This window comes from Pinus tabuliformis, chromosome 8 (assembly GCF_031772625.1).
Source record: "Pinus tabuliformis cultivar Carrire ecotype Pingquan chromosome 8, CPIR1, whole genome shotgun sequence".
Taxonomy (NCBI): Eukaryota; Viridiplantae; Streptophyta; class Pinopsida; order Pinales; family Pinaceae; genus Pinus; species Pinus tabuliformis.
The window spans coordinates 1,037,131,286-1,037,203,374 of NC_142294.1; the positions used below are offsets into that span (position 1 = coordinate 1,037,131,286).

At 41.0% G+C, this 72,089-nt stretch overlaps 3 pseudogenes; 1 reads left to right on the forward strand and 2 right to left on the reverse strand.

Annotated features, from left to right (window-relative positions):
- Positions 1 to 9,415: 9,415 nt before the first annotated feature.
- On the forward strand, positions 9,416 to 10,440 carry LOC149238903 (putative serine/threonine-protein kinase PBL8 pseudogene; annotated as a pseudogene).
- Positions 10,441 to 37,007: 26,567 nt separating this feature from the next.
- LOC149238904 (D-xylose-proton symporter-like 3, chloroplastic pseudogene) lies at positions 37,008 to 37,451 on the reverse strand (annotated as a pseudogene).
- A 322-nt stretch (positions 37,452 to 37,773) lies between these two features.
- LOC149238905 (uncharacterized) lies at positions 37,774 to 38,868 on the reverse strand (annotated as a pseudogene).
- Positions 38,869 to 72,089: the final 33,221 nt, after the last annotated feature.

Below are 72,089 nucleotides of genomic sequence, written 5' to 3' on the forward strand. Positions count from 1 at the left end.
CTACTCACAGAACTCATAGCAGCTAAGATGTCTGAAACATGTGACAGCCAACTGAGAGGCCTGCAATTCCCTAAGGTTTGTTGGCTCTTCTCTGATAATTTTGCCTCCCTTGTGTGGTTTTATCTAATGCATAGCTCTATCTACTCAAGTGTCACTGCATGTGTTTTCCTCCTCCTCATAGTCTCAGTCTTCTCCGTCCATGTTTGCAAGGCTTGAGGTTGTATGAAGGGAATGAGTGAAAGTGTTTTAGGAGTGATGGGATGGAAGACGACCTAAGGGCTAGAAAATGAATGAGGGAGTAGGAATCATAAAATGAGAGGGAGGGCTTGGTTTTTTTGAGAAATTTCCCTTGGGGAAGAGGAATAAAGGGATAGGGATGATATGGAATAGGGATAAATGGATAGAGGAATATAGGGATAGAGGGATAGGGAAATTGGGATAGGGAAAGAATTTAGAGTTGTAGCAATAGGTGATAGGAGGAACAGTGAGTGTTTAGGGTTTTAGGCATAAAAGGGAGAATTTTAGGGTTTAGGCACTTGCGATGGGAAATTATGGTTAAAAATTGAATTGGAAACCAACAATGGGAGGACCACTTATTTGTATGTTGGTAAGAGAGGGAAAATTTGAATTTTGTTGAAGGTTTGAGGCCTTCTTCTCAACACAACGCCAGTGCACAGATGTGCAACACCACCCTAGAAGTGTAGCGCAGTGTGAATTTACACTAGGAAAATCGCCAGACATGCAATGTCGGGCCTCAATGCATAGTGCTAAGTTCTCAACACACAACGCCAACTGTGCCTGCCTAAAACACGCAGTGCCAATCTGCCTACACGCAGTGCCACTCCACCACTACTCCAAACGCACAGCGCCAGCCTCCAAAAGTGTAGTACCAACTCTCCTTCACCCAAAACTTGCTCAACCTTTCCTCTTCTTCTAACTTTTTGACTCCTTTCTTGGAAAATGAGAATGAGGAACTTGAAAATGAATTGTGAGGCCTTATATAGGAGTAAATTGTGATTTTCACTTGAAAAACCCACTTTCTAATGTTTCTTGACCTTCTTCAAAACTCCGTTTTTAATGCTTTTTCTTCTTTGTTTCTTTCAGGTGGATAATGCTCAACTTGAACTGAATTTTGCAGTGTTTACTTGTCTTGTAGCAAGGAGAGATGCTTTGGTGCAACTGGGATAATTTATTACATAAAGTGACTTAAAATTACATAAGAAATATAAATAAACTCAAGATACTCTGTTTTCACCTCAAAAACATGTTTTTGAGGTGAAAATTACATTAGGTTAAAAGATAATGATATAGTGACTATGACCTACAAGCCATCATATTTGACTTATTTATCATCCTCATACCCTTGATGCCCTTTATTTACATTTTTAAATTAGGCATCTTGACCTTGGAAATGAAACCCTAGGAACTAATGAAACATGCCCTATGACCTAATGAAAGCATGATTGCAAATTGACCATGAAACTAGAACTGAAGACAACCTGAGGAAGGGCCAGCAAGTATACTCTATGAGGGAGAAATTTATATTTTCTAGAAGAGAAGACAACCATCAATGGATTAGTTTGAGATGACATAATGAAATGATGTAAAATTTTCAGTATGGGACCCTAAAATGAAAATGCAAAGAGAAAATTTTGATCCCTGATGGAAGTATGCATATCTGACACTAACATTGTCCTTATTAGGGATGGCAGCTCCTTGGAGGTGTCAAGAACACTATAGAACAAGTGCCTCATCCATTGGGCAATACGGTCAAAACAAAAAAATGAAAAATGACTCAATACAAACTGAAAAATGACTCACAACCAAACCGACTCTAAACTTGACTATAAACCAAATCAACCAAAATTGACACTAATCATTCAAAATTTATAGCCTTCACCTCAAGCCCCAAGCTCAGTTGATAGTGTACTTGAAACTTGCAAGGAAAATCAAACTTGTATATACAATGAATGTGAAGTAACTTCAGGGAACAACCTCAAAAGTAGTAGTTCTTTAGGAGCCTACCATTCACTAGCCCTCCTGAACATTCCTGACCATCCATTTCCTTTAAAAAAAATGCATTATGTCCTCAATAAGCTAATATTTTATATGGTCCTTTCCATAAATTTTCAAACTTACCATGCTTTCCCTTTTCCTCATTCTGTGAATCCCACCGCAACACTACATCTTCTAGCTAAAACTTTTTTTGCTTTGGTTTTATGGTCATAAATTTTCTTTATCTTCTCTTGCAACCCGAAAGTGTTTTGGGAAACCTCTTCTCTTGTTTGCTGAAGGTGAATCATTTGATTATTTCTGTGCTGAATATCATCCTCTTCGTTGCCAGCTTGCTATAATAATCTCATTACCGGGACTGCAAGTGATGTAGGAAATACTATATTAGTACCATAAACCAAATCAAAAGGTGACATACCTATGGATTTCTTGTTGCTCACTCTGTCAACCCAAAAGGCATTAACAAGCTTTTGCTGCCAATTCTTCTTATTTTCCTCCAACATTTTCTTCATAATTTTCACCAAGGATTTATTTTATGGCTCAGCCAATCCATTGCCCTGCGGTTAGTGTGTCGTGGAATGACCCAATGTAATATTGTACTTTTTGAAAAACTTGACCATCTTCTTGGACTTAAATGATGCTGCATTATCTGTTATAATCTTGTGAGGGCAACCAAAATGATACAAGATATTAGATTCTAAAAATTGGATAGTTACCATGTCTGTGGCTTGCCTTGTCGGAATGGCCTCAATCCACTTGGTGAAGTAATAGGTATCTGTCAAAATCCATTTGTGTTGTGCTGATGATGTTGGATGGATTTCCCCTATGAAATCAAGTACCCACTGCTGGAAAGGTGCATTTACTTCAACTGGCTTCAAAGGAATAGGAAGCAACTTCCTTTTTCCTTGAAAAACTTGGCATTCATGGTAGCCCATCATTGTATTGTATAAATTTGAAAACAACGTTGGCCAATAATATCTTTCTCTCAACAATTTGTTAGTTGTTGTTTACCAAAACAAGTGACTACCATAATCACCTCTATGGAAATCATTCATTAGCTACTGAGCTTCATCTTCAATCAAACAATTAAGAAGAACTCCTCCCGGATCTTTCCAATAGAGAGCACTATTTCAAATGCATAATTTTTCAGACTTTAGTTTTAGTGACCTACCTTTACTTCTTGACATTCTAGGAGGAGGCAAAAGATGCTAAAGAACATAAACTATATCAGAATACCAAGGTGATTTGAGAAACATTTCTGATGCTTGAATGAGTGATCCACCATCTTCGTCCTATGACATTGCTGCAATAAGATTTATGTCTAGAGCATGCAAATTTGATCCAGCCATCATTTTTTCCAAGCCTTGTCCTTTGGTCAGTTTGGTAGGTTTAATCTCAAGATCATACTCCAACATTGCTGCTATCCACTTACCTCTTCTTCCCTCCGGATCAGTTTTCATGAGAATGTCCTTGACTGCTGCACTAGGAACATATACTATAGTATGTGAATGCAAAATGTATACTCTGAAATACTTCAATGATTTTATAAGAGCCAACGCTTGTTTTTCAATGACATTGTAACACAAGGAAGAATCTCGAATAGTCCTACTAAAAAAAGCAATGGGCTGCTCCACCTGATTCCTCTTTTGCATCAATACCATAGCCATGGTGTGCTCGGATGCAAATGAAAATATAATAAAATCATGAGTATAATCAGGACTAATCAAGACTGGGGCTGTAGTCAAAGAAAAATTTACCAAATTGAATGATTTCATGGCATCCTCGGTCAATTTCATAGTGTTGTCCTTTTTCAACATATTAGTTATTTCACATAAATGCTCAGCGAAATTTGGTATAAATCTACGTAAGAAATTCATCTTACCATTGAAAGCCTAAATCTCCTTTTTGTTGCACGGAAAGTATATATGATGGATTGCCTCCACCCTTGAAGGATCAATGTGAATACCATCTTTAGAAATGATATGACCAAGGAGCTTACCCTCGTCCATGGAAAAAAGACTCTTTTTTGGGTTTAGAGAAATCTTGAACTTCCTACATTTTTGAAAGACAATCCTTAAGTGGTGCAAATGTTCATCATGAAAACTCGAAAATACCATCAAATCATGTAAATAAACTACCAATAAAACATCCTTCTCATTATCAAAAGCTATGTCCATTGCCTGCTGAAAAGTGGCCTCGAAATTCTTCAATCCAAATGGCATTTTGGCGTACTAAAAAGTTCCCCAAGGTGTTGTGAAGGTAGTTTTGTCTTGGTCTTTTTCATGCACCAAGACCTTATCATAGCCTGAGTAGCCATCGAGTAGTGACATCCATGATGCTCCAACTACTCTTTGCAGAATATGATCCATCTTAGGAAGTGGGTAATTATCCTTTAAGGATACTTTGTTAAGGTTCTAGAAATCTATGCACAACCTTATTTCTCCGGTCTTCTTTCGTACTGGGACCAAATTTGAAATCCAATCAGAAAATCTACTTGGAACAATGATTCCAGCTTTAAACAATCTATTTACCTCTTTCTCGATGGAAGGCAACAGCTTTGGATTTATTCTTCTCAACTTCTGTCTAAAAGGTTTTTGATCCGGCTTGATAGGAATAGTATGATGAATGATATCCTTATCATACACTTTCAAATCTGAATAATCCTAAGCAAAAACATCAGAAAATTCAAAAATTAATCTAACATACTTAGCCTTTACTTCGGGAGACAATGATTTTGATAACTTTACAAGCTTGGTATGGTCAGTTGTTCCAAGATTTACATTTTCAACTCCTTTGTCCGTAGGAACCAAGCTCGGTTTTCTTGCCACATCATCCTGATCAAAAAGCTCCTCTAAAGGTACGAAACTTCTAGGAATAATATTATCCTTTAGCTGTAAAACCTCCCTCTGATTTACCTCAATCTCTTGTTCATCGGAATCACCATCATCATCAATGGAAGAATTCTTAAACTTTCCTTCATTATACAAAAAGGCATTAATTTCATTATCATCCAAAAAAACTTGCCAATACCTCAAATTATCAGGAATAACAGGCCTATGTTTGACATGTATTTCAAATTTGTTGCTAGAATTCATTGGAATCATCAAATTGCTAGCTGCAGTGGCGAGTGAATCTGCAATGATGTTTTGAGTCCAGGGTATTGTTGTCAAGGTATACTCTAGAATCATCCTAAAAATATCCAGAACTGCATTTCTATAGGCTTTCATTTGCAGATGTTTTTCTTGATATTCTCCCTTTACCTGCTTAATCACCAGCTCTGAATCACCATAAACATAAATCCTTTTCACATCTAGTTTCTTCAAAATTTTAAGACTTGTAATCAAAGCCTCATACTCTGCTTCATTATTAGAGCAATCAAAAAATAACTTGTAGGAACATACTCTAACATTACTTGGGAATTTGGCAGGCTGGGAAGCAGGGCTTCAAATCCAAATTCCAATACCAGCACTGTCCTTACCCACAGTGCCATCGAAGTCCATGCTCCAAAGGTCGGCTTCATCTTCTAGATGCTGAAATACTATTTCTTTCTCACCCTTATCTTTGTTGATTACTTCATTTTGTTTCTCTTCATTGACCTTTTGCTACTGTGTACGCTGCTTAGAAGAACTTGCTATTTTTTCTTTTCCTTTATTAAGAACTACTCTAAAATTCTTAGAAATTTCTGTTACATCATCTACTTCTACAAGTTGAATATCTACATAATTCAATCCACTATCAGAGTACAAAACAAAGGAATCTAAATCAGTATGTACAACATTTATTGGATGATTCACAGGCTTCTCTTTACTAGTGATCATGTACTTCATTTTCTTTTCCCAGTACAACTTCCTCAATTGACCGAAAACAAGGATGGTAGCATAATAGAAGTGAAGTTGCAAAGTGATTTTGAGTTTAGCACCCCATGATCTAGGTAAGAGCATACCAAATCGAGGTGGTATATCAGCAACTACCACATCCATCAAGACATTTTTGGTTGGGATTTGATCTAAAGAAACCACCAAATCTTTGATGAGACCAATGCAACAAACTCTACTGGAGTCAAAGGAGTACAAATCATGATATTTTCAGGTGATATCCAAGCCCAAATTCTCCATAATGGCTTTAGGAATCAAATTGTGGGAAGCTCCGGAATCTAACATAGCATTACGGAGAATATACTCATGCAACCTAAGACTCAGATAAAAGGGAGGGACTTCACTATCTTTAGGCTGACCTTCTATGGCTAGACCAAAAATGATTTCAAGATGATCATCCTCGACATTCACCATGTCTAACAAAGGATCTATTTGCAATAATCTAGATACATGGTGTTTATAAGTGCTATTCTTAACAAGCTTAGTCAAAGGAATGGACACTTTTAATTTAGCAATTTCACTTTTTAAATTAACTTATGAAACTTTTTCTACCTCTTTGACATCAATGTCCTTCTTATCTTCTTGCTTTTTCGTTGTACTATCTTTTTGCTGATTGTTCTTCTAATTTGCAATGATACTTGTTGATGGTACCTTGTTGGGATTCGGATCAGCAAACTCTTTCCCTTTCTTCTGAATGTTTGAGGAATAATTCTTGGATTGTACATCTTTTCTCTTCTAAATGGGATTGACCGGTACATCTCTGCTCCTCAAAGAGTACTGCCTCTGTTGTGCAGTCAAAGCATTCATATAACCATGCTGATAATCATCAGATTCAACCTCTAAAACCACATGATTTTCTAAGATGTAATCTTCATCCCTTTGAACGTATGGAACTTCCACGTATTCTTCATCTTCGGTTAGAAATATAGACATACCACCAATAGTGAAAAAGTGATTTGTTTCAATTACCGGATCTTCGTCAACTTCTTCTTCCAGTCCTTGAACATAATTATGCTGTAAGGGAGTTATGATATGTTGTTGTTGGGCGAGTTGCTCTAGTGCCTTTTGTTCTCTTTGCTTGATTCAAAATTGAGGCTGCTACTTTCCTCTAAAACTTGGATTTTGGATTGGTGTTTCAGGTCTATCTGTGATGGTTAACCAGTCAACCATCCTCTCCACTTTTTGAATTAATGTATCCATCGTTACATCTAAAGTAGATCCTTCTTCTTTTATGGTCACTCTTTTCTCAGATATCATTCTTGCTCTTTTGGCCAGCAATTTTTCTTCTACACTCACCACATTCTTTTGCATGTCTTCTAGTGTGGTAGGATCACATTCTCGCAACTGATATGCCATATCAACATCGAAACCATCTGGAAACTTGAGCAAAGCCAATCCATCTGGTGATTTAATGTTTTCAGGAATAGCATTTTATACTGCATTAAACCTCACACAATAGTCTTGCACACTCTCGCCAACATTTCTCTTGATGTTCTCATACCCGGACAAAATCTAAAGTGGATTCTTCTTAACCTCCCACCAATCCAGTAATTGCCTATGGAGGATTGGTAAAGTGGTGATAGAAGCTGCTGGTAAATCCCTGAACCATTTTTGAACTTCACCTCCAAAGCTTTGTACAAGCAATCTCATCGTCACACCTTCAATCTCTACTTCATGGAGGTCAAAGAAATAATTTATTTTATCAACATTTTGTTGAGCTGTAATGGATTGAGTAGCATCAAAGAAAGGTATATTAGTTTGATAATCAGTGGGCATAGCACCAAGATTCTGAGGTAAAACAAGGGGTGCATACTGGGCAACCATAACTCGAGGTGGATTTAAAGCAAGGATTGGGCTACTAGGAGTTGATGGAGTAGTTGATACAGAACTGGGAGTAATAGGTGATTGATGGGGAATGATAAGTTGATGGGTAAGTACAAGTATAAATGGAGGCAGGGAATGAAATTCAGAGGTTGAAGGGAATAATGATGAACTAAGGGTAGTGGACACTAGTTCATAAAGCTCAGGGATCTTAGCAGTAGTGAGGGATGATTGAGGAGAATTTAGGATATACTCATCAATTGACCGATTTACCTTTGGGACTTTGAGATCCGCAATAAACTCGGGATCTATAACTTTGTCATCAAGTGCGATTTCAGACCTGGTTCTAAATAGGGAAAGGTCAAATGATAGATCGAAAGGGAGGTATTCTAAAAACAACCACTCATCAGGGCAGGAATCTACTTTTATTAAAGGTGTGTGACTGACTGAAAATTCTTGTCTTTTGAGTCTTCTTGAAATCTGATTAGGATTATCCAATACTGGGGTAGGGTTTGGATCTAGATTGGCCCTAGTGTACTTTCTCAAAGCTAGTGTGCTCAAATTTTGAAGTTTTATATATTTCTTTACAACTTTCCAATTCAGCCTAGTAAATTCTAAAACTCATCATCCATAAGCTTAACAATTCAAATGAAAGATACTACCAGGGTGATTAGTCTTTTGTTCCCTAGTATGGTTGCCACTACGTTATCATTGGATTGAACCTCAGGCTAAAGGAAGGCAATGCTAGGGTAACCACAAACCACACTTAGCCAAGTAGCTAGCCCTACTAGGCCGGGAGAGGTCTCTCTCCATAAGGATATCAGCCAATATGACTGGATCAGGTAAGGGATATTAGGCTAGGTATAGAAGAACAATGTTTTGATTATATTTTGAAGGGGTTTTTCCAGCGTTAGAGTTAGTCTTCGTAGCCTATCACCAGGGATCAACATGAGCTCTTACTATGTTTGTTTTGGTTAGATTTTTTTCACATGATAATCAGTGAAAAACATTTCATAAGTTTATTCATCAGGAGTAGATCGAAAAGAGATTTCCAATGGTATATTACACTCCAAAAACCGGTTCTCGGATCAAAAGATATGACCGAATGAGTGATTGGCTCAAAGACCCTCCCATGCAGCAGTTCAGGTATTGAAATATCCAGAGGAAGCTAGGAAATGTCAGTGTCTGGTTTTGTGGCTGGACTGTGATAGAAAAGAAGAGAACATAGCATTTGAGGTCTTTTGTTGTGTTGCTAATCCTCATCTCAACATATGGCGAGCTCGTTTCTCTGCTTTGATTGAAAGAGATATCCTGTGCAGACAACACTGTACATCGTTGACAGGGATATTGTTGGTGAAAAGTTTACAGCTGCTGGTCTCATTTAGATGTTCATTTAGTATTTGCTGTCATCCTTACTTACTGTCATTCATCAGCTTGTGTCTATATGCCTACCTAAATTCGCTTAGAGAAGGAGCTTATTGGGTGGTGTTGTAAGCTTTTCCAAGAGAAAATCATGGAACTCTGTTGTGAGCATGTCACTGCATTACCATTCATCTACAAGTGTAAACGCAGATTTTGAGAGCCCATTTTCTTATATGCTAGACCCACTTTTGCAGTGACTGCAATAGTGTGCTATTGTGTGGTTGGTGCAACAGTGGAGCTTGGAGGTATGAACAGGGGAGGATGCATTTGGGTTGAAATTGATCATGGGAAACTGTGGTACAAGAGAGGAGTCTGTTGTCACCAGTATTGTTCCCATAGCTAAACCAGGCATGTTCCAGACACAGCCAGTACTATTAGCACAACAAGAACATCAACGCAAGAAAGAACAACAAGACCCATCTCCTGCAATAGGCAGAAAGCCCACCCTGGTTAAGAGACTATCCTTGTCTTCATCAGATCTAAGCAATCCATCAACTCCCAGGGATGTAGAAGACTTGAGACAGGACTCTGGATCCAACATGTTGGTTTTCACATTGTTTGAACTATAGGTCATCACCAAAAGTTTTTTTTTTTATTATATTTTTGGGGAACGAGGCTTTGGAACTGTATATAAAGGTTATGTAGATGAGAATGTCAGAGCAGGCCTCAAACCTCTGCCTGTTGCAGTGAAGGTTCTCAACAAAAATGGTTTTCAAGGCCACAGGGAATGGCTGACGGAAGTTATTTTTCTAGGACAGCTGAGTCATCCCCATTTGGTTAAACTGATAGGTTACTGTTGCGAGGACGACCATAGATTGATGGTTTATGAGTTCATGTTTCGTGGCAGTCTCGAGAATCATCTATTTCGGAAGGCATCTGTTCCTTTGCCTTGGTCTACAAGGATGATGATTGCACTTGGGGCTGCCAAAGGGCTTGCTTTTCTTCATGGAGCAGAGAAACTAGTTATCTATAGAGATTTCAGAACATCCAACATTTTATTGGATTCGGACTATACAACTAAGCTATCTAATTTTGGACTTGCAAAAGATGGACCACAGGGAGATGAAACTCATGTTTTGACACGGGTCATGGGGACATATGGTTATGCAGCTCCTGAATATGTTATGACTGGGCATTTGATGGCTAGAAGTGATGTCTACAGCTTTGGTGTAGTGCTCCTTGAGCTGTTTACTGGAAGACGGTCTGTGGATAAGACTAGACCAAACAGAGAACACAACCTGGTAGATTGGGCTCGTCCACTTTTAATGATAAGTGGAGGTTGCTGCAGATTATTGATCCTAGGCTGTAAGAACAGTATTCCATGAAAGGTGCCCAGAAAGCTTGTAGCTTGGCCTATCACTGCCTTAACCAAAATCCTAAGGCAAGGCCTCTCATGAGTGATGTTGTTGAAACATTGGAACCTCTACAAAATAGGAAGGATATGGCAAATGTTTCCTTAATGTATACTTTGAATAATGGGATAGATGTACTCTTACTTTTTTTTCCTTGGAGCATTTACATCACCTCAAGCATATTTTCCTCTGATCAAACTTGTATAAAAGATTTCTGCCTTCCGTCTGTGGGCAACAATTCTTGATCCTGGTGAAAGGAGCTTAAGTTCATCAATGATTGAAGCCCAGCATAGATGGGATGATCACAAGGGTGAAAGAATAGGGATTTATACTTGGAGAACTGTCTATCAGTAAAAAAATATTTTAGGTCATAGTATTGGTGCATGGTGTGCTAGAAGTATTGCAAAGAAGCGAGCAGAGGGTTTCATTGAGATGGGTTCTTTCTTTGACACTAACTCTGACAATTTGGCTCAGTATCCAAAACCAGTGTTGAGCCTTGCTGATGGGTTTGATGGCCAACTCAAAGTGGCTGCCATGGCAAAGCTTGCAGGTGAAATATATAGAATAGAACCTGAAATGGGGAATTTCAATACACATGCTGTCAAAACTGTTATTATCATTCCCGAAATGAACCATGCACAATTTAGCCATGACATCCCCAACAAATCAAGAGGTGCCCTTGATGCAAATATTCCAATTGAACAGGCTAGATCTGAGACTGCAGAATTTATTGCATCGTTTCTCACTGTGCATATTGAAGGATGGGTTGAAACAAGGCAGCTGGCATTTGAAAATTTGAGGAAAGGTGTAAAAAACAAATAAAAAACCATATGGCCTGTATAATACATTTTGGGAAGCACATAATGCTGGTGGTACTCCAACGCTTGCCTATTACTTTGGAAGAGAAGATAGTCAAAGTGGAAGTTGAAGTTGTTGATGACAATCTAACATACAATCTCCTTTTGGGATGAAGCTAGACATATGCCATGCGAGCCATGGCTTCATCTCTATTTCGTGTCATTCGTTTCCCTCATCAGGGGAAGATCGTCATAGTAGACTAGCTATCTTTCTTTGCTTCCTATTCCGAAGGCAACGTGCCCTTTGTGGAGCATACCTCGATCCCATGTGAAAGTGTGGGAGTTGGGCTCTTTAAAGATCCTGCCCTTATGGGTGTTTTTTCACTCCCACCTCCCAATGTCGCTCCTATCAATATGATTCCTGTTCACTCTAATCCTTGGGTTCTTCCCCCTGCCAAACAAATAGACTCATAGGGTGATGAGATGTCATTGAGTCCTACCGAGCTCAACTACATCGAAATTTTTACTGCATCGGCTCCATCTTCTGAATCTGCTCCTTCGAGTAGAGCTCTTAACTCATACGCTCATTCCCCTTGGCTTGGAGACAATGCCTCCTCAGACCCTCTAAAGGAAATATTTCCTTCTGATGAAGCCATTATTGAGACCATGTCTCTCGAGGAACCCCCTTGGTCTGATCATCACCATCATTCCTCATTTCTCCCTACCCAGCGGGAAATTATTACCCGTCTCGAGCAGTTTGCTCCTTCTCTCCCATCCGAACCCCTTCAAACACCCATTCAAGTTTATCAAGTGTCTTCTGAAGGGAACATGGGAAACATCACGCAAACCCATCCAATCGACATCTCTATTAAACCAGGGATTGTCGAGCACATCCATGTCGGAGTAACTTGTACTCAGGAGGAGATTCAGCTCTATACTGATCTTTTTCAAGAATTCTGTGATGTCTTTGCTTGGTCTTACAAAGAAATGCCCGACATCAATCCTAGCATCATGGTGCATGAGATACCTATGTATCCGGGTGCTAAGCCTGTTCGCCAGCATCTACACCCCATGTACCCCAAAAAGGTTGTGGTTATTAAAGCGGAAGTTGAAAAGCTTCTTAAGGGTGGTTTTATTTACCCCATCCCACTCATAGATTGGGTCTCCAATATCGTCCCTGTGACTAAAAAATAGGGCACTATCAGAGTCTGTGTTGATTACCGTGATATTAATCTAGCCTGTCCCAAAGATAACTTCCCCACACCCTTCATTGACCGGCTCATTGATGAGTGTGCTGGGAGTGAAATGTATTCATTCATGGATAGTTTTTCTGGTTATAACCAGATTAATATTGCACCCGACGATCAGCACAAGACTGCCTTTATCTGTTCGTGGGGAACTTTCGCCTACAAAAAGCTCCCTTTCGGTTTGAAAAATGCCGGTGCTACCTTCCAACGTGTAATGTCTTATGCATTCCATGATATTCGACACATTGTGCAACCTTACTTGGATGATCTACCAGCTCATTCAGCTAAATGCCAGGACCACCTTGCTCGCCTTCGTGAAATCTTTCTTCGCTGTCGACACTACTGCATTTAGCTTAATCCGCATAAGTGTATCTTCTGCGTCGAGTCAAGCAGACTTCTTGGGTTCATCTTCTCCTGAGAGGGATCCATTAGGATCCCCTTAAAGTCAATGTTATTTTGAATCTTCCTCCCCCTGCTTCTTTGCAACAATTGCAGAGTTTGCAAGGAAAAGCGAATTTTTTACGACGATTCATTCCGAACTATGCCGAAGTGGCCAAAGGTTTCACGCAGTTACTGAAGTGGGATACCCCTTTTCTTTAGGATGCCGCTGCTCAAGAGTCTTTCGAGCGCCACAAGGTTCTCCTTGTTTTTTCTCCATTGTTGCATCCTCCTAATTATCATTGCGACTACACTCTATATTTGGCCGCTGCCGATACCACTATTGGCATGGTTCTCGTTCAAGATGACGATGATGACACTAAGCATGTGATTTATTATATCAGCCACAATCTATTAGATACGGAAACTCGATACACTTATGTCGAGAAGTTGGAATTGGCCGCCGTTTGTGCCGTCCAAAATTTCCACCATTATATCTTGTTGCACACTACAATAGTGGTTTCTGATTGCAACCCAATGACGTACATCCTATCACGTCAACTTCTGGTGTGGCAAGTACTTGAAGTGGATTGTTATCCTCCAAGAGTTCAACTTGGAATTCACCACTGCCAAGTCTAATAAATCCCTTGTCTTTGCTGAGTTGCTATGCTCTCTGCCATCTCCTACCATGCCCTCTCGGTTAGAGGACCATATTCCAAACGAAACTCTATTCTTAATCAAAACCCTCAATCCCTAGTACGGGGATATCATTGTCTACCTGCAGACATCCTCTTTTCATCCCGATGTGTCTAAGGATGCTCGGTGACGGATTCATCATCAGTCTTAGCCCTATCGTATTATTGGGGACACCCTGTACCATCTCGACACTGAATCTGTTCTCTGCCGATGCTTAACATTCGAGGAAGCAAAGCAAGTTTTAAATGACTGCCATTCTAGCACCTGTGGTGGTCATATGTTCGGATATGCTACTGCTCAAAAGATCCTTCGTGCCGATTACTTTTGGCCCTCCATCTTCAAGGACTACATTCTTGCCATCCGCTCCTGTCACGAGTTCCATATCTACCAGCGGAAGATGCGTGCGCCTCCCACTCCATTGCACCCTGTTGTTACTGTCAGCCCTTTTGCAAAATGGGGCATTGATTATATGACGTTTAACCCTCACTCGGACAGGGGGAATGGGTATATCATCGTTGCCATTGATTACTTCACAAAATGGGTTGAGGCGATGCCCACACTATCTGAAGACAGTCACACAGTGGCACAATTTTTGTTTAATCATGTTATTTCATGGTTCGGAGTCCCTCAGGCTATTGTCACTGATCACGGTAAGCATTTCCGTAATCATATGATGACTGAGCTAACAACCCAGCTAGGCTTGCAGCATGATAGCTCGACTCCATACTATCCTTAGGCTAATGGCCACTTAGAAGCCATCAATAAGGTTTTAGTTATGATGCTTCAATGCACCGTTGGCATGCACAAGTCTAACTGGCACTTGATGTAGTTCTCTGCCCTATGGGCCTACCGAACTTCTATGAAGGATGCCACTGGTTTCACTCTGTTCCAATTAGTTTATGGACTGGAGGCTACCCTTCCCATCGAGGGCGAGATCCCTTCTTTGAAATTAGCCATCGAATTACTCCCCAACACTACTCCGGTAGAAGAATTCCTTCTTTACCTAGAACGGCTGGACAAGACTCGTCGACTAGCCTCTCTAACTATTGAAGCATAGAAGAAGAGAGTGAAAACTCACTGTGATCATACTGTCCATCCTCATTCTTTTGTTGAAGGATATTTAGTCTTACTCTACAATCAAGCGAATGATAAGTTGGGGGCAGGAAAATTCGAGCCCATGTGGCACGGGCCTTATATTGTAAATTGAGTTTTGCAAAAAGGGGCCTACGAGATGATTGATTATGAAGGGAATCCTCTGGATAAGCCCGGAAAAGGGCTTTACTTGAAAAAGTATTATGTGTGAATTTCATGCACTTTGATTTGTACATATGTGTGTTTTTAGCTGGTGCGTTGTGTGTGTGTTTGCAGGTTTTGGCTTGGTGTGCAGGCATGATTACCGCTTATTGTGTCTTTTGCTTCTTGTGCAGATGTCTAGTGCACCTTACGTTGGTTTCGCTGATGGTGCCTGTTGTAGTACTTGCAACTTGTCTTCTGCGGCATGGGTGATCTACGATCCTCATGGTGAGTTGATAGAGCTTCAAGATGTTTGTTTAGGTTGTACCACGAACAATGTTGCTGAATATAGTGATGTTATTGAGTTACTAGCTGAGGCAATCAATCTCAATATTCGTATATTGGTTGTGAACCTGGACTCTCAGCTTGTCGTCCACTAGCGCAATGGGCGATATTCCATCAGAGACCATCGGATTTTAAGGTTGTATTTACGTGTTAAATTGTTAGAAAGGAATTTTGATTTCATCACATATCAACATATTCCACGAAGATTAAACATGTTAACTGATGCATTAGCTAACCATGTATTAGACAGAAATTTGCGTAACATGTAATCAAAATAGCATACAAGAAACATGTTAAACACAATAATAAACCATAGGAATATATATATATATATATATATATATATATATATATATATATATATATATATATATATATATATATATCGTGTGGCGCACCGAGGCGCTAAAAAAATAAGTGTACATGTCCAAATAGAGTCTGTGTTCTCCATACATCCAAGACACATGTCTCTCAAAAAATCATTAGCAGGGAATAAAACCTAGGCATTTACTACGGTGGGTTATGCTCCCTATAGCATACCACCACTTGTGCCACCCACCTCAACAAGCGATGCACCCTAGGTTCCACTCCTACTGTGTGGATCTCGAACACTATGGGGATCTCCTCGATCCCCATGTAATCTGGAATCCCTACTATTAGGCCCTCAAGTTTCAGGGCCACTGTCTCCACCGTATCATAAGCTGGGGGAGCCAAGGCTAGTGCTATGATGCCCTGCGCATCCCTCCGTGCCTCTGGAGCCAGCCCGATGGGTCTCACTGGTCCTACATCTACATACCATAGCATTCGTCATTAGGACATATACATGAAAATATAAAAAACATCATAAAAATAAAATGCGGAAATATGTGGTCAAGTGTCTTACCACCATCATCCCACTTCTCCAGCGGGAAGTTGCATGCCAAGATCTCCACGGAAGTCCATGCTAGCATATGGAAAATCCTTAACGAAGATAATCTGGCGCTCCAGCCACTCTCGAAATAGTGTCCCCCATGACAGTGGTTGTCCGCCACCTTCTTGTGGCATGACATGTGCCCACCGTGTGGCTCTGGGCTCACATGGTCTGGGCAAATCCAAATCCATGTCTTGTAACTACAGTGCCGAAACCTACTCCAGAATGAGTGGGACTAAGATGGACCCATAGCCAAACTGCTTTGTCTCTCCTCGACGGTAGTTGGTAAGTTTCCTCTTCATGTTTGCCATCACCATTTCTGCCTAGTTAAACATGGTTGGATTGAGACATTCGAGAGCCAGCCAAAGATGGGTCTTCGAAGCCTCATGTTGGGCTTGAGATCCTGTTGCCCATGTCACCATGAATATCATAGTATGAAGGAATACATCCTCCACTCTCGGGATTTCCACCTTCCTGCTCCTTGTTTTGCATGCCCGTGGGCACACTTGAGCCATCAACATCTCTAAAGAATCGCCCCCGAGTCATTGCCCCTCCATAATGGGCCTCTCACCACGATGGGACAGCTCGATCAAAAAATATATGTCTATAACGTCAAACTTGATATCTCGGCCTCAGATGATGTATTTCCCATCTGTGGGATTCCAGGGTCGGATCAGTAGCTCTAGTAAATCAGGTTGTGATCGAAGGTGCAGAGTAAGGAAGAATTTGAGCAATCTGCATGCTCGTAATGCATTTTGGCATCCCACATCAGTGAAATCTTCCACATCATTGTCATCATGCATTCGTTATTGCCAGACAAACACCATTATGGCTTGCATGAAGAGAAAAAATGAATTAGCACTTCATTTGCAAAATTCAACGCGTAATTTGCATAAAAATATAATTCTGCGTCATCATCGCATCTGTTTTTAAAACAGACGCGATGACGTGAGGTTGCTAGTTCTATTTTTTTGCGGTCATCACAGAAGTACATCACTTTCCTGTGATGATTGGAGCACGTTATGTGTGAATTTTTCGATCATCGCAGACCCGAGCGGTATACCCGTGATGACCGAGAGGCGGAGCCCGGTCCAAAAATCCACCTAAACTAACACGTCTAACATTCAAAATGCATGAAAACGATATTGAATTGGAGCTCAGGATGAATTCTACCTACCTGGACGGAGTTTCGGGATGAACAGTGGACGAATGGGGCTGAAATTAGCTTGCCAACTTTGGTGCTCCAAAATGCTCCACAGTGGATTGAACAGTAACAATGGTAAAAAATTAATGGATTAACCCCTTTTTATAGTAATTTTTGAAAATAAAAAAATTATATTTTATTAATGCGGGTTCTTTCTCATTTTTTGTCACATGGTAAGTCAAAATTTGGCTTTTTAACTATGTTTCTATGTATATTATTCATTTTATATCGAATGGGTTTACATTTGACGTGCTTTATGTAGAGCTACAGGTAGCAGAATTATGTCAGCTTCAGTTGATCCGAAAAGTCTTCTTTAACGCTCTTTTCCTACTTGAAAAAGAAAATATAGCCGATTTTTCCATCTTGACTCATTAAAAGAAGTAAGGGGTGGTCACCTTTAAGCTCTTTCTCGACCGTGTAAAAACGAAAAGATTATCGGGCCTTTGTTGTTTCAAGCTTGTTATTGGTTATGAAATGACATGATTCTGATCGTTTTTCTACTTTTTCAGGTCGAAGTCACTAATCACGAAAAGTACTTCTCGATCATAATGATCGGGTGGTTCTTTCGAGTATCGTTTTAAACTTTTTCGGGTTCGAGAGACACAAATCTACGAAAAAAGACCCCCCTAGAGTTTTCTTTTCCGTGTCTTTTTTAATCTCTCTAAATGTCATGAAAAAGACTCTGAGTTTCACATGTGTCGGACTCGTTAAACCCTAACGGCATTGGACTCGTCACCATGATGAGACTCTAGCTTCTCCTTCCTAGGGCTCATTAAATTATTACTAGGTTGGACTCGATAGCAGGTTTATCATTGATTATCTATGGCAGCTAGTCACTCTTGAACATCGACACTTTTGATTGTTGTCGGGTTGGGGCGTCCACACATCATCATTTTGCCTTCTGTGGGTTTGGATTACCATTCAGCCTCATTCCATCTAATTCATGTCGTCTCCATCGTGCCTTTGATCCTTTGGTACTTGAATGATGCCACCCTCCGGAGTCGTGGTGCCGACATGTTCAAGAGTATAATCCTTCTGTAGTTTACACCCTCGCCTTCTCCTCTGATACTCTGTTTCACCGTCTACCGCTTTTTCCTTAGCTCGTGTCGTTGATTGGGGAAAGATTATGGCCCTCCTGCGATGGGTCGTCTCTTGTCGACATCAGCTCATTATCCAGGAGATTGACCTAGAGATCCCCTTTGGTACCTTAGAGCTTGCACGCCTCAATGGCAAGTTCTTCACCCCTGATGGTTGACTTTCATCATTGGTCATCGATTGGGTGATTCCATGAGTGTTTGACTTCAACTCCCTTTTCACACTTCATGGATTGTGCTAGACAGTACCTTGAGAACCACTGGCATTATTGGTGGCTTCTCTCACGCTTGTTAACAGTTTTCATCATTGACCTGTAATCAAGCGATTTCCTATCATGCTCAACCTCAGCACATCTATTCGCATGTTAGAATTTGTACTATGATCGGATGGGTTCAAGACCCTGAACTCAGATTACCTATGTTCGGGCTGCGTGGATTGGTTTATGATTACATGACTCATTGATGGATGGCTGCGACCATACCTTTGTCATTATCATGGCCTCATTAGCTGGATGGTTGTGTCCATACCACAGACCTATTTCGTATGTCTTTTGGCTGGTTGCGCCCATGCCTAGACTACATGTGCTTCATTATCAGAGATATCAGTTGTACTTGTGCGCAGGTTCTTCCAGATGGTGTTCTAGCTCAGTCAGTGTCATAAATCATTTCACCCCTCCCACTCTCTCCGGCTTCATACTTTAGGAGGCATTTGTTACACAGTAATTTTTCAATGTCTTCCCTCCAGTCTTTCTACTGTGTCATGTGTCCAATTCAAACATGCTCATATTAGACAAATTCTCTCTGACGTTGCCAAATGACCCACTTTTCCTAAGTTATCTTCCTCATCACGACTATGGATTAAATATACGCACTGAAGGGCGCTCATAAACAGTCCAGAAGCGCTACCATCACGGAAGTAAACCTGATTCCCGCGATGGTCTGATTTCATGTCGCAACGTGAGGTTTATTGTAATCTATAGCAATGATCTGACTAGCTACATTACTCAATAGCGATTTCAGCGCTAAAGATCATTTATGCCCCCACGATGATCCAGATTGGGCGAATTTGTTCCAACAGTCGGCCTTCCAGATGACTCCAGACCTGGTTTGTTATAGACATTTTTGTGCCTTACAGCATGAAGCATGAAATGTCGATAATCCAAGGGATCCAAAGTCCCTAAACATGTTGTTCCTACCCCTAGAGGAACAAGGTCAGCAAACCACAGCAATGAAAATCAGTTCACCTGAAAACACTCAAAAACAAGCTATTTCTGGATCATGTCAGCTGCTCCACTGAGCATCTGCACTGAATGTCAACTGCTCCACTCTGTACCTGCGCTGAATGTCAAAAGAAATGAAGGCTACCTACGCTGGGCGATATTGGCCAAGTGGCACAGTCATTCTGCAAGGTGTCAAATGCCCGGGAAGCTTCCAAAATGACACTTGGATCAGGGAATTCACCTTGTGATGAGTAAGAGGATCTAGATCTCCAAGTGGAAGCAAGAAACTCCAAGTGGACTCAAGAACTGAAGTATAACTGAAGTGGGAGAGGACACTAGTCAGCTTCATGCCAGCCTCAAGCTGACTCATCCTTTCTCCAAAACTCCTATATATAGAGCTCTCTCATGAGGTCTAGGGAGGCTGGAATCTTGTGAATGTAAGGAAGTGCTGTTGGTTTGTGCATAGAACTATTGGGTGATTGCTTTGAAGGAGGTGAAGAGGAGATTTATTTCTGCTGGGAGGTGTTGCTGGATTGGGCCTCTTATGGTTGTAACACTCTCAGAACTTTACTTCTTCCATTAATAAAGCATTTGAGGTTCTTCTATATGCATGTGTCTCTGTGGCGTATTGATGCTTGTATATTTGATTTATTCTAATCCTTGAATCAATTATGGATGTATGCTTCTTGTAGTTTCCTTTTCTTGTGCTTTTGCAGGATCTTTGTGTATCTGGGCCAGTGAAAGAGCAAGGAGCTGGGAGCAAGCAGCAAAGAGGGAAGATTGGATCAACCATTAGCGGAAGACAACGGTTAGTGGATCCCTTTCTCCTCTCTCTTACATCTCATAAAGTAATCTTGAATAAGCTTTGCATTCGGTTGTTGTTGAGGTACTATCACCCTTAGAGTGGGATAGGGTCATTCCGTATTGGATACTTTTCCCAACAACAAATTGGCGACTCCGCTGGGGAACGTATCTTGTTGGTTGTTTGTGTTTTTGCTATTCATTTCATAAACACAGGGAGTACCGAATCGAACTGCATTTGGATCCTTCAAATGCAAAGTAGAGGGCAGCTACTCTAGCTCAGTTTCTGGGCAAGTTTATGATTTGAAGAGCTGATCCACAAGGACTCTAATAAGCTCTTAGTGATAGCTTTTCATCCTCCTTGTCATCCCTTAGTGTGTCCTTGACTGATAGCTTCTGATTTGAGCAAAAAATGTGAATTTTTTAGCAATCTGTGACCCGGAAACCAAGAGAAACGAAAGTTTCGTTCTTCAATGCAGGCTGCACAAAGGCTGTCTGCATTTCAGCGCAGTTCCCGAAGGGGCTACCTGCACTGAAGGTCAAACAGACAGTGTCCCACCTGCGCTGGACTAGTCTTGCCTTGTGCTACTGGGGTTTCCTGCTGTTTCTTGCCCTGTTTTCACTCTTGTTTTTGCTGCCTGTTACCAGTCAATGTGCCTATCTGAAACCAACTTTCCTTGTCACTATTCCACCTCGGTTATATAAAGAAACTGTGTTTGTTCTTTGTGTATTTCTTGTATCATTTACAGTTTCCCATAACGAAAGTGAACTAGTCTTGTTGTGGCCTCTTAGATCTAGAACTGTGATAAAGTGTCGTATTGATCTTAAGAGTTAGTTTGTTTGTTGTTCATAGCTGATTGAGCTTTTGCTTTCGTCATTTGGTTTGAATTTATATATTTCTAGTGTCGAAACAAGTAAATCTTAAGGTGTCTTTTGATTTTGGACAAGCTTGTTTGCTTTCACTTGAAATTGAATTCAAAATTATACAACAGCTTTCTTTTTGCATTGCGCCAACATTAAGAAAGAGAAAAGAAATACTTGCATTGTGCATGTGCATTATGACAGCTTGCATGTTGATTTAGGAAAAAATGCATTAGTGTGTGCTCTATGATATGTGTGAAAAGATGTTATCTTTCTTTTCCCTCAGTAGTTAAGATTTTCAAAGTTGAAAGATTGAAAAGCTTGCTTATCATCTTAGACTGCATTTAGGAGTGTTATCATACATCTCGTGGTGATCCATAAAGGCAAACTGCTAAACAAGATCAACCTTAAAATAAATTGAATTTACATAACAACGCATTGAAACATAACGCAAAAACATAGAGGTCTAAGCTAGAGACGTGTTCCGGCGTCGTTAAACGTGATATCTTAGCGTTGAGTGGTTGGGTGATTCCTCCATGGTGAAGCGATAAGTATCAATACGGACTTGTGCTCCCATGTACCGTCGCATATATATTGGGAGACCCCTATAGGAATAAAGCCTTTATCCAATAGGAAACCGTGTCGGCCGCCCTACTGATCGCAATGCAGTGAACACAGCATTCACGAAGATCGACCACTCGTACCGTAAAACGTATTCTGTGGTTTTGCGAAAAGTTTGGCACACCCTCTGCCTAGAACTCCAGAGCAGTTTCTTTTGGCCTTTTTCAAACTCTATAACTGAAAAAGTCCATCCGAGCATTTGTCACTTCGGGCTCGTTAAAACATCGAAGGAGACTAGAGTCATCTTTAGCTTTTTCTCGACTCTTAAAAAGTGAAAAAGCAAGTTGTGTCTAAAGCGTCGTTATAAAATTTATTTTAAACGGAACATAATCACCTCCTATTCCCGCGTTGATCTTAGGTTGAGAACATGGAACGCCCCAACCAAGGAATTCCACATGATGGAAATCCTAGTCCTTTCTCCTCTTGGGGAGAAGTTGGTGCGCCCCACATGGCCACATTGTCACTTCCAGGACTGACAATTGGCCTACCTATTTGGCTATTCTCAACCAATGTAGTTCAGAACACCATGGTTCCTGAACAATCGAGTCAACAGTTAGATCAGTCTAGAGCTGCCCACCAGCCTTCTACTTCTTATAACTCTTCATCCAATCCTTCATCTTCGCAAGGTAGAGCCGGCAAAAGCCAAGCTCCCATGGAGAAGAAGGAGAAGAAGAAGAAAGAGAAGAAGAAGAAGGAGCCTAAGGCGACTGGGGGCAAGAAAAAGACATCTGACAAAAATCCACACACAGCACAGACCGGGCCTAAATCACCATGTGTCATATGTAGAGGAGACCACTTCCACAGAGATTGTCCCTGTATTCCCCGGATACTAAGGGACTGGTCCCCTCGTTTGCACAATTCGGGAGCATCGACCTCTGATAGCCATGTTGATTGCTTACCGTCAACCAGCGAAAGTGAAGGTTCAAGACAAAGAGGGAGAGCAAGATCCCCCTGCAGACTGTGTGAAGGCGATCACACCATCCACCGTTGTCCCTTCTTAGATGAAGCGAAGAGAGTTTTGGAAGATCGCCCGGTTTCACCGTTGAGACTTCCTCCTAGATACAAAAAACTCGTGCCAAGTCCTTCGTTGGTTGAAAATACAGCTGGCCTGCTCAAGTGGTCAGCTGAAGCGTCAGTCATTGAAAATGAACCTACTGAATCCAGACCAGACGAAAGTCTAAAGGTCGATACGGCAGTTGACCCGGTTCTTCCTTCAGAGGTTTCATCCTCAAATGACACCGTCACTGAAGATTCATCTTCAAATGACACCCTCACTGAAGAGAATAAGGATGACACCATCCAGATTCTTTTCATCAACACCGACTCTGATGAGCATCAGGGCAATGTGCCCATTCCTTTATCGCAGGAAGGAACATCGTCAAGGTCATATCCGGCCGTGTATTCGGTCCCACCACCAAGCAACCTGGTTGTGTCCTTTGATTGGAACCAACTAGGCAGACCCCGGTTACCAGCCAGTATACCATTTAGAATCATAGTCCAAATTTACAGGATGGTAATGGCTGGAACTATCATTGATGAGGGGGCATCTGTGAGTATCCTTTCCTCTATTGCTTGGAAAGCACTGGGTTCCCCAGAGCTTTTGCCTGAGATAAGAAATCTCTCGGGTTTTGATAAAGGAACCAGTCGACCATTAGGGATCCTCCCCAATGTACCTGTTACATTGAAAGGGAAGACCGTTCAGATGAATGTGATGGTTGTTCAAGGACCCTTGGATTATAACCTACTCCTTGGACGAGACTATATATATTGCATGGGAGCTATAGTCTCCTCACTCTTTAGAGTAATGTGTTTTCCACACGAAGGAAGAATGGTCAAGCTCGTAGACCAACTTTCATTTCCGGGATCACGCATTGCAAATAGTCAAATACCAACCCTGAATGGCCTATTCACCCAAGAAATGTCTCCACCCCCAGTCCTCCTTCCCAATGAGTGCGAGTGATTCGAAAATATGGGACTGGAACCCAGGGGGCATGCATCCTGGTCTGCTTCGGGCAGAAGAAACCTTGGGTATAAAGTAGAATTTCCGCGAAGGAATATGACTAGTCCGTACCCCGTCCGTGGAAGGAAGAGGGTTTGTTCTAGAACATGATTCTTTTGATAAGGTTACTTGTCTGACAAAGGTCATTCACCATTGTCTACTTTGGTAGAAAGTGCCGAGGAAGTGTTTTCGTTTGATGGTGTTAACAAAACAATCTTTGGGTAACCAGGAAGAGGCAAGCCTCACCCTTTAAAACAAATGTTTTATCGGATAAGTAGGGGCAGCCTTGAAATTATACTTTATACCTGGGGGCATGCAAACCTTTTGGAGTGCAAGCTAGGGGCGGTTATTTATCTGTTTTTGAGATTAACCGTTTCCGAACTTGCATAAAGAAAGGATGAGATGGAGCATAGCTTATGTGAGGTGCAAGCTCTATAAAAATTGGAATCTTGCAGGAAGACATTTCTTATCTTATGACCGGTATATCGAGTAGTTTTACTGCGAAATTTATGCTCGTTAAAAAATAGAAAAGCGAGATCCGAGCAGTTTTAGCGTCATAGTTCATGCTCGTTAAAAAATAAACATAAGCTTTTGAGCAAGTTTAAGCTTGTTAAAAAATGAACTTCCCGGTAAATAACCATTAAGAATGTACCCTGATCAACCGTAAAAAGACCTTGGTCGTGTTTTGCTGCAGCCATCACCTCCACCGTTCATTTGGCCGATCGTTTACCTCCATATGATTGTTTACCCATTTTGAGGAACAGCTGCGAAGAGTGATTCCACCTAGCCATCCTTGTGACACTGCCGTGATTGGAAAATTCCAACCTGTACCTGGGATCTGCTGCTATCCCTGTTTATCACTCGTTCCTCAAAAGACGAGTCTTCTTTGAGCTCTTTTCTCCTGACTCGTAAAATATGAAAAGTTTGCCGAGTTTTGGCCTTCCAGCTCATTAAAGTGACCGGAAGAGCTATCCATCCTCTAGATTTTAATCTTTTTGGACCGGAGGGATTATTACACAAAAAGGTCGAGCGCTTGTTTTATTCGGCTCGTTAAAGTAATCGAAAACTCATCCCTTCTGTATTGTTTTATACTTTTTCGGACTTAAGGGATTAGATGACGAAAAAGGAATTTTGGAGTTAACTTTCTGTACCTTTTCAGACTCTCTAAAAATGAAAAGGACCGAGTTTTCCTTGTCGTTAGACTCGTTAAAATGATTAAATAGCGACAAACTTGTCTTTAGACGAGAACGAGTTTCCCTATCGCTAAGCTCGTTAAAACATAGCGATGGGCTTGCCCGAAGGACAGGTTATAGAACAAGCATATGTTATCCTCCTCAAGCTTGACAAAAATAAAGAGGTACTGGTCAGAAATGACTGGGGAAAAATTGGGAGAACCTCAAAGCTTTAATGGTAGCAAGTCGCTCTTGAACATGACACTTTGTCCTCCGTATCACATCGAGTTGGGTTGTTTCATTCACCAGTCTCATCACCCTGGTCCTCGCCAAACCATCCACATTTGGGGTAATGCTACCGATCCATCACTTCAGTGTCGTTATATGTTCAAGAGATGTGTTCAGAAAGAGTCAACCGTGTCCCATCCACTGCCATACATTATCCTTCATCCACCCATGATCGCCACCCTGAATCATATTTCACAGATTGTTTTCACCTCCACTAAAATCATTAGCTCCGTTCCGTGTCACTGATGTGGGTTTCATTAAGGCCCTCCTTTGACGGATCGCTTCTTGTTGAATTCAGCTCATTATCCAAGAAGTTGATCTAGGAACAACCCCCTCAGTACTTTGAAGCTTGCATGCCTCAATGGCAAGTTTCTCACTTCCGGCGACAGGTATACATCAATGACCTTCGACCAGAAGATTTTGCGTGGTGTTCGACACCAAGTCCTTTATTCACACCACATGAATTGTACTGCAGTACCTTGAGGGTCATTGTCATTATTGGTGATTCCTCTCGCGCTTGTTAACGGTTTACATTATTGACCGGTAATCAAGCGATGTCTTTCCATGTTCGACTTCAACGCAATTCTCGCATGGATCGACTTGTACTTAGAGTGAAGATCGAACGAGTTTGAAGACCCCGGATCTAGTTTCATCCATCCGGGCTGCGATATATATTCAGGAAATATAAAAACATTTGTTATGTACATCATTGCAGCAGATGATCATCCTACCCAAATGATGATAATTTTAGCAGAGAATTATCAGTCTACCATCAGACGATCGTCTGTTCTATGTACCAAAATGAATTTATAAAGCTGAGCATGGGAATGCCCGCCTCAGCTAGATCATGAAAGCAGAATGAAAAATAATGTATTGTATTGTATTTTATTACAGGGCACCTCTCAGCGATTGAATGAACTTCGGATCCTCCTGATAAAGCATTTCACCCGATAAACGACCTCATACTTTAGGGGGCAACTGTTATAGACATTTTTGTGCCTTATAGCATGAAGCATGAAATGTCGATAATCCAAGGGATCCAAATTCCCTAAACATGTTGTTCCTACCCCTAGAGGAGCAAGGTCAGCAAAACACAGCACTGAAAATCAGTTCTCCACCTGAAAACACTCAAAAACAAGCTATTGCTGGATCATGTCAGCTGCTCCACTAAGCATCTGCGCTGAATGTCAACTGCACCACTCTGTACCTGCGCTGAATGTCAAAAGCAATGAAGGCTACCTACGCTGGGCGAGATTGGCCAAGTGGCACAGTCATTCTGCAAGGTGTCAAATGCCCAGGAAGCTTCCAAAATGACACTTGGATCAGGGAATTCGCCTTGTGATGAGTAAGAGGATCTAGATCTCCAAGTGGAAGCAAGAAACTCCAAGTGGACTCAAGAACTGAAGTATAACTGAAGTGGGAGAGGACACTAGTCAGCTTCATGCCAGCCTCAAGCTGACTCATCCTTTCTCCAAAACTCCTATATATAGAGCTCTCTCATGAGGTCTAGGGAGGCTGGAATCTTGTGAATGTAAGGAAGTGCTGTTGGTTTGTGCATAGAACTATTGGGTGATTACTTTGAAGGAGGTGAAGAGGAGATTTCTTTCTGCTGGGAGGTGTTGCTGGATTGGGCCTCTTATGGTTGTAACACTCTCAGAACTTTACTTCTTCCATTAATAAAGCATTTGAGGTTCTTCTATATGCATGTGTCTCTGTGGCGTATTGATGCTTGTATATTTGATTTATTCTAATCCTTGAATCAATTATGGATGTATGCTTCTTGTAGTTTCCTTTTCTTGTGCTTTTGCAGGATCTTTGTGTAGCTGGGCCAGTGAAAGAGCAAGGAGTTGGGAGCAAGCAGCAAAGAGGGAATATTGGATCAACCATTAGCGGAAGACAATGGTTAGTGGATCCCTTTCTCCTCTCTCTTACATCTCATAAAGAAGTAATCTTGAATAAGCTTTGCATTCGGTTGTTGCTGAGGTACTATCACCCTTCGAGTGGGATAGGGTCATTCCGTATTGGATACTTTTCCCAACAACATGGTTGTTGGCATAGTTTGTATCGCCCTCCTTTCTCTGGCATGGATGTTCCGTCATTTGTGCTACCTTCCTTGGAGATAAGCTCACTCTTCCACCTTTCATGGAGAATCCTTCTCCTATTTAAGTTCTCACCATTGCTATGCACTGCTAGTTTTTGGATAGTTTTCTGATAGTTGGCTAGTTGAGTAGTGTTGTTAGTGCTTGTGAGTTTGCTAGATAGCTGGCGTGAGTGTGACAAGTGTGGGATTGTTGATAGCTTGTGGAAGGTTGTGAAGTGCCCTTAATCTTGTGTAAAAATTACGAGTGAGAGAGACTTGTGTATTGGAAGATCCATCTTCAAAGAGTGAATGCTTGAAGAATAGGCTGGCTAGATCCCTCTGAGAAGGCTTGTGACGTCAAGACTTTGGTTGTAAGCTTACTCTTATTTCATTATTAATACAATCAATGATGTTTTCCTATGTCTTGTATGTAATGTACTTGATATCTCATGACTTCTTGACTTTGTGAGTAAATAGATCATGTTGATCACTCATCAGGAGAAGGAAGCGGACATTGGAGCAGCGCAACGGAACTCCATTGACCACCGGTTGAGGTAGGCCTCCAACTATGACTATTTAAGGAAAGCTATTGTTGATCTATCCTTGTTTGTGACTAGACCCACTCTAGGGCTAGAGGGGTTGCCTCTGTCCACAGAGGGAACACTTTCCTGCATCACAAATTGGCGACTCTGCTTTGGAAATTTGGCCTTTGTTATTTTCTTGTTTACTCTTGTCTTGATTTTTTGGTTTGGTCTATTTTGAAGTTTTGGGGATTAGTTATCAGTCTTCTACGTTTCCTAGGTTGATCTGGGAAATACCTCCATTTGATTGAAGGATTGGATGTTTTTTATTTGGGAGTTTTGGTTCGCCTGTTATTGTTTTGAACATCATCGCGGCTTTAAATTTAATAGTCGTGGTGTCATCATGCCCACACTTTTGTAATAGTCTCACAGTCATGACGGTTCTGAAAATCCGACCATCGTGGAAAAGTCGTGTACTTTCGCGCTGACATCGCTTTGTTGCTACAACTAGGTCTTTATCTATGCTTGTTGCTTATGTATTACCCGTGCTGATTGCTGTAGAATTGATTTTCTCAATTCTGCCTCCTGAGTCCATCAGTCCCGCTGGTCCTTTGCTTTTCTCACTTGTTTGATAACTTGTTTTTCACTGTTTATAGGTTGATGCACTCTTTTGTGAGATTTGTTGAATGAATCTTGCTTTTTTGCTTATGTGACCTAGTTCAATGTTTCATGTCTCTTGGATCAGTTTGGCTTGGTTGCTTGTTTGCTTAGGGTTCGTTTGCAGCTTCTTGTTGGTTTGATTGAGCCTTCCCCTTTTCTTGTTTTTGGTTGATTGCTTAGTGACTATTATTGAACCAATCTTTGGCATTAATTCGATTTCTCTTCACTATCGAACATAGAACACAATTTTTTGGATCAACCGGGTTTTTCCACACTTGCTTCTTACTTATTTGTTTCTTCTAGATTAAAAGACATAAAAATAAAAAAGATTGCATTCATTTACTATACGAAAGTGAAAGTGAATTTGCATTTCAAGTTTACATATTGGAAAGAAAATGATAAGATCTCTCATTAGTAGTATCTATGCACTTTTGGAATTGATGTCTGTATGCATTGAGTGACTACCTTTGTTGTCTTGGTTTTCTTGGTTTGGGAATGATCCCTCTACCCTCCCGTAGGTAGGTGTTCATCGAAGAAAAAGGATATTTCATTCATTCTAGCTACATCCTAGGATTTGTTGTATACATACGATAAGGTTTGAAAACTGAAACATAATCCAAGATCAACTCTAAAATGAACTGAATAAATCTAACAATGCATTGGAACATAATGCACACTATTTAGAGGTATAGGCTAGAGACATGCTCTAGCATCGTTAAACCTAGTCACTTTTGTTTCCACTCAAGGTTGGGTGATTCCTCCTTCTATGACTCAATAGTGGTCTAGCACGGAATTGTGCTCCCATGTACCATCGACTATATGTTGGGAGACCCCACTAGGTTATCATCCTTTATCCTTAGGAAGCCGTTTCTACCACCTTACAAACCGTAACGCACCGAACACATCATTTGGGAAGATTGACTGTCGTACGGAAAGTCCTTGGTTTTCATATGACTGCCTAGGTGTATATGCAGTTTTATGAATTTGTCTGGTAAACCTTTTTCCTAGTTCTCCAGAGTAGTCACTTTCGTTCCTTTTCGGACTCCCTAAAAGAAAAGGTCCATCTAAGCAATTGTCACTTCAGGCTCATTAAATATTCAAAGGAGACTAGTGTCATCTTTTTGTCCTTTTCTCGACTCTTTAAAGATGAAAAGGTCATGTTCTGTTCATGTGTCTTAAAATTTATTCGGACACGTTCACATTTACCCTTTTAGATCTTGTTTGTGTTAGCTTGAGTAGGGTTCTTTCTCATTAGTTTTCCTAGGGTTTTTGAATCATCATCCTTTCAGAATCACTGATCCTGTCTCCCTTTCCAAGTGACCAAGGGTCTCCCTCTTCTGTTGCTCCTGAGATACCGATTGTTAGTGATACTCTCCCTATTATTCTGAGTATCCAACCAATTAACTCTCAACTCCAGAAGATGAGTCTTACTATATTCACTAGAACCCTATTTGGGAGCCTTCCGAAGAAGATATTCCCAGTACTCCTCCTAGTGTTTCGGTCCCAATGTCTTCTTCTGACATGGAAGACACATCCCCTGTCATGAGTGAAGAATCCATTGCGACCAGCGATGAAATTCCTATCTCAACAGAAACTACACCTTTTCATGTCACCCCTCTTGGTGTCATGTTGCCTTTACACTATAAGGCTTTGAGGGATGTTATGGGTTCTAGGACCTCCCTTACGAGTTCTATGTGGTCTCACATCATCACTCCGACCTTGGAGTCTTTTATTCCTCAAATTCATAATGTGTCTGTCACTTCAGTCCTGACTATTCCAACTGTCTATGTGGCTTCTTCAACCCCTGTTGTTGGTGTCGTTATTACATCCTCAGTTGCCACCACTGTTGCTGGACCTTCCTCTAGATCAGCAAATAGTGGCCTGTCGACATCTACACTCAGAATTGTTGATCCTACACTAAGTGCCCCACCTTCTTCTGGTTCCATTCCAGCAAGGGGGGCATACGATCAATATTTGCATGCTCTTCAGAATCCGGATCCCCAAGATCCGTTTCATTATTAAGATTCTCGAGGGGCTCATATTTATTACCCTGGACCTTTACCCTCTCAGCCTGTGGTTGAGGTTACAGTCCCGTTATATGTTACTTGGGGTACCACCAGTTATCATGGTGCTCAAGTACCCCCTACAAATTTTCAAGGACCATGTTATCAAGGTCAGCCATCTTACATTCACCCCTCCTATGGGCAGTAGTATTACGGGCAGCCTTATCTAGGGAAACCTGAAGGCCCACAAGGACAACCCTTCTAGGGACAACCTTTGGCCTCTGGTGGTTCATCTTTTACCTATTTCGGGCAACCTTCTGGTAATCTAGGACAACCTTACATGCAACAAGGCCAACCTAGTGTCCAGCAAGGCTACCCTTCTGGGCAAGTCGGTCAAGCTTACGTTCAGTAAGGTCAACTGACTGTCTAGTCTGGTCAACCATCTGGACAGGTTGGTCAGCCTCAAATCCAATCAGGTCAACCAACTGTCCAGTTTTCTCAGCTATCAGGTCCATCAGGTTAGCCCTCAGTTGTGCAAGGACAACCCAATACCCAGCAAGCTCAAGCTTCTAGGAAAATGGGTCAACCTCAATCTCAACTAGGTCAACCTTTTGGCTAGGTGGCTCAGCCTTGGTTTTCTCAAGGACATCCATCTGGGCCTACTCAACCGGGCACTCAAATGATTGTTGCTTCTCAAGCTCAACCCAGTTTTCAGCCCCAGTCTGGGCTCCAAACCCAATCTGGTTTTCAAATGCAGGTTGGATCTCAATCTCAACTGGCCTATCAAATGTAGCCTAGCTCCCAGGCTCAGTTTGGAGCCCAGCCGCCTTATGGTTTCCAGCAATCCCAAGGGCAAACTCAATTTGCCTCGTACCAAAATTATCAACAACTACAGGTGAGTCCTTATCAAAATTACCAGCAATCATATGTTGCTCCTACATGCCAAGTTGGTAATCAATGGAATGTTGGGGGCCAAATCCAGGGTCAGCCATCCTATAACCCCTACGGACAAAATCCCTATGGACAAAACCCTCCTGGGCAAAATCCATCCAGACAGAATCAATGGGGGCAACAAGCAGCTGGCTAGAACTCTGGTGCTACCTCTTACTCACGGCCTCAAATGTCTTTTAACCCTAAATTACCCTTTTTAGAAACGTTGGAGTTACCGGATGTGTCCAAACTGACAAATGATCCTATCCTTCATAATCCGTATTGGTTGTCGGTTCCAACTGAGATTCCTGGTGATTGTCCCAAATTTGATGGTAAAGCTGGAGAAGATCCCCAAGCCCACGTTATGACTTATCATATATGGTGTTCGTCAAATTCGTGGCTTGATGATTCAATCCGTCTCCTCCTTTTTCAAAGGACCCTCACTGGCTCTATTGCTAAATGGCATATTGAGTTAGCTCGTGGATGTTTTCAGGATTTTAACCCATTCGCTATGACATTTTTAACTCCTTTTCAGTTGCCGACTCGAAATGAATTGGGCACACACCTCCTGACATCCTTAAAACAAAAAACGGCTACACATATCTCCGATCATATCCATGAATGGAGATGGCATCGCCATTTGATTAAGTTTTCGATTCCTAATCAGCTTCTGACTGACTGGTTCACGACCTCATTTGTTGGTCCAATAGCATGGGACATTGTTACGGGGCCATGTTTAACTAAGGAGCAGGCTATAATGCGTGCTCAATACCTTGACTTGGTATACTCCCAGTCTAGTACGTTATACGATTATTTGCCTAATGCCCCAAGGCCCGAAACTTCCAAAGCCCCACCAACACCATCTTTTGACAGCATCATTGGTTTTGTTAATCTGCCCTCTAAGAAATCTTCCGTGAACCCTGGGAAGAAAAAGTCGAATGCTCCGAATGAAAATACTTCTCAGGTTGTATCCAATTCTGGTAGTACTTCCGAGGTTAATGCCATCCAGTCCACCATGGCGGATAAAGCCTCGAAAGGAAAAAAGAAGGGAAAACGAAAGAATAAACCTGATCAACCCAAGAAGGATTCCCCTAAACCTCCACCAGAGGAAGGTGCCAAAAGCAAGCCCAAGTATCCTTGCCTTATTTGTGATGAGGATCACTATACCAAAGACTGCCCGAGGCCGTCTGAAGTTAGTCGTTTGTTGAAAGGTGCTCCCGAGACTCCTTCCGTGCTCAAAGAGCCTTTTCCCTCACAACAAACACAAATGGTGGCTGATCCATCCCAATCCTCTTCTCCCTTTGGTTCTCAAGTGTTTATGGCTGGGACGATTCCTGTCCACATTAGTACTTAGGCAAAAGAGTATCCATCGCCTACCGAGAAAGAGCCTGAGGTCCCCTCTAGTGCTCCTCCATCCAGTTCTGGTCTGCTCCATATCAAGAGACCTAGCACTGAGATGCCCATCTGACCCCCTCCTAAAGGTGTACTCTGAAAATATTCTTACAACCCTAATGCTCGTGTTGCTCAGCACTATAGCATCGTTGAGGACTTAGCCCAGGCTCCATCAGCTATGTCCGCTTTAGAAGTTCTTCAGAGCTGCCACTCTCAGAGGAAGTCCTTGCTATCAACTATTGGTGGCATCAACCCAGCCGACTCGGATTTAATCACTTTTGACCTAGAGACCCATATACCGAGACTGCCTCACCAAATTGCCTTCCTTATCCAGGTCATCATCAATTATAAAACGATTCATCGTACCGTCATTGATGAAAGTGCTTCAACTTGCATAATGTCTATTGCATGTTGGAAGGCTATTGGTTCTCCGACTCTGAGCCAGTCTCCTATGACCTTGGAAGCCTTTGATGGGAGAGAGTCTCGCCCTTATGGTATACTCCAATGCTTGCCTATTACTTTGGAAGGGAAGATAGTCAAAGTGGAAGTTGAAGTTGTTGATGACAATCTAACTTATAATCTCCTTTTGGGACAAAGCTAGACATATGCCATGCGAGCCGTGGCTTCATCTCTATTTCGTGTCATTCGTTTCCCTCATCAGGGGAAGATCGTCACAGTAGACCAGTTGTCTTTCTTCACTTCCTCTTTCGAAGGAAACATGCCCTTTGTGGAGCATACCTCCATCCCATGTGAGAGTGTGGGAGCTGGGCTCTTTAAAGATGCTGCCCTTATGGGTGTTTTTTCACTCCCACCTCCCAATGTCACTCTTATCAATATGATTTTTGTTCGCTTTGATCCTTGGGTTCTTCCCCCGACCAATCAGATAGACTCATGGGGCGATGAGATGCCGTTGAGTCCTGCTGAGCTCAACTACGTCCAAATTGTTATTGCATCGGCTCCATCTTCTGAATATTCTCCTTCGAGCAGTGCTCTTGACTCGTACGCTCATTCCCCTTGGCTTGGAGACAACGCTTCCTCAGACCCTCTAAAGGAAATATTTCCTTTTGATGAAGCCATTATCGAGACCATGTCTCTCGAGGAACCCCCTTGGTCTGATCATCACCATCGTTCCTCATTTCTCCCTACCCACCGGGAAATGCTTACCCATCTCGAGCGGTTTGCTCCTTGTCTCCCTTCCCAACCCCTTTCAGACACTCATTCAGGTTTATCAAGTGTATTCTGAAGGGAACATGGGAAACATCATGCAAACCCAGCCGATCGACATCTCTGTTAAACTAGGGATTGTCGAGCACATCCATGTCGGAGTAACTTGTACTTCGGAGGAGATTCAACTCTATACTGATCTTTTTCACGAATTCCATGATGTCTTTGCTTGGTCTTATGAAGAAATTCCCGACATTGTTCCTAGCATCGTGGTGCATGAGATACCTATGTATCTAGGTGCTAAGCCTGTTCGCCAGCATCTATGCCCCGTGCACCCCTGAAAGGCTGCAGCTATTAAAGCGGAAGTTGAAAAGCTTCTTAAGGCTGGTTTTATTTACCCCATCCCACTCACAGATTGGGTCTCCAATATCATCCCTGTGACTAAAAAACAGGGCACTATCAGAGTTTGTGTTGATTACCATGATATTAATTGAGCCTGTCCCAAAGATAACTTCCCCACACCCTTCATTGACCAGCTCATTGATGAGTGTGCTGGGAGTGAAATGTATTCATTCATGGATAGTTTTTCTGGTTATAACTAGATTAATATTGTGCCCCCGATTAGCACAAGACCTCCTTTATCTGTCCATTGGGCACTTTCGCCTACAAAAAGCTCCCTTTCGGTTTGAAAAATGCCGGTGCTACCTTCCAAGTCAAAATTTCTTATGCATTCCATGATATTCTACACATTGTGCAACCTTACCTGGTTGATCTACTAGCTCATTCAGCTAAACGCCTGGACCACCCCGCTCACCTTTTCGAAATCTTTCTCCACTGTCGACACTACCGCATTCAGCTTAATCCGCATAAGTGTGTCTTCTGCGTCAAGTCAGGCAAACTTCTTGGGTTCATCATTTCCCGAGAGGGCATCCATTTGGATCCCCTTAAAGTCAAGGCTATTCTGAATCTTCCTCCCATTGCTTCTTTACAGAAATTTCAGAGTTTGCAGGGCAAAGAAAACTTTTTACGATGATTCATTCCGAACTATGCCGAAGTGGCCAAAGGTTTCACGTGGTTACTGAAGCGGGATACCCCTTTTCTTTGGGATGCCACTACTCAAGAGTCTTTCGAGCACCCTCAAGGTTCTCCTTGTTTCTACTATGTTGTTGCATCCTCCTAATTATAATCGTGACTACACTCTGTATTTGGTCGTTGCCGATACCACTATTGGCATGGTTCTCATTCAAGATGACGATGATGGCACTGAGCATGTCATTTATTATCTCAGCCACAATCTATTAGATACGGAAACTCGATATGCTTATGTCGAGAAGTTGGCATTGGCCGTTGTTTGTGTCGTCTAATGTTTCCGCCATTATATCTTGTTGTGCACTATGACAGTGGTTTCTATTTGCAATCCGATGACGTAAGTTATCTCAAAATCAGACCCTGATAGGATGCTATGATCAGGTAGATTTCAAGTACCTCTTTCAAACCAATCTTTTAGCTAAGGCTTAGCCTCCTTAGCCTGAGAGGGCTCTCTCAAAGGGTTAATGATTTTAGTTTGAAGATTAAGATGGCTAACTCTATGAAAAATTCGAACAACAGTATATGAATCGTTGAAATATCAATTAACAAAATTCCATTGGGCCATGGAGTCAAGGTGTGTTTCAGTACAACAATGAGATTAAATTCACATGGAAGTCAAGGCATAGAGGGCTTTCACATAGAATTAGAACAGAGATATAGTGTAGGAACACAGTCCACAAATACATGAGGGAAATTAGAGCATCTTCAAATGAGTTCTAAGTAACATGTATCTGTACTACTGCAAGTAAGTATAGGAAAGAAACCATGAAGAAAATCAAACATTAAAAACCCTTGCTAAATCCTGAGTAGTGAAATCAACTCCTTATATTATCCTGAAAACATACAACCACATACAATAATGCAAAGTCCTATGTTTCTTTGAGAATTTCCAACCTCTATTACATTACTTTTTCTCCTATATATAGAGCTCTTCTACCTAACTGAGATTCCTCCTCCAGCATGAGGGGAACTCAAATTCTCCTTATCATGACACCTATTGACATATTAAACTAATTATTAAAAGCAACTTTCTACTAATTGACAACTCTAGAAACCTAAAACAATTAGGATTCTAACTCTTCATCATGTTGGTAGCAACATTTGTTACAATCAAAATTCGTTCTCTGACAAGTGGTATTTCTTTAGTTTAGCTATGGTGAATGTTTAAAGTTCCTTGCTGGCCCTTAATGTCTTATCTCCTTTACTGCACCTACAAAGTAGGAAACTACCCCTGTTTTCCTGCATTTGGTTTCCTCAAGGATGTTTGAAACCAATTAACCCAGATGTCTTCTTTGATTACACAAGAGTGTATTTGAGTGCCACATTCTTGATGTACTATAGACCCTTTACATATATTCGTATGGAGACAAAACTTCTTCAAAGCCGTTTGGAATGTCGTGGACAAAACTAGTGGAGATTTGTATGACAAAACTTATAGTTCATATATCTTTTCCTCCACTTGTTTTACCGCTGCCGGTTGCTTGTACATTGCAATTGATCCTTTTTTACACTCCTATTTCAAAAAATATCCCCTTGATTACTAAAAATTGGTCGTTTGAGTTTAATTATGTAGCTACAGCAGTTTCGTAGCGCGCTACGAAACTACTGTGTAATTACAAAAACACAGCTTTGAACCAAAATTTTACTGTTTTGCACCTATTCATACTGAAATATCCTTTTCACCTTGTCATGAAGTTATTCAAAAGTGAATACAGATGCATCATTCTTCAAGAAAAACTGCAACAAGGTAAGTTATCAAAAGATCTCAAGGTTTCTTTTATTTGTACATCACTAGCTATGTCACCCATAGGCCGACCTCTTAATCTGCATAATGCAAAATCTCTTTTAGTTCTTCCATGTTGCCTTTACCCTGCACAACCTGGAGAAGAAGCCAACGAGGGGATGGTGGCAACCACCACAGGCCAATACCCAATATTATAGCAATTGATGTGTTCAAGCCATACATGTATCGCCAGCCACCAATCACATCAATTTCTAGATTACCCATTAAGTAACCAAGCAAGATTCCCAGAACTATGAAAATTTCCTTCAAGGATACAAGTGTTCCACGAATATGATATGGAGAAGTCTCAGGAATGTATAAATGAGTTGCATGCATAGCCAAACCTATTCCAAGTCCAAACAACAGCCGACCAACTATAAGCATAGGAAGTCTAGGTGCCAACGCTGTGATTAAAGCTCCTGATAAATATAGCACTGCCGCGATAATTAACTCCCTCCAACTCCCTAGAAAATCTGCCATGTTGAATGCTAGTGGAGAACCACATAAAGCCGCATAAATGGAACCACTAACCACCAGAACAGTTTGAATAGATGGTAGATTGTACCAGGTTATCCCACTCAATCAACCGACTGCAATGAAACAGAGGCACTTGAAGTAGCACCAATATCATAACCGAACAGTACACCTCCCAAGGCTAGGAATTAACAGTTGAGAATCTGATTTTGTGGACAAATTGTTGGCAAATATGGTGGTTTTTGCTATAATAGGAGGCCGATTGGATTTCAAGCCAGAAACGCGACAAAATTCAACAGCGAAACCACCAAGAGCTCTGCGGGGAGGACTATTTAGAACAACCTTCCAGTGCAAGAGTATGGAAATGCTTGAAAAGCCCCAAAATAATCTATTGCACCCAAAGGTTTTTCACAGAGATCTTCAAAATGGAAATAAGCACAACCATTTGCTCCCAAAAGGAATCTGTAATGTCCGTCCCATGACAACTTCAACAGTTTTTGGAGTGACCATATATCCATTTATCAATTCTTGAAATTTTTCTTTGAGCAAATGAGAAGAATCTTTGCCACAAAAATACAATCGTTTCTGAGCTGGAGTGAGCTTTCGATAGTCAGTGGAAGATCCAATCTCATAAACAACACGTCGCTCAACCACCTTCATATAAATTATTAAGAGCCCTGTTGGAAGTGGAAACCAAGATAGTTCCTTTGTTAAATAAATGTCTAAACATCTGATTCAGGATCAATGCATCTACCACATTTGTTACCATGAACTCATCAATGCACAACAAAATTGCTTCACTTGAAATATCATTAGCAACAACATCCAAAGGATCACTTAGACCTTTTTTCTTTTAAAGAAGGCTATGTACATCCAACATAAAATCATGGAAGTAAATTCTCTTTTTCCTCCAAGATTCAGGCAATTGCTCATAGAAAATGTCCATTAACATTGTTTTTCCTATGCATACCCCACTATATAGGTACAAACCACAAACAGGTGAAAAATAAGCTTGTGGCTTTATGAATGAGAACCAGCTATTGGATTTATTAGAAGATGTGGATCTTTCCAATCCACAAGTTTTAGCTACATCTACCAGCTCATCATATAATATCTAGAGAGCTATGAGGGTATCTTCCTGACAAGTGTCACGTGCCATGAGTTCTCTTGCTGCCATCCGCCTTTCATACTTTATTAGAGGACCCCTTCTCTCCACATCTTTGCCTGAATCTTTGGCTGTAGATGACAGCAAGGTCCTTGAATTTATAACCTATTGTAAGCCTATGCTAATTTCCTTCTCCCCGAGAGGACTGCAAGATGTCAGAAAAACCAAGGATGAGTGCGATTTCACAACCAACCTTCCACCCCTCCTTATGCACCCATCAGATTCACGGACTTGCACATCGAGATATTGATCTTGCATGATAGGCTTTGACAAACTGAAAAAAATCGAATTTTTTTCTTAAGTGATAACAACGTACATCCTGTCACATCAGCTGCTGGGGGGGCAAGTACTCGAAGTGGATTGTTATCCTCCAAGAATTTGACTTGGAATTCACCACTGCCAAGTATAAGAAATCCCTTGTATTTTCTGATTTTCTATGCTCTCTGCCATCTCCTACCACTCCCTCTCGGTTAGAGGACCATATTCCAGATGAAACTCTATTCTTAATTAGCACCCTCGATCCCTAGTATGGGGATATCATTGTCTACCTGTAGACATCCTCTTTTCATCCCGATGTGTCTAAGGATGCTCGGCGACAGATTTGCCATCAGTCTCAGCCCTATCGTATTATTGGGCACACCTTGTACCGTCTCGGCACTGACTCTGTTCTCTGCCAATGCTTAACATTCAAGGAAGCTAAGCAAGTTTTAAATGACTACCATTCTGGCGCCTGTGGTGGTCATATGTCTAGATATGTTACTGCTCAAAAGATCTGCCATGCTAATTACTTTTGGCCCTCCATCTTCAAGGATTGCATTCTTGTCGTCCGGTCCTGTCACGAGTTCCAAATCTACCAACGGAAGATGCGTGCGCCTCCCGCTCCATTTCACCCTGTTGTTACCATCGGCCCTTTTGCAAAATGGGGCATTGATTATATGACCTATAACCCTCGCTCGACCGGGGGGCATGGGTATATCATCGTTTCCATTGATTACTTCACAAAATGGGCCGAGGCGATGCCCACACTATCTGAAGACGGTCACACAGTGGCACAATTTTTGTTTAATCATGTTATCTCATGGTTCGGGGTCCCTCAGGCTATCATCATTGGTCACGGTAAGAATTTCCGTAATCATATGATGACTGAGCTAACAACCCAGCTAGGCTTGCGGCATGATAGCTCAACTCCATACTATCCTCAGGCCAATGGCCAAGTAGAAGCCATCAACAAGGTTCTAGTTACAATGCTTCAATGCACCGTTGGCATGCACAAGTCTAACTAGCACTTGATGTTGTTCTCTGCCCTATGGGCCTACCAAACTTTTGTGAAGGATGCCACTGGTTTCACTCCGTTCCAATTAGTTTACAGACTGGAGGTTACCCTTCCCATCGAGTGCGAGATCCCTTCTTTGAAATTAGTCGTCGAATTACTCCCCAACACTACTCCGGTAGAAGAATTCCTTCTTTACTTGGAACGGTTGGACGAGACTCATCGACTAGCCTCTCTAGCTATTGAAGCACAAAATAAGAGAGTGAAAACTCAATTCGATCATACTGTCCATCCTTGTTCTTTTGTTGAAGGAGATTTAGTCCTGCTCTACGATCAAGCGAATGATAAGCTGGGGGCAGGCAAATTCGAGCCCATGTGGCACGGGCCTTATATTGTAAAGCGAGTTTTGCAAAAAGGGGCCTACGAGCTGATTGATTATGAAGGGAATCCTTTGGATAAGCCCCAAAATGGGCTTTACTTGAAAAAGTATTATGCGTGAATTTCATGCACTTTGATTTGTACATACGTGTGTTTTTAGCAGGTGTGTTGTGTGTGTGTTTTCATGTTTTGGCTTGGTGTGTAGGCATGATTTCCACTTATTGTGTCTTTTGCTTCTTGTGCAGATGTCTAGTGCACCTTATGTTGGTTTCGCTGATGGTGCCTACCGCATTACTCGCTACTTGTCTTCTGCGGCATGGGTGATCTACAATCCTCATGTTGAGTTGATAGACCTTCAAGGTGTTTGTCTAGGTTGTACCACGAACAATGTCACTGAATATAGTGTTGTTATTGAGTTACTAGCTGAGGCAATCAATCTTGGTATTCATATATTGGTTGTGAACCTAGACTCTCAACTTGTCGTCCACTAGCTCAATGGGTGATATTCCATCAGAGACCATCGGAGTTTAAGGTTGTATTTATGTGTTAAATTGTTAGAAAGGAATTTTGGTTTCATCACATATTAGCATATTCCACGAAGATTAAACACGTTAATTGATGCATTAGCTAACCATGTATTAGATAGACATTTGCGTAACGTTTAATCAAAATAGCATACAAGAAGCATGTAAAAAACAATAATAAACCATAGGAATATATATATATATATATATATATCTCGTGTGGCACACCGAGGTGCTCAAAAAATAAGTGTACATGTCCAAATAGAGTCTGTGTTCTCCATACATCCGAGACACATGTCTCTCCAAAAATCATCAGCAGGGAATAAAAACTAGGTGTCTACTGCGGCGGGTTATGCTCCCTATAGCATACCACCTCTCATGCCACCCGCCTCAACAGGCAGTGCACCCTGGGTTCCACTCCTACTGTGTGGATTTGGAATGCTATGGGGACCTCTTCGATCTCCATGTAATCTAGAATCCCTGCTGTTAGGCCCTCAAGGTTCCGGGCCACTGTCTCCATCGTATCATCAGCTGGGGGAGCCAAGGATAGTGCTGCGATGACCTGTGCATCCCTCCACACCTCTGGAGCCAGCCTAATGGGTCTCACTGGTCCTACATCTGCATACCATAGTGTTCGTCATTAGGACATATACATGAAAAATCTAAAAAACATCATAAAAATAAAATGCAAAAATATGTGATCAAGTGTCTTACCACCATCATCCCACTGCTCTCTAGCGGGTAGCTGCATGTGAGGATCTCTATGGAAGTCCATGCCAGCATATGGCCAATCCTCAACAAATATCGTCTAGCACTCCAGCCACTCTCAAAATAGTGTCCCCCACGACACTGGTCATTCGCCACCTCCTCGTGGCATGACGTGTACCCACCATGTGGACCTAGGCTCACGTGGTCTGGGCAAATCCAAATCCATGTCCTGTAACTATAGTGCCAGCACCCCCTCCAGCATGAGTGGGACTAAGATAGACCCATAACCAAACTGCTTTGTTTCTCCTCGACGGCAGTTGGTAAGTTGCCTCTTCATGTTCGCCGTCACCGTTTTTGCCTAGTTAAACATGGTTGGATTGAGACATTCGAGAGCTAGCTGAAGATGGGTCTTCAAAGCCTCGTGCTGGGCATGGGAGCCCACTGTCCATGTCACCATGAATAGCATAGCATGAAGGATTACGTCCTCCACTGTCAGGATTTCCACCTTCCCGCTCCTCGTTTTGCATGCCCGTGGGCACACTTGAGCCATCAGCATCTCTAAAGAATCGCCCCCAGGTCGCTACCCCTCCAGAATGGGCCTCTAACCACAATGGGACAGCCTGGTCCAAAAATATATGTCTATAGCATCAAACTCGATATCTAAGCCTTGGATGATGAATTTCCCATCTGTGGGATTCCAGGCTCGGATCAGTAGCTCCAGTAAATTAGGTTGTGACCGAAGGTGTGGAGTAAGGAAGAATTTGAGCAATCCACATGCTTGTAATGCATTTCAGCACCCCACATTGGTGAAAGCTTCCACATGATTGTCATCATGCGTTCATTCTTGCCAGACAAATTCCATTATGGTCTGCATGAGGAGAAAAAATGAATTAGCACTTTGCTGGCAAAATTCAACGCGTAATTTGCATAAAAATATAATTTCGTGTCTATTTTTAAAACATATGTGATGACGCGAGGTTGCTAGTTCTATTTTTTCACGGTCATCGTGGAAGTACATCACTTTCCCACGATGATCGGAGCACGTTATGTGTGAATGTTTTCGGTCACTGCGGACCCGAGCAGTATACCTGCGATGATAGAGCGGCGAAGACTGGTCCAAAAATCTGCCTAAACTAACACGTCTAACGTTCAAAATGCATGAAAAAGATATTGAATTGGAGCACAGGATGAAGTCTATCTACCTAAATGAAGTTTCAGGATGAACACTGGACGAATGGGGCCGAAATTAGCTCGCCAACGTTGGTGCTCCAAAATGCTCCATAGTGGAATGAATAGTAACAATGATAAAAAATGAATGGATTAACCCCTTTTTATAGTAATTTTTGAAAATTAAAAAATTATGTTTTATAAATGTGGTTTCTTTCTCATTTTTGTCACATGGTTAGTCAAAATTTGGCTTTTTAACTATGTTCCTACGTATATTATTCATTTTATATCAAATGGGTTTACATTTGACGTGCTTTGTGCAGAGCTACAGGTAGCAGAATTATGTTAGCTTCACTTGATCCAAAAAGTCATCTTTAACGCTCTTTTCCGACTTGAAAAAGAAAATATAGCCGAATTGTCCCTCTTGACTCGTTAAAAGAAGTAAGGGGCAGTCGCCCTTAAGCTCTTTTCCGACCATGTAAAAACGAAAAGATTGTCAGGCCTTTATCGTTTCAAGATCATTATTGGTTACAAAACTATGTGCTTCCGACCGCTTTTCTACTTTTTCGGGTCGAAGTCACTAATCACAAAAAGTACTCCTCAATCATAATGATCAAGTGGTTCTTTTGAGTATCTTTTTATACTTTTTTGGGCTCAAGAGACACAAATATACGAAAAAGGACCCCCCTGGATTTTTCTTTTCCGTGACTTTTCAAACTCTCTAAACATGGAAAAGACTCTGAGTTTCACCTATGTTAGACTCGTTAAACCCTGATGGCATTGGACTCGTCACCATGATGAGACTCGAGCTTCTCCTTCCTAGGGCTCGTTAAATTATTACTAGGTTGGATTCGACACCAGGTTTATCATTGATTGTCTATTTCAGCTAGTCACTCTTGAACATCGACACTTTTTCTTCTTGTCGAGTTGGGGCATCCACACATCGTCATTTGGCCTTCCGTGGGTTTGGGTTACCATTCAGCCTCATTCCATTTGATTCACGCCATCTCCATCGAGCCTCTGATCCTTTGGTACCTGAATGTTTCCACCCTCTAGAGTGACGTCACCGACATGTTCAAGAGTATAATCCTTCTGCAGTTTACACCCTCGCCTTCTCCTCTGATACTCTATTTCACCATCTACCGCTTGTTCCTTAGCTCGTGTCATTGATGGAGGAAGCATTATGGCCCTCCTACGACGGGTCATCTCCTGTCGACATCATATCATTATCCAGGAGATTGACCTAGAGATCCCCTTTGGTACCTTAGAGCTTGCACGCCTCAATGGCAAGTTCTTCGCACCTGACAGTTGATTTTCATCATTGGTCATCGATTGGGTGATTCCACGACTGTTTGACTTCAGCTTCCTTTTCACATTTCGTGGATTGTGCTAGATAGTACCTTGAGAACCATTGGCATTATTGGTGGCTTCTCTCGCACTTGTTAACGGTTTTCATCATTGACCAGTAATCAAGCGATTTTCTATCATGCTCGACCTCAGCACATCTATTCGCAGGTTAGAATTTGCACTATGATCGGATGGGTTCAAGACCCTGAACTCAGATTACCTATATTCGGGCTGCGTGGATTGGTTTATGATTACATGACTCATTGATGGATGGCTGCGACCATACCTTTGTCATTATCATGGCCTCATTAGCTGGATGGCTGTATCCATACCATAGACCTATTTCGTATGTCTTTTGGATGGTTGCACCCATGCCTAGACTACAGGTGCTTCATTATCAGAGATATCAGGTGTACTTGTGTGCAGGTTCTTCTAGATGGTGTTCCAGCTTAGTCAGTGTCGTAAAGCATTTCACCCCTCCCACTCTCTCGAGATTTATACTTTAGGGGGCATCTGTTACACAGTAATTTGTCACTGTCTTCCCTCTAGTCCTTCTACTGTGTCATGTGTCCAAGTCAAACATGCTCATATTAGACAAATTCTCTCTGATGTTGCCAAATGACCCACTTTTCCTAAGTTATCTACGTCATCACGGCTATGGACTAAATATACATGCCAAAGGGCGCTCATAAACAGTCTAGAAGCGCTGCCATCATGGAAGTACACTTGATTCATGCGATGGTCTGATTTCATGTGCCAACGCGAGGTTGCTTGTAATCTACACAAATGATATGACTAGCTACATTACTCAATAGCGATGTTAGCGCTGAAGATCAGTTATTTCCCCGCGATGATCCAGATTGGGCAAATTTGTTCCAACAATCGGCCTTCCAGATGACTCAAGACTTGGTTGTTGGCATATTTTGTATCGCCCTCCTTTCTCTTGCATGGTTGTTCTGTCATTTGTGCTACCTTCCTTAGAGATAAGCTCACTCTTCCACCTTTTATGGAGACTCCTTCTCCTATTTAAACTCTCACCATTGCTATGCACTGCTAGTTTTTGGATAGTTTTTTGATAACTGGCTAGTTGAGCAGTGTTGTTAGTGCTTATGAGTTTGCTAGATAGCTAGTGTGAGTGTGACAAGTGTGGGATTGTTGATAGCTTGTGGAAGGTTGTGAAGTGCCCTTAATCTTGTGTAAAACTTATGAGTGAGAGAGACTTGTGTATTGGGAGATCCATCTTCAAAGATTGAATGCTTGAAGAATAGGCTGGCTAGATCCCTCTGAGAAGGCTTGTGACATCAAGACTTTGGTTGTAAGCTTACTCTTATTTCATTATTAATACAATCAATGATGTTTTCCTATGTCTTGTATGTAATGTACTTGATAGCTCATGACTTCTTGACTTTGTGAGTAAATAGATCATTCTTGTTTTTCAGTTACGTGCTTTGTTGTATTTCCTTTGCATTGTTTCAGGTTGATCACTCATCAGGAGAACGAAGCGGAAGCTAGAGTAGCGCAACGGAACTCCACCTACCACCGGTTGAGGAAGGCCTCCAACTATGACTATTTAAGGAAAGCTATTGTTGATCTATCCTTGTTTGTGACTAGACTCACTCTAGGGCTAGAGGGGTTGCCTCTATCCGCAGAGGGAACACTTTCATGAATCACAATCATAAAGGGTTTTACCCTTCTTTTATGTAAGATGAGTCAGATTTTGAAGATCTACCCATGATCCACAGACCATGGGATTGCATAAATAGCTGTGTCTTAGGATGTCTAAGAAAAGAAATGAATTTTGGTCTATGGGAGAAGTCTAAAGATTTAGTGGAGAAGAGTAGGAAGAAATGCTTTGCATCTGTGTGCACAAAGTCCTAGAGTAGAGTCTGCAGTTGAGTGCGGGGACCCCTGTAGCTGAGTGCACAGGGAAGGCTGTTACACAAAATATTGTCACCATGACATTCTGTAGTCAGTGTGAGTCTATCACCACTCATACTTTCCTCCTATTCAAGTCTTAAACCTCAGCTCTTCATGTCAAGCGTTGAAAGATGAGAGAACGGCCATGGGGCCAATATTGCTGCAGCTGGGTGTCTCCTCTCATAGTGCTGGAGAGTGGCTGGCCGCCGTGGACCCACATCTGCATTTGAAACTTTTACTATCAGTTTCGGACAATTTAAAAAAAAAAAAAAAAAAAAAACTTAGGAAATGTTGAGAATGATTTTACCTGAGTCATCCTGCTAGTGTCTGTCTGGTCAGCCCTCTGTCAGAGATCAAAACTCTTTATGCATTTCATTTTTAGGTGTCCCGATCCATTCATTTAGCTGCATTCTACTAAGGTCATGCCATGATCTAACGGAGAAAGTCATGCTAGTCATTTCCCCTCATGTTTGGCTCCTGCTGGCTTATGTCTTTGTGTCAAATAATCAAAAAGTCCATAATAGTCAGGGTCTGGTCCTTTAATTGACAAAAGTCATTTTTGGCCATTAGGTCTAGGGATTGATCAGTTTGGTCTTTAAATATGTCCAATAAATCCCTGCAGGCCAGAGTGATACTCTTGCAAAGTAATGATCCGCAGATTTCCATCATCTTATTGATAAAATTCGAGGGTTCTTCAAAACTCTGTTTTGAAGAAAAGTCAAACAGTGCTATTGGTGACAAAATTTTCAAAAAAGGGTCGACAATTGATTTCTTTAGGTGCAGTCATGGTTTCTGCGGCCAAATGCTCTATCATGCAATCCCTGCAAAAAGTGTCGAAAATTTCATCGTTTGAGCCCAAAATTCAGAGAAAAAGTGAAAATCAGGGTTATATTAAAGTCAATAAAAAAAAGTGTTGAACAAGACATTAGAAAAGTGGGTTTTTTGAAAAATTAAATTTAAATCATGTCCTCCAAGTCTTATACATAAGTGTCCATCACAAAACAAAGTCATTGTGCAATCAAGGCATTGGGAGAACGTTGCAAGGTCGTGAGGTGAGAAATTGAGCGATTTGGAGCAATTGGAGGGAGTTTCAGGGTGCGCGGCGCACACAGAGCCTACCCACAGTGTTAAATCATAACCAGCGTGGTGCACACAGAGCGCACGGCGCACTGGGCTTTGCGCGCAATGCACAGGGACAAAACGCCCAGAACTTTACCAAATCACCTCAAATCTTTTGTGGAGCTCATCTATTTGCAAGGTAGGCTCGAAACATAACTTGTGCATCAAATTTTTATGGGTGATATAAGGGTTTTTATGCCTGTAATTAAATGCAAAAAAATTTCATAAAGCAAACACAAGAAGACATCAAAGAAAAACTATTCTGCTAGGGTTTGTGCCACAGTGTTGTTGTTGCCAAGGTTATTTTTCCTACCCTACCCCTGTTCCTTATTCCCCTATTGCATTCTTCCTACTATCACTACCCTAAACACTACCAAACTCATTATTCCCTTACCCCTCCTCCTATCACTCAATACAAACCCTGAAACCCTACCTTGCCAAAAACCCAAACCCTACCCTATCAAAATACCCCAAAGCCCCCTACATATCCCTAAACAAAATTCTCCTATAACCCCTATTCCCATTATAATATCCCCCTCCTAATACTCCCTTGTTTCATTGTCCCATTGGTGGAAGATTATCAAAACAACCTAGCTTTAATCATCATCAAAGGGGCAGCCTAAATTCAGTTTATAAAACAACAGTCATGGCATCTGAGGTTTCATCAGAGTATGAGGAGGAAACCCACAGTGATACAGCTTCAGGAGAACAGGCCCCCAGGAGACATCACCGAAGTGGCAAACATGTTAGAGATGAGCCAAACACCCTCACCGAGTTGCAGGCATGCCCTCTTGCTATGTCATGTTTCCAGCATTTATCATGTCTTGAATTTTGTCAAAGGGTGGCAAATGTTAGAGTTCATCATGAGTTGGCCCGTCTTTTTTCACTTCACCTACATGGAGGTCAGTCTATCTTGGCTGGGGTCACTTTCACATTGACACCCGAAACCATATCAGCGGCAACAGGCATACCAAACATTGGAGAACAGTGGCATAAGAAGAAGAAGGTGGAGAGGCATCATTATGAGCCTTACATTAAGGCCAGTTGTTTGAGTCAGCTTACAAGAGTCTTCTCGTTCATATTTTTGAGAGATGAGTATGCTCTGCTCATGAAATTGATCATGAAATACTTCAGTTGTGAGGGGAGATTTTCTCGCCTTTATGCCTATCACATCAAGTTGCTCATGCACTTTACCAAGGTGTGAATGATGAACCTCCCATTTTTCATTTGCGGGAACATAGAGAGGATGAAAAATTTCATGCAGCACAAGACCCCTCGACAGCAGCTCAACAGTGTTTATCACTTTGCTCTTTCCAGATTTTGGTGGACCATCAGTTGGGATTGTACGGTATTTCTTGGGAGGACTTCATCTCCCTTGATCTCTTACGCACTCCATGGGTAGTATTAGAGGTAGAGCGTGAGATAGATAGCCCATCTCATCAATATGAGCGACATGAGACTGCTACTATGCCAGTATACATCACCTATTAGAAAGGCAGTAGACCTTTGTTTGCAGCAGCAAGGCGAGTGTTATCTCCACCCGGGGTGGAAGGGGCCTCACTTTCGACATCAGCATCACAAGAGCAGGGCAGAGGTAAGGAGCTAGTGCAAGAGGAAGGGCCATCAGGTGAACGAGAGACCGAATTCGTTCTCCTCAATGATGATGAGACAGATACAGAACCAACAAATGCAGAGCTTACAGAGATCATCCAGGAGCAACAATCAATGATTGAGGCATTATCACTTGACTTGGAGAGGGCCAAGTGGAAAATGAAGTACTTGGAGTAGAGAGACAAGCAACTTGAGGAGAAGTGGGTGATTATGGAGCTGCAAAACATTCGTGAGCATTGCCAAGTTGCTCAAAGGAGAAGAGCTGAGCTCACATCATTGGAGCAAGAAATCAATGAGGATCGAGAGGCCAACCTCAAGAGGGTCAACATGCACTTGGAGAGGCTATTGGACAAGGTCGATTAGGACCTTTCCTTACTGAGACACATGGCTTATCATTACAGGACATGAAATATGAGTGCAAAGGCCCGGATAAGGAGTTTGAAGGTGAAATTGAGGAAAGAAACAAGAAAAGAAAAAGAGGCAAAAGAGCAATATCGGCTTTGAATCTTAACTGAGGCTTCCTTGGCACATCATAACACCCCATAGAGAACCTTCAACCAAAATTTCAAGGAATTTGGGGAAATTTTGGTCACATGACAAATTTTTGGGAAAAACACAGGGTTTGTGTCCCTGTGCGCCGCACCACTGGCACGACGCTAAAAATATAGAGCTCCAAATGAGGAATGGTTTACATTTTTGGATTCATCATGGAAAATCACGGCTATTGGTGCCTGAGAAAGAAATTTGGGCAAGATATGAGTCTCCAAAAGGTCAAAAACACCCGAAAATGGCCTGTCTGCCCCTTTTCTGACACACAGGAAGCAGTCTTGGGAGAATGGATATTTGGAGGGGCAAATGAGCACCAAATTCAAAAATTCTAGTGGGTTTAGAAAGTAGACAGGACAGGCTTTCCAACAAGCCCACTTGGGCACATTTTGGACGCCTGCAAGTGCCCCAAAAGAGGCCCCAAAGTAGCATGGCGCAAAGATGAAAATTTGCCAAATTTGATTCCGTTTCATGAAATTTCGATTCGCGACTTCTCCAAGTGTGCCCACTCATCTACACTTCGGTTTTTTGGCACCAAAGGTGGAATTTAAAGCATTTTCTTTCCAGATGTAATTCTATCGAAGTGGCGAAGGAAGGCAGACGGTCACCCAAGCCAAATGTCATGTTTGTAGCGCTGCACCTGTAGCTGATGGTTGGCTCTTCATCTCCATTTTGTAATAATTCGAGTAACTCCCCAACCCTTGGGTGTTCTATCTCTTCCTTACACATTCTATATATTGTATGCAAGCTATTTGCAAAGGGTTGGTTGGATTGTAACTTCTGGGAGATTGTGGGAAAGAAACTCTGTTTCTTCACTGTATATTTTTGACAGAGAATTAATGAAAAGCAGAGGCTCTGTTTCATGAGATTCTTGTGGTTTTGAGTGTAGCAAATGTGTCTCTTATGTTTTCATATGTATTTCGTTATGTTCATAATTCAGTTCATGTTCATTTCCAGTGAAATTTTCTGAGTGAGATTAGGTAGAATTCAATTTTATTGCTCTGCTTATGGGAAAATTTCATGTTCAGTGTTCTTCTTCTATTGAAAAGGATTCATGTTCCTATGCCCTTTTCACACTCCTCAGCAATCTCTCTGTTCCACGTTATTCCAAACTAAATTGCTATGCTTTCTGCCTGCCTTGACTCACGAAGTAATCTGTGCCTTTGTATTAAATTCTCTATTCTTTGCTAACCGTTGGTCCCATACCATCCCAAAGGCTCGGTCATTCATAAAAATTGTTTCTTGTATCCATATTCACTTACTAGCCTAAGATCAATACTTCACTGTAAGTCATCTCAGACTATTTTTTGCTTATCTATTCACTGAGCGTGACTCGGAGAGAGCCCTCTCCTGTTCTGGTAGGGCTAGCTACCAGACTGAGCGTGGTTTGTGGTTACCCTGAATTTTGCCTTCCTTCAACCTAGGGCAAATTTAGGTGCTAACATAGTGGCGACTCCACTCGGGAAAAAAACTGAAATCAAATCCCCTTGTTTTAACATAAATCTAAGCTTCTAGATGATGTGCTTAGGATTGGATAGGCTGAGTAAGTTGGTTGTGTCTTGTGATTTTTCTCTATAGCACGCTGGCTTTGAGACGATATACTAGAGCCAATCCAGACTCGGATCCTACTCATATCTACGAAAACCCCAATTTGATTCCGAGACTCCTTCGTCAAGAAAGCACCATAACTCCCGTGTTCAAATCCCATTCATGTCCCGAAATTTTTGAGTATCTTGAAGAGCTTGAGTTTGACAAATGGTTTGAAATATCGTTGTTTGAGTCTAAATCATAAAGGGCTATTGATTATACTGTCCCCAATCCACAATTTCTTTTAGACTTAGAAACAGAAAGAGCTAACCAATTGATTGATAATTATATTGCGACACAACCCCAAACTCCAATTGCTAGCCCCTTGCAAACTGTGCACACTCCTCCAACACCTCCAAGGTCTGTTCCACCGAGAGTGATGGCTGCCTGTTTCGCACCCCTTGTTCTACCCCAAGTTCTAGATGATATGCCCGTGGATTATCAAAGTAAAATCTCGTTTTTTGATGGCACTCCTAACAGTATTACTACTCAGAAACATGTAGACAAAATGGAAGACTTCTATGAACTCCATGAGATTGACGTGGAGAATGTGGCAATGAGACTCTATGTACAGACATTTGCAGGTGAAGTGAGGAAATGGTTCAGAGGTTTGCCGGCAGCACGTATCACTACCTTGGATGAACTAAAAAGACAATTTTTAAACCGATGGGAAGTGAAAAAGAATCCCCTTCAAATTCTGGCTGAATATGAAAAAATCAAACGAAACGCTGGTGAGTCGGTCCAAGATTATTGTGTTAGATTTAATGCAGTCTATAACGAAATTCCAGATCATCTAAAGCCACCTTTGGGACTAGCTATGATGAAGTTTCTAGATGTTTTTGATGCTAACATGGCTCACCAATTAAGAGAGAGAGAACCAGCCACAATGGAAGACATTCAGAAAATTGCGGTCAGCATTGAAGCAAATCTTCTGTCCAAAAGAGCTAGAGCAAAAGAAGAAAAGAAAGTCACTGTTAAGGAAGAGTCTTCTTCAATGGATCAACTACTCGAAAAGGTAGAGTAGATGCTTGAAAGGGTGAAGCTCTACAAGCCTGAGCCACAAGTTAGAAATCCTAACTTCCGTGGCCAGCAGCAGCCACAATATAGAATAAGATAGAGAGATCAGCGAGCCCAAGAGCAGACAGCACAACAGTCGTTACAAACACCTTTGGAGCAGAATTTTGTGCATGGAACGGAGTCAGATGAGGACGTGAATGTAATAGGTTAAGAAAACCACCTCTTTACTCCAGATGAGCTGCCTACTTACATTACCGAAGAAGAAGAGTGTGTGGTGAATTTAGCTACACACAAAGACACAGATTTCATTCTAGCTAGTGACACTGTTTTAAAAGAAGAATCAAAGGAGTATCAAAGGGGATATATGAATGTTCTGTCTGCACAATAGTAGCAACATTCACTTAGAAACAGAGATGTGACGGCCAAACAAATTCAGAAAAAGAAGGAGGTTGAAACAACAAAGAATGATTCATCAGCTACACAAAGAAAAGGAAAAGAGGCGGTTGGTCCGGAGAGCAGCAAATCAAAATCAGCAGAACAATCACAACAGCAAGTTGCATCAAAGGAAAAAGAAAGGAAACAAATCCCAGTCAAAGAGGTAGAAAAGACTCTCGCCTTTAGCTTAGAGAATGAGATTTCTAAGTTAAAGGTATCCATCCCCTTGACTGAAATAATGAAGAACAACAGTTATAGAGGACAAGTATCTAAGATGTTGAATTTGGACCCAATGTCTGACATGGTAAATGTAGAATATGATCAACCTGAAATGATTTTTGGACCAACATCGAATGGTGAGTCTCCTGATAGCGATGTCCCACTCTTTTATACCAGTTTACGATTGCATGATTTTGTGTTACATAATGCCATGTTCGATTCCAAAGCTTCTCACAATCTCATGCCCAAGGCTATCATGGATAAGCTCGGTCTGGACATCACCCGACAATACCACGATCTCTATTCATTTGATTCCAATAGAGTGAGATGTATAGGACTCATCAAAGACTTGGTTGTGAGTCTGGATCAGCTCCCCATGAAAAATGTTTTGATGGATGTGGTGGTAGCAGATATTCCTCCAAGGTTTGGCATGCTTCTTTCTAGGTCTTGGGTAGTGAAATTGAAAGGGACACTATAGCTAGATTTCCCCTATGCAATGATTCCAGTGTTTGGACAAATGAGGAAACTATATCGTAAACAAAAAATGAAGTATATGATCACAAGCAAGGAGAAACCTATAAATCATCCAATTAACTATGTGCATACAGATTTAGAGTCTTTTTTTTTTTTTTTTTCAGATAGTTTAAATGATATAGATAGTCAGATAGTAGAAGCAGATGATATTCTGGAAATAACATAAAATTTTAGAGAAATTTTAAAGAAAGAAGGACAAGAAAAACATAACAATGTTGGGAAATCAACTGAAAGTAATGGATAGCAAGCAGACAAGACACATCAAACAGATTTCCAGCACTTGCAAGAGGATGAAGAAGGTTTGTGGACCATGGATTTTGATGGAGCAGTAGGAAATGATGGCACTGGAATTGGAATTTGGGTAGGTAGTCCTTTCTCCACCCCAAACAAAGTGCCTAGCAGCGTGAGGGTTTGCTCTTACAAGCTGGCCTTTTGAGTGTTCAAACAATGAAGTCGAGTATGAAGCTCTGATTGCTGGCCTGAAGATTCTTAGAAAGCTGAATGCTAAAAGGATTTCGGTATATGGTGACTCCGAATTGGTAATAAAGTAGGTCAGAGGTGAGTATCAAGCAAAGCATCCTAGGACGGGCCTACCGTAACGCAGTTTTAGACATCTTAAAATTATTTTCAGAATACACCTTGACATGTGTGACTCGTATACAAAATAGTATTGCTGACTCTCTTGCCAAGGCAGCAAGTAGTTTGAAAATCCCAATGAATTCTAGAAATAAATTTGAAATCCATGTCAAGCATTGTCCAACCATTCCAGAAAATCATAGATATTGGCAAGTGTTTCAAGATGATGAGGAAAATAATGATTTTCTGCAAAACAAAGGCAAGTTCAAAGAAACCTCAATCGATGTAGAAAATGACGATGGCAAAGGGAATGGTACAGATGAAGTGCAGATCAATGAAATGGACGTGTTGCAACTGAAGAATAACATTATTCCTAAAGGCTTGATACCTCTAGAAGAAATTTTTGATCAAGATGATGTAGCTCGCAAGCCAGCATTGCAGCCAACAGAGAAGGGTGTAGAAGAGGTCAACATAGGAACAGTGTCCAATCCTAAGTTGGTAAAATTGTCTAAAGAATTGCCGCCAAAGATCAAGGAAAAATACATTAGTTTGATGGCTTCATTTGTAGATGTGTTTGCTTGGGACTATTTTGATTTAAAGACCTATGATACCAATATTATTCAGCACAGGATACCCATCAAGCCCAATCAAAAATCATTTAGACAGAAGTTGAGAAGGATAAATCCAAAGTTGCTACCATCTATTGAAAAGGAGGTAAATAGGTTGTACAAGTCAGGTATCATTGTGCCCATCAGATTTTCAGATTGGATCTCTAACTTGGTGCCCGTACGAAAGAAGACAGGTGAGATCCGCTTGTGCATTGATTTCAGAAATCTCAATAAAGTCTCATTGAAGGACAACTATCCACTGCCCAATATGGACCATATACTTCAATGAGTAGTGGGGGCATATCGTATGTCATTGCTGGATGGTTATTATGGATATATCAAAATTTATGTCCATGAAGATGACAGAGACAAGACAACATTCACCACTCCATGGGGAACCTTTCATTATGCCAAAATGCCTTTCGGTTTAAAGAATGCAGGTGCCACATTTCAGTGTGCAATGGACTTGGATTTTACGAATGAGAAGGATGTGTTTTTGGTGGTGTACTTGGATGATTTGACGGTGTTTTCCAAATCCGATGAAGAGAACATGCATCATCTAAAAACTATCTTTCAAAAGTGCAGAAAATACGGTTTATCGCTGAATCCGAAGAAGAGCTTATTCACCATGGAGGAAGGCAAATTACTCGGGCATATTATCTCAAAGGATGGAATTTGTATTGACCCAGTGCATGTGCAAGAAATTCAACAAATCAATCTGCCCCGAAATAAAAAAGAGATACAATCATTCAATGGTAAGATGAATTTTCTACGTCTCTTTGTGCCTAATCTTGCTAAAAACTTAAGAGAGATGACCAACATGCTCAAGAAGGACAGCCAGGTGAAATGGACAGAGGAGAATGTAAAATCTTTCAACTTGGTCAAATTGGCCCTATCTTTAGCTCCAGTTTTAGTCAGCCCGAACTACACTCAGGATTTCATATTGTTTTCATTTTCTTCGGAGCACACTATGGCAGCAGTATTATTGCAGAAAAGAGATGATCATGAAAGACCCATAGCATTCTTCAGCAGGGCTATAAGAGATGCAGCTTTAAAGTACAACATCATTAAGAAGCAAGCCCTGGAATTGGTGAAGGCATTGAAGGGTTTCTGGGTATATATTCTACATTCTCACATTTTGGCCAAAGTTCCTAACACTGCTGTAAAAGATGTTTTAGTGCAGACCGATCCGGAAGGAAGAAGAGGCAAATGGATTGCAGCCTTGCTAGAATATGATGTGGAAATAAAGCCCACAAAGCTAGTCAAAGGACAGGGATTGATGAAGTTAATGGCCGAATCAAATTTGCATGCCTTGGACATAAATCTGATGGCTCCTATGTCTAATGAGAATGAAGAAATATCGTCAATTCAGGTATCGGAAATGTTTTCTCTATATCCATGGTATTAAGATATAATATATGTGCTAAAAAATCTATCACCACCACCCGGCATGACTAGAAATAAAGCGAGAACACTCAAGTTGAAGGCTACCAAGTTTTGCATTCTAAATTCTGCACTATATTAGAAAGATCCCGGTGGCGTTTTGTTGAATTGTTTGGTGGAAGAGGAGGCAAAGAAAGTCATGGAGGATTTCCACAGAGGAGAGTGCAGTGGTCACCGTTTTTGGAAGTCAACAACAAATAAAATTTTGAGAGCAGGGTACTATTGGCCTACATTGTTTGTTGATGTGTACAAGATGGTCAAGCATTGTCATAAATGTTAGATTTTCGAAGGAAAACAAAAACTACAGCCTTTTCCACTTAAGCCTATTGAGGTGAGCGCTCCTTTCCACCAGTGGGGGTTGGATTTCATTGGTGAAATTCATCCTGCTTCTTCCGGACAGCATAGATGTATCCTTACAACAATATATTATTTCACAAAGTGGATTGAGGCAGCTCCCACCATACAAGCTATAGATACGATAATCATTTCATTTCTTGAAAATAACATCTTGTCTTGCTTTGGTTGTCCGAATAAGTTAATCACCGATAACGCAGCAGCTTTCAAATCAAAGAGGATGGTAGAATTTTGTCATAAATATCACATCATCTTGGGTCACTTAACTGCCTATCATCCACAAGGCAGTGGATTGGCAGAGTCTTCAAATAAATCATTGGTCAACATCATCAAGAAGCTGCTGGAAATAAATAAAAAGAGTTGGAATAAGAGGTTGGTCCATGTGCTTTGGGCAGATCGGATCAGTCAGAAAATATCCATTGGTATGTCACTGTTTGAGCTTGTTTATGGAGTTGACACAGTATTTCCCACCTCTCTCGCTGCCCCGGTAGTCAGAATTCTTCAGGAGGTTGGCAGTGAAGAAGATCCCATACAGAGAAGGTTGAATCAAATGGTCCACTTGCAGCAGACAAGAGAAGAAGTTTTCAAGAACACATCTAAATTGCAGGAGAAAATAAAGAAAATCTATGAAAAAAAAGCAAAGGCCGATAGATTTCAGTTGGATGATGTGGTTCTGAAGTGGGATGCAAGGAATGAAGAGAAAGGTAAGCACGGAAAGTTCTAGAATCTTTGGAAAGGTCCTTTCAAGATTGCAGCATATAGGGGTCAGAATGCCTTTCTTCTGAAGGAAATGAACGGGGAAGATTGTCCAGGAGGGCTGATCAATGGTTGGCTACTCTAGCAGTACCACTACTGAGCTATTAACGCTCCTTCCACTGTCATTGTAAATACCATTTTTATTTCAGTTTGGTTTCAGTCTGTCAAGTTATTTGTTGAGTCATTTCAATGTCAAGTTTGAGTCAATTTCTTGGTCATTTTAGTTTCATAAATAAGTCAGAGTCATGTGTTGTAATCGAAATGATGACTCCATAGCCCAATGAACAAAAGGCACTATCTAGCTCCTCCAGAGATCTGTTGTTCTTGGCACCTCCAAGGAGCTACCATCCCCCATTGGAGCCAATGTTAGAGTCGGTCTGGTCAGCCCTCCATCAGAGATCAAAACTCTTTATGCATTTCATTTTTAGGTGTCCTGCTCCATTCATTTAGCTGCATTCCACTAGGGGCATGCCATGATCTGACGAAGAAAGTCATGCTAGTCATTTCCCCTCATGTCTGGCTCCTGCTGGCTTATGTCTTTGTGTCAAATAATCAAAAAGTCCATAATAGTCAAGGTCTGGTCCTTTAATGGACAAAATTCATTTTTGGTCATTAGGTCTAGGGATTGATCAGTTTGGTCTTTAAATATGTCTAGTAAAGCCATGCAGGACAGACTGATGCTCTTGCAAAGTAATGATCCGCAGATTTCCATCATCTTATTGATAAAATTCGATGGTTCTTCAAAACTCTATTTTGAAGAAAAGTCAAACAGTGCTATTGGTGACAAAATTTTCAAAAAAGGGTCGACAATTGATTTCTTCAGGTACAGTCATGGTTTCCATGGCCAAATGATTTGTCATGCAATCCCTGCAAAAAGTGTTGAAAATTTCATCGTTTGAGCCAAAATTCAGAGAAGAAGTGAAAATCGGGGTTATATTAAATTCAGTGAAAAAAAGTGTTGACAGGACATTAGAAAAGTCGGTTTTTTGAAAAAGTAAATTTAAATCATGTCCTCCAAGTATTATACATAAGTGTCCATCACAAAACAAACTCATTGTGCAATCAAGGCATTGGGAGAATGTTGCAAGGTCGTGATGTGAGAAATTGAGCGATTTTGAGCAATTGGAGGGAGTTTTAGGGTGCGCGGCGCACACAGGCAGGAGCGCGACGCACACACCGGGCGCGGTGCACACAGAGCCCGCCCACAGTGTTAAATCATAACCAGCGCGACACACACAGAGCGCTCGGCGCACTGGGCTTTGCACGCGACACACAAGGACAAAATGCCCAGAACTTTACCAAATCACCTCAAATCTTTTGTCGAGCTCATCTATTTTCAAGGTAGGCTCGAAACATAACTTGTGCATCAAATTTTTATGGGTGATATAAGGGTTTTTATGCATGTAATTAAATGCAAAAAGTTTTCATAAAGCAAACACAAGAAGACATCAAAGAAAAACTATTCTGCTAGGGTTTGTGCCATAGTGTTGTTGCTTCCAAGGTTATTTTTCCTACCCTACCCTTGTTCCTTATTCCCCTATTGCATTCTTCCTACTATCACTACTCTAAACACTACCAAACTCATTATTCCCTTATCCCTCCTCCTATCACTCAATACAAACCCTAAAACTCTACCTTGCTAAAAACCAAACGCTACCCTATCAAAATACCCCAAAGCCCCCTATATATCCCTAAACAAAAGTCTCCTATAACCCCTATTCCCATTATATTATCCCCCTCATAATACTCCCTTGTTTCATTGTCCCCTTGGTGGCAGATTATCAAAACAACCTAGATTTCATCATCATCAAAGGGGAAACCTAAATTCAGTTTATAAAACAATAGCCATGGCATCTGAGGTTTCATCATAGTATGAGGAGGAAACCCACAGCGATACAGCTTCAGGAGAACAAGCCCCCAGAAGACATCACCGGAGTGGCAAACATGTTAGAGATGAGCCAAACACCCTCACCGAGTTGCAGGCATGCCCTCTTGCTATGTCATGTTTCCAGCATTTAGCATGTCTTGAATTTTGTCAAAGGGTGGAAAATGTCAGAGTTCATCATGAGTTGGCCCATCTTTTTGCACTTCACCTACATGGAGGTCAGTCTATCTTGGCTGGGGTCACTTTCACATTGACACCCGAAACCATATCAGTGGCAACAGGCATACCAAACATTGGAGAATAGTGGCATAAGAAGAAGAAGGTGGAGAGGCATCATTATGAGCCTTACATTAAGGCCAGTTGTTTGAGTCAGCTTACAAGAGTCTTCCCGTTCAGATTTTTGAGAGATGAGTATGCTCCGCTCATGAAATTGATCATGAAATACTTCAGTTGTGAGGGAAGGTTTTCTCGCCTTTATGCCTATCAAATCAGGTTGCTCATGCACTTTACCAGGGTGTGAATGATGAACCTGCCATTTTTTGTTTGCGTGAACATAGAGAGGATGGAAAATTTCATGCAGCACAAGACCGCTCGACAGCAGCTCAACAATGTTTACCACTTTGCTCTTATCCAGATTTTGGTGGACCATCAGTTGGGATTGCAAGGTATTTCTTGGGAGGACTTCATCTCCCGTGACTTCTTCAACGCTCCACAGGTAGTATTAGAGGTAGAGCGTGAGATAGGTGGCCCATCTCATCAGTATGAGCGACATGAGACTGCTACTATGCCAGTATACATCACCTATCAGAAAGTCAGTAGACCTTTGTTTGCAGCAGCAAAGCGAGTGTTATCTCCACCTGGGGTGGAAGGGTCCTCACTTCCGACATTAGCATCACAGGAGCACGACAGAGGTAGGGAACCAGTGCAGGAGGAAGGGCCATCAGGTGAATGAGAGACCGAATTCGTTCTCCTCAATGATGATGAGATAGATACAGAACCAACAAATGCAGAGCTTACGGAGATCATCCAGGAGCATCAATCAGTGATTGAGGCCTTATCACTTGACTTGGGGAGGGCCAAGTGGAACATGAAGTAGAGAAACAAGCAGCTTGAGGACCAGCGGGCGATTATGGAGCTGCAAAACATTCGTGAGCATCACCAAGCTGCTCAAAGGAGAAAAGCTGAGCTCACATCATTGGAGCAAGAAATCAATGAGGATGAGGAGGCCAACCTCAAGAGGGTCAACATTCACTTGGAGAGGCTATTGGACAAGGCCGATCAAGATCTTGCCTTACTGAGACACATGGCTTATCATTACAGGACGTGAAATATGAGTGCAAAGGCCCAGATAAGGAGTTTGAAGGTGAAATTAAGGAAAGCAACAAGAAAAGCAAAAGAGGCAAAAGAGCAAGATCAGCTTCGAATCTTGGTTGAGGCTTCCTTGGCCCATCATAACACCCCATAGAGAACCTCCAGCCCAAATTTCAAGGAATTTGGGGAAATTTTGGTCACATGACAAATTTTTGGGCAAAACACAGGGTTTTTGTCCCTGTGGCGCAGCGCTAAACATCTGGAGCTCCAAATGATGAATGGTTTGTATTTTTGGATTTTGCATGGAAAATCACGACTACTGGTGCCCGGGAAAGAAATTTGGGCAAGATATGAGTCTCCAAAAGGTCAAAAAACACCCAAAAAATGGCCTCTCTGCCTCTTTTTTGACACATAGGAAGTAGTCTTGGGAGAATGGAGATTTGGAGGGGCAAATGAGCACCAAATTCAAAAATTCCAATGGGGTTAGAAAGTAGATAGGACATTCTTTCGAACAAGCCCACTTGGGCATATTTTGGACACCTAAAAGTGCCCCAAAATAGGCCCCGAAGTAGCACTGCGCACAGAGGAAAAATTGCCCAATTTGCTTCCGTTTCGCGAAATTTCGATTCGCGACTTCTCCAAGTGGGCCTACTCATCTACACTTTGGTTTTTTGGCACCAAAGGTGGAATTTAAATCATTTTCTTTCCATATGGACTTCTATCCAAGTGGTGAAGGAAGGTAGAGAGTCACCCAAGCCAAATGTTATGTTTGTAGCACTACACCTGTAGTTGATGGTTTGCTCTTCATATCCATTTTGTAATGATTTGAGTAACTCCCCAACCCTTGGGCGTTCTATCTCTTCCTTACACATTCTATATATTGTATGCAAGCTATTTGCAAAGGGTTGGTTGGCTTGTAACTTCTGGGAGACTGTGGGAAAGAAACTCTGTTTCTTCACTGTATATTTTTGACAGAGAATTAATGAAAGGAAGCGGCTCTGTTTCATGAGATTCTTGTGGTTTTGAGTGTAGCATATGTGTCTCTTATGTTTTCATATGTATCCGTTATGTTTCATAATTCAATTCATGTTCATTTCCAGTGAAATTTTCTGAGTGAGATTAGGTAGAATTCAATTTTATTGCTCTGCCTGTGAGAAAATTTCATGTTCAATGTTCTTCTTCTGTTGAAAAGGATTCATGTTCCTATGCCCTTTTCACACTCCTCGACAATCTCTCCGTTCCACGCTATTCCAAACTAAATTGCTATGCTTTCCACCTGCCTTGTCTCACGAAGTAATCTATGCCTTTGTATTAAATTCTCTGTTCTTTACTAACCATTGGTCCCATACCATCTCAGAAGCTCGGTCATTCATAAAAATTGTTTCTTGTATCCATATTCACTTACTAGCCTAAGATCAATACTTCACTGTAAGTCATATCAGACCGTTTCTTTCTTACCTATTCACTGAGCGTGACTCGGAGAGAGCCCTCTCCTGTTCTGGTAGGGCTAGCTACCAAACTGAGCGTAGCTTTTGGTTACCCTAAATTTTCCCTTCCTTCAGCCTAGGGTAGATCTAGGTGCTAACACATCCCACTGCTCTCCTGGTGGAAGAGTCATGTTTGGGTTACCACGATAATCCATCCTAGCATAAGGAAAATCCTGAATCGCGAATAGTTGGTTCTCCAACCAACGAAAATACTCAGGAAGAAATCAAACAACCTCTGAACCCTCCTAAGGATGACGGGCCATAACTGCAACCCAACGCATCAGCTTGGGCTCTCGGGGAAGTCCAACTCCAACAAAAAGATGTTGTGGGACCAACATCGGGACCCTTGCTAGACCAAAGCTCACAACTAAGAAACCATATCCAAAGTTTTTTAGTTGTCCGTTCTTTGCTCTAGTCAGTTGGCCTTTTACATTCGCCAACACAGCTTCGCACCAGTTGAAGACGGTGCCTCGATAACAGTCTATTGCCATTCGCATTTGAGATCCGGTAGCTACATGTAGTGCTACGCTTCTGCAGAGTCTGGTGACAGTAAATGCAATCACTTTGAGTTCAGGACGGGAGATGGTTTTGATATGAATCCATTTTTCCTTTATTTGGTCATTACAAAACTCTAGTTGGAGATTATCGATAGACTGGCCACCTGGCCTAGTCCCGAATAGAGATAATCGTTCACCTCTCTTGGGCAAACCAGTCAAGAAGTAAATGTAAATTTCCTCTAGCTCCATTTCGAGCTGGTGGCCACCAATAATGAAACATTGGTCCTGTATATTCCATATGTCCACCAGCCACTGCAAAAAGTCTACTTGGGCCCTCATGCCAGGTATGGCCCAGAATTTAAATAGCCTGCATGCCTTCAATGCATTTATTGAGGGTTGATGATTAATTGTGGCAAGGTCCACATCTTCGTGCTCTTGTTCTTGCCAAATTAGCATTGTGTATATCCTACATTCTAAAAAAAGGGCGGATTAGAACATTTTAATTCAAAGTTTTTGGGCGGAAATTGAAAAATTGAAGTTGTAAAACCTATGTCGCGGGGTCCGCACTCTCTAATTAGGGACAGTCCATTGGTCCGCACTCTGCCCAAGCAGTAGGTGTGGACCCCTGGCTCTTTCCTCTGTAGGAAAAAATCAAGGTCCGTAGGTTTCACATGTTGTGCCTGCGGACCCCCGTGAGCGGTCTTTTAAACTAATTTTTCTCTTAAAAATCAAAATGGAAGCCTAAAAGCAAAATTCAAACGGTTGAAATGCAAGATTAAAGTGATGTGGATTACCTGGAGGTGACGATTTTCGATTCCAACGGACGGATTTTCCGCAATATTCACAGGAAGCTTCTTACCCAAAAGCTCTCTTTTCTCACTCTGAAGTCAAACGGTAAAAATGAATTTACAAAAGCCCTTTTTATAAGCTTTTTTGAATAAATGAATTTTTAATTTGTTTATTCTTCACTTTAAAGAGGTAACTTTTTGATGCATTTTTATTTATTTTAAACATGTATGAGTAATGTTTGAGTTTTTGTGCAGAATATTGGATTTTTCAGGAGAAATTGATCATTTTCAACAAAAAACATTAGAGTCCTCTTTAAGCTCTTTTCTGAATCGTAAAACATGAAAAGATTGCCAAGTTTTTCTTTTTAAGCTCGTTAAAATGGAATTAAAAATACGGTCCAATTATAGCTCTTTTCTGACCGTATAAACATGAAAAGATTGTCAGGCTTTTGCCGTTTCAAGTTTGATATTGGTTATAAAACGACGTGTCCTTGATCGCTTTTTTACTTTTTCAGATTGAAGACACTAATTATGAAAATTACTCCTTGATCGTAATGGTCAAGCGATTCTCTCAAGTATTATTTTATACCTTTTCGGGCTTGGAAGACACAAATTTACCAAAAAGGACAACCATGGAGATTCATGAAATTTTGTCTGTTGATGACTTACCATGGGAAGATCTTCATCATCGATCTTCGTTCTTACCTGAGCTTGATCACTTTGAGAATGATTTTTCATCTATTTTTACTACTGATTATGTTAAAGAACAACAGAATCCATTGCAAAATCCTAATTGTAAGTTAAATTTGGGAAATATTTATCGAACGGTTCCTATTGACATTTCAGTTAAACCTGGAATTGTTGAAAACATTCATATAGGTGCCTCTTGTACGAAAAATGAACTCCAAACTTATAAGGCCCTATTTCAAGAATTTCGCGATGTGTTTGCCTGGTCATATGAAGAAATTCTATTAATTGATCCAGCAATTGTTGTTCATGAAATCAAAACTTACCCGGATGCTAAACCCTTCCGGCAACGTTTACGTCAGATCCACCTGCGAAAAGTTGTTGCTATTAAAACAGAAGTTGAGAAATTACTTAAAGCAGGTTTCATTTATCCAATTCCCTTAACGGATTGGGTATCGAATATTGTTCCTGTTAACAAAAAGCAAGGAATGATAAGAATATGTATCGATTATAGGGATATTAATCAAGCTTTTCCCAAAGACAATTACCCAACTCCCTGTATCGATCAAATCATTGACGATTGTGTCAACAGTGAAATTTTCTCCTTTATGGATGGTTTTTCTAGTTACAATCAAATCAACATTCTACCTGCTGATCAACCAAAATCGACTTTCATTTGTCCATGGGGGACATTTGCTTATTGCAAATTACCTTTTGGACTGAAGAACGTTGGAGCAACTTTTCAAAGAGCTATGTTTTACGTGTTTCATGATATCAAGCACATTGTGCAACCTTATCTCGATGATTTACCTGCCCATTCATTACACAGAGCCGATCATCTAAGCAATCTTTATGACATGTAGGCATTATCGAATTAGGTTGAATCCACACAAATGTGTTTTCTGTATAGAAACAGGTTGTTTACTGGGATTCGTTTTTTCAAAAGCTGGCATTTGTGTCGATCCCTCGAAGGTTGAAGCTATTGTCAAATTGCCTCCTCCTTCAACTCTTCGCCAACTCCAAAGTTTGCAAGGGAAAGCAAAAATTTTATGTCGATTCATTCCTAACTACGTCGAGATAACGAACGGTTTTACCAGGTTGTTAAAACATAATACTCCATTCTTTTGGGATGAGAAAGCTGACAAATATTTTGATGCACTTAAACACGCGTTGACCCATGCACCATTATTGCATCCTCCCAACTACAACCAGGATTAGTTCTTGTACCTCGCCGCTTCTCATTCCACCATTGGGATGGTTTTAGTTTAGGAAGATGAATTCAATAGTGAACATGTGATTTACTATCTTAGTCAAACTTTGAATCCCACTGAGTTAAAATATTCACATGTGGAGAAATTGGCCTTTGCAGCTGTTCAAGTTGTCCAAAGATTTTGTCATTACATCTTACTACGCAAAACTACTGTAATTTCTGACTGTAACCCTATGATATATATTTTGACCAAACAATTGCTAGGGGCAAGTATTCCAAATGGATTTTTATCCTGCAAGAATTTGACTTGGAATTTGAAAAATCCAAGTCAAAGAAATCTTTAGTTTTTGTGGAACTGATGTGTGACTTCCCGCGTGCTGATACTGAAACTGTGGTGGAAGAACCCATTACAGATGAATCATTGTTTCTTATCAGCACTCTTGATCCATGGTATGGAGATATCATTGTTTATCTCCAAACCCAATCTTTTCAGCCTGAAATTTCATGATCTCAACGATGAAAAATACATTTCCAATCCCAACAATTTAAAATCATTGGAGATAGCCTCTATCGTCATGGGGCGGACTCTGTTTTCCGACGTTGTTTAACTCATGAAGAAGCTGAAAAGGTTCTAAATGAATGTCACTCTGGAGCATGTGGCGGTCATATGTCTGGGTATGCCACAACCCAAAAGATATTGTGCGCTGGCTATTTCTGGCTGTCTTTGTTTAAAGATTGTATCTACGTGGTCCGAAAATGCCACAATTGTCAAATTTTTGATCGAAAGATGCATGCTCCACCTGCTCCTCTCCACCCTATAATTGCCGTCGGTCCTTTTTCCAAATGGTGTATCGACTTTATTACATGTAACCCTCACTTGGCTGGGGGGCATGCGTATATCATCCTTGCGGTAGATTATTTTACCAAGTGGGCCAAGGTGATGCCTACATTTTCGGCAGACAACAAAACTACTGCAATTTTCATTTTCAATCATATAATTACTAGATTCGGTGTTCCACAAGCGATTATCACTGATCATGGGCGTCATTTTTGAAACATCATGAAGACTAAACTAACAAATCAACTTGGCCTGCGTCACGATAGTTCTACTCCATATTACCCACAGGCTAATGGTCTGGTTGAAGCCATCAACAAATTTCTAGTCATTATGATCTGACGAATCATTGGTATTCATAGGTCGAATTGGCATAACATGTTATTTTCAGTGCTTTGGGCGTATCGAACCTCAGTAAAAACATCAACTGGTTTCACTCCTTTTCAACTGGTTTACGGTTTGGAAGCTATGTTACCCATTGAATGTGAAATTCCGTCATTGCAAATAGCCATAGAGCTACTCCCAGTCACTTCTGAAGAGGAGAAACATTTGTTGTACTTAGCTCAACTAGATGAGAATTGACGTGATGCTGCACTAGTAATCGAAACTCATGCCAAATGAATTAAAGCTCAGTACGATCAAAATGTTACACCTCGTAATTTTTCAGAAGGAGACCTAGTCTTACTATATGATCAAGCAAACGATAAGCTAGGGGCTGGAAAATTTGTACCTATGTGGCATGGTCCTTTTATTGTTAAGCGGAAGCTGGCAAAAGGGGCCTATGAATTGGTAGATTTTGATGGTGTCTCTTTGGGTAAACCCAAAAATGGTCTTTATCTGAAGAGATATTATGCTTAAATCTAGGTGTGGAGATTTTAGTTAGATTAGTTTTATTTCTAGCTAGTGTGTTTTAGATTAGAAAAGTGTGCTTAGTTTAGAGAGTGTTTTTATCATTATTCCTTCTTATCTTGATTTTACTCTTGATATTGCAGATGTCGAAGTCTCTTCAAAAATGCATTGGTTTCGCTGATGGTGCTTTTCATAATACACGGAACATTTCTTCCGCAACTTGGGTTATCTATTCACCCTCTGATGAGTTGGTATCTATGCATGGGGTAAGCCTCGGTCAAACAACGAACAACATTGCAGAGTATAGTGCAGTGATTGAGTTATTATCTAAATCCATCTCATTTGGGATTCAGAGTTTAATTGTGAGGTTAGATTCCGAACTCGTTGTATTGCAGCTTAATAGAGTTTATGCCATTATAAATCTAGTGTTGCTAAGATTATTTTTGAGAGTTCGTCTCTTGGAACGTGAATTTGACTACACTGAATATTAGCATATTCCAAGATATTTAAATACATTAGCAAATGCAATTACTTCTCGAATGTTAAATAGACATTTGTAATAATCAAACAGTAAATTTAAAAACATTCCATAACATGTTTTACAAGATAGTCAGTAATAGTGATATAGCATAGCATAGAAGTGTGTCAAATATACATCGTCTTCGATCAGAGGTTGAAAACACCTTATGATTAGCAAAAATGACAGTAAAAAAAGAAAAAATGTTGTATCAAGTCTACAAAAGTGATTATCCTATCACTAGAGATGATCACGATAAGGAACCACTGCTCAAGCCACCCTACAAAGGAACCTCCTGAAAGGTCCTGGGACCCAATAACATAGTGTCGTAACCTAAGAGGAATGTCATCTATGCTAGTCTCTAGAATATCTGCTGTGAAACGATCTAGATGGTTTTTCAATTTGTTGAGGGTCTCTGTAGATTCATCCCGTGGGGCCGATACTGCTGCAGCTGGTTGTCTCCTCTCATAGGGATGGAGAGCGACTGGTCACCGTGGACCCACATCTTTATTTGAAACTTTTTACTATCAGTTTTGGACAATTTAAAAAAAAATAAAATTGAAACTTAGAAAATGTTGAGAATGATTTTACCTGAGTCATCCCACTGCTCTCCTGGTGGAAGGGTCATGTCTGGGTCACCACGATAATCCATCCCAGCATAAGGAAAATCCTGAATCGCGAATAGTTGGTTCTCTGACCAATGAAAATACTCAGGAGGAAATCGAACAACCTCTGAACCCTCCTCAAGATGACGGGCCATAACTGCAACCCAACACATCAACTTGGGCTCTCGGGGAAGTCCAACTCCAACGGAAAGATGTTGTGGGACCAACATTGGGACCCTTTCTAGACCAAAGCTCACAACTAAGAAACCATATCCAAATTTTTTTAGTTTTCCGTTCTTTGCTCTAGTCAGTTGGCCTTTTACATTCACCAACACAGCTTCGCACTAGTTGAAGATGGTGCCTCGATAATAGTCTACTACCATTCACATTTGGGATCCGGTAGCTACATGTAGTGTTGTGCTTCCGTAGAGTCTGGTGATAGTAAATGCAATCACTTTGATTTCAGGATGGGAGATGGTTTTGATATCAATCCCTTTGTCCTTTGTTTGGTCATTACAAAACTCTAGTCAGAGACTATCGACAGACTAGCCAGCTGGCCTAGTCCTGAATAGAGATAATCGTTCACCTCTCTTGGGCAAACCAGTCAAGAATTAAATTTCCTCTAGCTCCATTTCGAGCCGGTGGCCACCAATAATGAAACATTGGTCGTGTATATTCCATGTGTCCACTAGCCACTTCAAAATGTCTACTTGGGCCCTCATGCCAGGTATGGCCCAGAAGTTAAATAGCCCGCATGCCCTCAATGCATCTATTGAGGGCTGATGATTAATTGTGGCAGGGTCCACATCTTCGTGCTCCCATTCCCGCCAAATGAGCATTGTGTATATCCTACATTCTAAAAAAAGGGCAGATTAGAACATTTTGATTCAAATTTTTTGGGCAGAAATTGAAAAATTTGAAGTTGTAAAACCTATGTCGTGGGGTCCACACTCTCTAGTTAGGGACAGTGTGTAGGTCCGCACTCTGTCCAAGCAGAAGGTGCGGGCCCCTGGCTCTTTTCTCTGTAGGAAAAAGTCGGGGTCTGCAGGTTCCGCATGTTGCGCCTGCGGACCCCCGCGAACAGTCTTTTAAACTAATTTTTCTCTTAAAAATCAAAATGGAAGCCTAAAAACAAAATTCAAATGGTTGAAATGCAAGATTAAAGTGATGCGGATTACCTAGAGGAGACGGTTTTCGATTCCAATGGATGGATTTTCCGCAATCTTCACAGGAAGCTTCTTACCCAAAAGCTCTCTTTTCTCACTCTGAAGTCAAACAGTAAAAATGAATTTACAAAAGCCCTTTTTATAAGATTTTTTGAATAAATGAATTTTTAATTTGTTTATTTTTCACTTTAATGAGGTAACTTTTTGATGCATTTTTATTTATTTTAAACAAGTATGAGTAATGTTTGAGTTTTTGTGCAAAATATTGGATTTTTCAAGAGAAATTGATCATTTTCAACGAAAAACATTAGAGTCCTCTTTAATCTCTTTTCTGACTTGTAAAACATGAAAAGATTGCCAAGTTTTTCTTTTTAAGCTCGTTCAAATGGAATTAAAAAGACGGTCCACTTACAACTCTTTTCTAATCATATAAACATGAAAAGATTGCCGAGATTTTGTCGTTTCAAGTTCGATATTGGTTATAAAATGACGTGTCCTTGATCGCTTTTTTACTTTTTCGGATCGAAGACACTAATTATGAAAAGTACTCCTTGATCGTAATGGTCAAGCGGTTCTCTCAAGTATTATTTCATACTTTTTCGGGCTTGGGAGACACAAATTTACGAAAAATGACAACCATGGAGTTTTCTTAATTTTTTCTTCTAACTCCCTAATATTGAAAAACAACGAGTTTCTCCTATACTGAACTTGTTAAAATTTAATAGTAAAGGACCTATTCAATTTCAAACAGGAACAGACCACTCCTTCTTGGGGTTCAAATTTTAAACTCAGTTGGAATCATCCAAAGGATGAGCTTATAACCAAGAAAATGTTACCCTCCTCAAGCTTGTCAAAAATAAAGAGGTACTTGCCAAAAATGGTGGGGGAAAAGAAAGGAAAATGGACTTGTTTGTTATACTTTGTGCCTTAGAAAAGCATTTAACCACTTTTAAACATGACACTTTTTGTTCACCTGGGTTGGGAAATCCTTTGCCTAACAGTTAATCAAACCATATTGAAAGTCTTCAGCCGGTTTCTGGGTATTAGCTTTGGGTCAATTGCCACCAAACCATCTGCAGTGTCGTTATGTGTTCAAGAGGTCAATGCAAATAAACCATTCATTTTCAAAATATCTGTCATCCATTTTGACCATCCCTGAGTTAGTCCTTGCAAATATATTTCTTCAAACTTGATCTATGATTTCATGTTGTGGGGTTGTCTACGACGGATCACTTTCTATCGACTTCATCTCATTATCTCGAAAGATGATCTAGAAATCGTCAGTACCTTGGAATTTGCATGCCTCAATGGCAGGTTTCTCGCCTTCGACGACAGGTTGCATCATTGACGTTCGATCAAAAGATCCCGTGACATGTTCGACATCAACTCATCTATTCACATTTCATGGATTGTACTGAGTAATTTGAGAGCCATTGACATTATTGGTGGTTTCTCTCACACTTGTTAACAATTTACATCATTGACTAGTAATCAAGTGGTTTCTACCATGTTCGACTTCAACACATTCATTCACATGGATATATCATACTATTTCGAGAAGTAGAAATCAAGACCCTGGATCTAGTTTCCACCATCTAGGTTGCGAGGAATTTTGTTATTCATTATACAGTGTATTATTCATAAACAGATGGCTGCGCCCATACTGTGTCTACATAAGTCTATACTTGTGATGTATTACAAGATCATTCCTATATCAGAGCAGTTTAGTTAGTTTTCTAGTCAGTTTTGATCTGAGTATGGGAATGTCTACCTCAACGATGATATGATCACATATATATATTTTGTATTGAATGTTTGTACAGGTTCCAACCAGGCTCTCCACAGGATGATCCTCGAAATGATAAAGTACTTCACTCTTCTTAGATGACAAATAATATCCTCATCTATTACAGACTTCGCACTTTAGGGGGCAATCTGTTACACAAAATATTGTCACCATGACATTCTACAGTCAGTGTGAGTCTATCACCACTCATACTTTCCTCCTATGCAAGTCTTAAACCTCAGCTCTTCATTTCAAGCCTTGAAAGATGAGAAAAAGCCCTTAAAAATCTCTAAAACTCTGGTTCTGCACTTTCTCTTAGCATTACCTGCGGTCCCGCACTTATTGGTCATGTCCTCTATGGACCTACCCGCTCTGTTTTTGTGTAATGGGTGCGAACCCCTGTAAAAGTCAAAAGGGTGCAAGTACATTCTTAAAAACTCACTTTGGGTTATTTCTGGAAGCTTTTAGAGGGAATCCTGAGATGGCAAGTTCGCTCCTTTGAGGTTCATGGTTCCCATAACTAAAGGAGCTAACCCCTTGATGTGAGGAGCTTATCCCTTTGAAGGAGGACTCTATCCCTTCGTAGGTGGACCTGTAACTTCCTTCCTCTACACTATTAAATGAGGCATTGGGCTAGTTACTAAGAAGGTTGAAAGTTGAATATTTTTTAGGGTAAATGTTGTTGGAATTTAGACTTCCTAATTGAGCTTGAGAGGAGAGATTACATACCTTTTGATCTCATTTGGAAGAGTGTGAAGCTTGTCAAAGTAGAGGAGATTTTTGCTTGGACCCTGGGAGGAGCTTGTACAACATCAAGGCACCAAAGGTTGTAAAGTTTCTTATTATTTTCAAAGTTAATACAATCAAGTTTATTTTTCTCAATAAGCTATCTTATATGGTTTATTTCATGGATTCCTTGATCAGCATGATGAATATATTTTATTATATTAGCTATGCAGGTGTTATTTGATGTGTGCTTGTTTGTGTTTGCAGATTCTCAAAAGGAATCTCATTCAGACGGTCGAAGCATGGCTGCCACAAACTAGCATTGGACTTAAGGTAGGGTCTAAAACACCTCTTGGTTTTTATTTATAAATCGCAATATTTATAGAAAGGTATATTTGCTTGTTCTTCTTGTCGCTAGATATCTATAGATACTAGGGAGATCGGTCTTGTCCACAAGAACGATTTATCTGGCCGACAGTTGAGGTAGGCCTCCAACTATGACTATTTAAGGAAAGCTATTGTTGATCTATCCTTGTTTGTGACTGGACCCACTCTAGCGCTAGAGGGGTTGCCTCTGTCCGCAGAGGGAACACTTTCCTGCATCACAGTCATAAAGGGTTTTACCCTTCTTTTATGTAAGATGAGTCAGATTTTGAAGATCTACCCATGGTCTCCAGACCATGGGATTGTATAAATAGGTGTTTCTTAGGATGTCTAAGAAAATAAATGAATTTTGGTCTATGGGAGAAGTCTAAGGAGTTAGCGGAGAAGAGTAGGAAGAAATGCTCTACATCTGTGTGCGTAGAGTCCTAGAGTAGAGTCTACAGTTGAGTGTGCGGATCCCTGTAGCTGAGTGCACAGGGAAGTATTGAGTTTGTAAGCAGAATTGAGTATTAATAAATATTTTTTTTCAGAAATACTTGTGTTTATCTCTTTACCTTTTTTATATGAATGTACCTTACGTTATAATGGATTTATGAAATAATGATTTATTGATGCATGAATTTACATGAC